At 45.5% G+C, this 60,407-nt stretch overlaps 4 protein-coding genes across 18 annotated transcripts; 2 read left to right on the top strand and 2 right to left on the bottom strand.

The window, feature by feature from the left end:
- Positions 1-3,312: 3,312 nt before the first annotated feature.
- copz1 (COPI coat complex subunit zeta 1) lies at positions 3,313-9,702 on the bottom strand. Its single transcript, XM_066708476.1, has 9 exons — positions 9,604-9,702; positions 7,638-7,706; positions 7,389-7,470; positions 6,832-6,923; positions 6,672-6,727; positions 6,446-6,523; positions 6,126-6,177; positions 5,600-5,638; positions 3,313-4,514 (listed from the first exon to the last, which is right to left on the bottom strand). The coding sequence occupies exons 1-9, from the start codon at positions 9,619-9,621 to the stop codon at positions 4,467-4,469; spliced, it is 534 nt and encodes a 177-aa protein (XP_066564573.1). The 5' UTR covers positions 9,622-9,702; the 3' UTR covers positions 3,313-4,466.
- A 10,586-nt stretch (positions 9,703-20,288) lies between these two features.
- nfe2 (nuclear factor, erythroid 2) lies at positions 20,289-31,351 on the top strand. The gene is made up of 4 exons (XM_066708479.1): positions 20,289-20,685; positions 26,588-26,665; positions 27,023-27,160; positions 28,698-31,351. Exons 2-4 carry the CDS (start codon positions 26,618-26,620, stop codon positions 30,192-30,194), a joined length of 1,683 nt encoding a protein of 560 aa, XP_066564576.1. The 5' UTR covers positions 20,289-20,685; positions 26,588-26,617; the 3' UTR covers positions 30,195-31,351.
- Positions 31,352-32,065: 714 nt separating this feature from the next.
- On the bottom strand, positions 32,066-41,462 carry hnrnpa1b (heterogeneous nuclear ribonucleoprotein A1b). Of its 13 annotated transcripts, none has more exons than XR_010817348.1 (12): positions 41,340-41,462; positions 40,303-40,419; positions 39,836-39,982; positions 39,119-39,329; positions 38,678-38,770; positions 38,261-38,347; positions 38,090-38,152; positions 37,603-37,812; positions 37,331-37,462; positions 36,900-36,975; positions 33,907-33,983; positions 32,066-32,199 (listed from the first exon to the last, which is right to left on the bottom strand). XR_010817348.1 is itself a non-coding variant. In XM_066708481.1 (11 exons), the coding sequence occupies exons 1-10, from the start codon at positions 41,349-41,351 to the stop codon at positions 36,911-36,913; spliced, it is 1,137 nt and encodes a 378-aa protein (XP_066564578.1). In that variant the 5' UTR covers positions 41,352-41,462; the 3' UTR covers positions 35,928-36,325; positions 36,900-36,910. The 13 variants fall into 13 exon arrangements, 11 of the variants coding, with proteins under 11 accessions (XP_066564578.1, XP_066564581.1, XP_066564580.1 ...); XR_010817349.1 differs by having other exon boundaries at positions 37,334-37,462; XM_066708481.1 differs by lacking the exons at positions 32,066-32,199; positions 33,907-33,983 and adding an exon at positions 35,928-36,325.
- Positions 41,463-42,284: 822 nt separating this feature from the next.
- On the top strand, positions 42,285-52,735 carry cbx5 (chromobox homolog 5 (HP1 alpha homolog, Drosophila)). 3 transcript variants are annotated; one of them, XM_066708495.1, is made up of 6 exons: positions 42,285-42,403; positions 45,032-45,170; positions 47,956-48,136; positions 49,244-49,493; positions 49,732-49,832; positions 50,068-52,735. In XM_066708495.1, the coding sequence occupies exons 3-6, from the start codon at positions 47,994-47,996 to the stop codon at positions 50,207-50,209; spliced, it is 636 nt and encodes a 211-aa protein (XP_066564592.1). In that variant the 5' UTR covers positions 42,285-42,403; positions 45,032-45,170; positions 47,956-47,993; the 3' UTR covers positions 50,210-52,735. The 3 variants fall into 3 exon arrangements, with proteins under 3 accessions (XP_066564592.1, XP_066564593.1, XP_066564594.1); XM_066708496.1 differs by having other exon boundaries at positions 47,950-48,136; XM_066708497.1 differs by lacking the exon at positions 42,285-42,403 and adding an exon at positions 43,561-43,617.
- Positions 52,736-60,407: the final 7,672 nt, after the last annotated feature.

The raw sequence follows: 60,407 nt of genomic DNA, 5'->3' as shown, positions 1-60,407 counted from the left end.
CTCTCACACACACACACACTCGCCCTGAAAGCTCATCAATGATAATTTATAGACCGATCGCAAACACACACACACACAGACTGTAATGCACTGTACACACGCATCAATTACCTGCTCGCAGCACACATGCCCCTGACACTTTTACGGCGCGTTTTGTACAGCGTGTCACACGTGTGGCGTTTTGGACTATTATACTCATTCCTGTATAATTAATATAAATTACCTTTTTAGATTTTTTTTTTCTGCTCAGCACTCTCTCCCTCTCTTTTTATCGCCCTTCTCGGATAATTAGCTGGTAAGCGGATCGCGCAGAAGGAACGAGAGCTACATCGCCCAAAGGTGCCGGTGGTTTTAATGGGATCAGCAGCGTCGCAGAGAAATTTAACCCTTTCCCCACTCGCACACCCACCTAGCATTCCAATTCCCTTTTATAACACTGATCTCGGGATATTGCAGCAGTTTATTATGTATATATATCTTTTTTTTTTTTTTACATTACAGGACACACAAGGACCCAATCTTCATAATATTTGCTTGGGTGCTTTATGCAGTGCCTCACCTTTCTCCGAAGACAGTTTTCTCCTTCAAATCCTTCACACTCCGCCCCCGACCCTACCCCCTACCCCCCTGTATTGAAGGATGAACGGATAGGACACAAAACCCGAGAGGATAAATCAGAGAGGTAAGACAGTCCTACCAGCTCGCTAACCCTCCAGGCCTTGCCGTCTCCGACTCTCCTGGGTCCTCTGAGCTGAACTACTGCTCTGTGGCACAAAGCCAAGCTGTCCGACATGGATTCACAAGCACTCAATCAGTTTAATGTATGGGTTTATGTATTTGTTTTTCCAGTTGAATAACACTATACACTAATTAGCCAGGGCTTAACATGTTGCTCTCTTTATGATTACTTATTGCAGTTGAACTGGAGTGGCTACTGAGACAGCCGCAACATAACACATGGATTGCAATGTCAAGTTATTGCGGCCTACAGTGACTGGGGCCCACCTGGGATGAGTTGCTGCAGTGGGAATGGGAGTCATTAAATTTTTTTACGTTTCCTACACTTATTTACCATTAATTATGTCTCACTGGCTTCCATTGGAATGCATCTTCTTTTATCACACAACTATAGGTACTGTTGGAGAAATGGGTTTCATTTTACACGGTTTCAAGATTTACCTTCACACTTGTCTCTCCGGAGACACGGCACACAGCTCGCAAATGCCCTCGTCTTCGCCTATGTGAAAGCAACCAACTAATAATTTTTTTAATGGGGGGTACAGGAGTGTTTTTGTTTTGCTTTGGCCTCTGAAATCCTGTGGTCTGGAATGGCCTCCAGGCGCTTCTACACTTGTTTTTCATTACTATTGATGCTAAATTATTATTAAAGACTATGAAATTACTACTACTAATATTAATAATATTACTAAGAATAATTACAGAGGACCTCTTCATACTCAAGACACGTTCCCACGTGCACAGTAGACAGGCGGGTGTCGTCTTGGGCGTGTGCATGTGCGTGACCCAGGCCTGACCTCCACGCGCTAGACAATCATGATTTTCTTCTCCGAGGTCTCTCAGATGCACACTCACATACGAGAAGTCAACATTTTCTTCTTCCTTATAACACCTTTGCGATTGTTTAAGGTGCCTATTAAATTCTGCCTATAACGTTAGGTAGGTCTAAAAGGGCATGCTTTCCATACAATACAGCGACAGATGATGAACACTGATATAAAGACTACAAATTGGAGAATATGTTTAGGTATTTATCAAAAAAGCATGAGGTTGATTATTTTTTTATGTACTTATTGGCAGATGCCCTTATACAGGGCGACTTAAAGGTTAATCCAGAATTACAAAAGTGCAGTAATACAAATCAATACAACGTGCAATTTAAGAATTACAAAAGTGCAAAAGTACAGTCAATAAAGAATACAAAGTATACATCCTGATTCATGATGCAGTGAAGTCTTAGATAAGGGCTAAGGGGCATAGGAGAAATCACAGTGAAACAACAGATCTAACCATGTATATGTAAGCAGGAGAATAATGAAGCATTGTTTTAGAAAGTGCAAAATTACTGGAGTGCTGAACAGCTCAGCAGAATAAGCTGCTATATTACAACTACAGTAATTCTGGTTTATAATGTTACAAAACGACACTTAAAATAAATTCAATTTTATTTTTAAGTCTGCAACAGCACGTTCAATCTGTTTATGGGAATCATATTGTACAGTTGTGTAGCTCTCACCCCATACCGCCAGAGGGCACACAGAGACAGATGATAGCACTCAGACTGCACTGTTAACATTGTAGTAGTGAGGTCGAATAGCAGCACATAGTGACTGGGCTTTGGAAATATTAATCTAACATATATCTATATCTAAATCTGTATCTATGTATCTTTCCTACCTCCCTATCTATATATACAGCTCTGAAAAAAAATGAGACCACTGCATAATTATCAGTTTCTCTGGTTTTACTATTTATAGGTATGTGTTTGGGTAAAATTAACATTTTTGTCTTATTCTATAAACTACTGAAAACATTTCTCCCAATTTTCAAATAAAACTATGAATGGAATGGAATGGCTGCCATACATGTAGAGATGCTGATTTAAGAAATAATTGCAGTGGTCTGTAAATTTTTTCCGGGGCTGTACGTACATCACCAGTTCTTAGCAATCCACAGCTGGGTGAACCCCCCACCCCACCCCTTAGATTCTGCACCTGTTACGATCTACAGCGTGTCTTCTACAAGTCACTTCAGCAAATATTCTAATATAATTCCCCTATCGTTTCTGGGATCTTCTTTATAAATATACGTATCTGAAGTAAGACTTATGAGCACCTGTAAAGTCGTTCTAACTTCAGCAGAACGTTTACAACCTATCAGTGATCAATTTCATTGATTGATGAATCGTGACTGAGCCCCCTCCATCTGTCAACTAAACACAGAATTATCTTTTACGTGCGTTTTCCCCTCTCGACCACCAGGTGGAGCCATTGCCTAAGCTTTGCGGAGTTGAGGTGGTCTTTAGTCCCCGCAGTTCGGGGGGCCAAACAGACAGGCTGGTAATAGGTACAAAAGCAGATAACAGCTAACTGCAACCCTTCACATGTTGTGGATGTGGAGAGCGTCATGGGTTAATGCTTAATACCTGAGATAAAGCACCTGCTACATAACTAAATCATAATGATCAGTTACCCAACATAGCAGCACGGTGGGTTGGAGTACCGGCACATGGCCAACAAGACCAGCCTAAAACACCGGTTGTGTTAAAAGAATAAACGCGAGCAGAAGCACTGGCCATTTTAAAGATTTTTTTTGTTTATTTATTTTGGTTTATTTTGAACCTGCACGAAAGATAACATTTCACAACAGATTGTACAGTGCATCGCAACTCAGTGCAGTCATCTGTTACAGACAGCAGTCCAGAGAACAGGAGACATCCTGGGGGGCTTCGGTCTTTTAACCATCTGATAAATGCATGTAGAGCCGGCACAGGGACTTTGTGTGTTACAGAAACAAATGCACAGTGTCGTCTCCACCGCTCACTGTCTCTGTACGTCACTACAGTATCTGATGAAAACCCTACTGAAGCAATACACAGTGATGCATCGCTGTCGGTCTGCTACTGATTCCTAAGGATCGTGATTAAGAGCGGGCAGGGCGGTGGGAAATCAAGTGGCAACAGTTACACCGGCACGTACAGAAAATATCAACCAAACCCAACCGAGCAGCTACTGGAATGTGAATATTCATCAGAGGGGCAGGAAGCCCAATTGGAAACCAGCTTCCATTCTCAGATTCCCCATATTACGAGTCTAATTATTATTCATGAGAGGGGAGGGGAGGGTAGCCTGTCAGGTAAGACAATGAAGGGAACGTCCATCGGCCAATCAGCTCTCACACCATTTCATTCAATTCCACATACAGTCGCAATAAAAACAGCCTACTGTTGCATACCCTTGACAAACAGGAATGCGGGGTTCAGGTCACGTACATTGAGGTCCCTGGGTGATGCTGATTGGTGGAGGCACCAGGCAAGTTCAGTGCAGTTACAGTCCAATGAGTTTTGTTGGTCAGATTGAGACCCGTATCTCTTTCCTCTCCACATCTCTGCTTGCACCCCCCCCCACCCCAGACGCTAGCTACAGCATCCAAAGCCACTTCCCTCTCCGACTCCATGAGCTAATGAATTCCTTTACAGAACAGTACGAGACTAAAAACACAATTGTGGTGTTTGGCCTGACTGTGGAGGAAGTGGAATGTGTCAGCACTGCCCTGGGGGTGAGGGCTGGACACGGAGACAGAGGGACGGGGACGGGTGGAAAGAGATTCACAAGATGGGAGCGTCTGTGTGCGTCTGTCACTGTGTGTGTGTGTGTGTGTGTGTGTATTTGTGTGAGTGTGTGTGTGTGTGTTTGTACTCCTCCCTCACGTTGCTTTCAGCTCCTCTCCTATCGCAGCAGAGACCACTTGATCTGCTCTTTAGCGGACTGGAGCACCTGAGAGAGACAGAGGACAGCATGGTTAGAAAACACACAAACTTATTCCACTGAAGATGGTTAAAAACAGATGAGAACGATGGAAGATGAGTAACTGTTTCTTTCTTTTAGAGATCACACGTAATTAAAAAAAATTAAATATCGATACATATAAATGACTCATTAGGATACGCTGTACGGGGAGGCAAACCCGTAACAGAGCACCAGGGGCCTGGATTGGGCCAATCAATCACAAGCTCAAAATGGCTACCTGCAGCCTGTCAAGAGGGCTCTAAATTGAGGCCGTTAATCAGAGAGCCGCGCTGACTGCTGGCCCGTGTGAGGAGCTGCCGTCCATCATTAGCGATCGTGCTTTACACGCCAACAAGAGAAAGAGGGGAGAAAAATTAAAATCTTGTCTAGGAAAAGAAATGGCTCTGGAACCCAGCGAAATGTGCAGTGCAGTCAGCAGCGCCCGGCCCTGCTGCTGCAGTGGAGGCATGGCGGTACAGCACTCAGGAGACAAGCGGCACGGAGGAGTTGGCGTGTGTGTGTGCCAGAGAGAGCGTGAGTCGCATCTCAGAGTCACGGGCAGTGCAGAGCTCATTTGTGGGGTTAGTCCCGGGTATGGGGTCTGGGTTAGAGGCAGCCAGGCGATCAGTGGCTCATTGCGCTCTGAACCGCTGCCACCCAGATGCTGCCGGCAGGATCACAGAGACACAGCGCGCTGCAGTAGCCTGGCTGGGTAGTTCTAACCCTCCAAAATCCATCTATCAATCCTTGGGCCTGATTTTCCAAGATGTGAAAGCATGCTTGTGTTTTTTTTTTTAAAGAGTTATTGTAACTGATATAGACACAACAAATTGGTTTGCAAAGAGTCCGTCCCCCATCCCCAACTGAATTCAAACTCCTGATCTTACATACATTTACCAGCTTTGGAAAATGAGTCTGAGTGTGGGTAAAGCGGGGTGGGGGGTGGGTTTACTTTTCAACCCCCCCTCCTGTGACCAACAACAGTTTATCCTATTTGTCTATACAAATAAACAATTAAAGAAAAAAAAAAAAAAAAGGAAACCAGCGGCACACAGACGGAGTTGGGATCTCACCTGAGTGACAGTCTGCTCTGTGAGTGGCACGTCATCCCCCTGAGAGAGAGGGGGGGAGGAATACAGAGGGATAGAAAGTGGAAGAGAGAGAGAGAGAGAGAGAGAGAGAGAGAGAGAGAGAGAGAACATGTTACACACACAACAGCCTCAGCCATATGTCTGTAGAGGAGAGATATACCCTGCAGAAGGCACTCTGTCTCACCCCGTTCACGCTCTCCCTCAGACTCCACTCTCTCTCCACAGTCAGTCTCACTCTCTCTCACTCTATATAGTCACATCACTCAATCTGTATATAGTCACAGTGACTCTCTTTCCCTCCCTCCTTTCCTCCAATCTCTCCCTCCAGCCTGCACTGTGCCTAAGAGCAGCCCTGCAGTGAGGCAGGGCAGAACCACCAACTCCAAAACACAGGGCTCAGGAAGGGCAGGCAGAGTCCGCCGGGCCCATGCGGTGCCAGACCATGAGGCGGCTGCTCTGTGGCCTAGTCAGATAATGAAATGACTGATTGACAGTGCAGAAGCCTCACCCTCAGGGCCACGCGGTGCACCACCTGCTGGGGATCGCTCTCCAGGATCACCCTACAGGGGCAGGAAGGAGGCGGGTGGGGTATTAATGACACAGGCAGGTACGATTTTCACAAAACAAGAATAGTGGTCATCCGCTTGCATCTGTGCAGTTGTGTGTCCATCTTTCTCTCTATAAGGTATATTTTGTGTGTGTGTGAATGAGTGATTGAGTGTGAAAGACAAAGTGAGAAAGTGTGTAAGGGTCTGGATCTTGATCTCTCCCTGTGTCCAGATCAGTTTCTCTCAACATGTCTGTATGTCTCCCTTCTCTCTCTCTCACCCCCCATCCACGATCTCATCCACAGCCAGGAACAGACCCTCCATGTTCTCCAGCAGGGCTCTCTTCTCCACATTCTTCCTGCGAGGGAGACAGAGAAGGACAGCAAGAGGGAGAGCGAGAGACAGGGAGGGAGAGACACTAATGTAACGGTAATGATGACAGTAACACAACTATTCGTACTTCCTGAAGAAAGCCCACCCGCCTTCTTCAGAAGACAGCCTCTTACCTCAGCATCTGACTGAGCGAGTCAAACAGGCAGTTCAGCACCGACATGAGCATCAGCTGTGCCACGGAGTAAAGAAACAAAGGAAAAAATAAATAAGCAATACATTACATTTGAGCCTCCCACTCACACCCTGCAGACTGGGCTTTGATCGGGCCATTACCTCATTTTCGTGTGAGCTGCCAATCACATAGAAGTACAGGTCAATGTTGCTCTTGTAGACGACCGTCAATCCTTCTAGCAGAGCGATCTCACCTGGGGGGGTGGGGGAAGGGATGCAAAAAGCTGCAAAATGCTTCTATGACATTTTCCTTGAACATCCAACTCTGCAGTCCATACACACATGGCGATTAATTAGCCTAACTGATCGCAGATTACATTGTTCATGCTAAACTGAGACTTCTGGGCAGCGCAGACAGGAGAGACTTTTCAACGCAACCCATTGTTTTCCATCAGTGAGTTACCTTTCCAGTTTTATGGCAAAACAAGTGGGAACCCCATGCCAGGCCCACACCCACACCCTTCAGGTGGAAATGTAGAAATGTAGCCCAAGCATTAACGAAAGCCCAGGTGTACCTAGAGCTCTAATCTCTAGCCTGGACCAAAATGCAATCTTAAATTGATTACTGAATTCAGTTCTAGTGTGTGACTGAGCACTTTCACGCGTGATCAAACTCTCTAGCCCGGGACCATGTCTAGTTCTCGATTTCTACGCCTTACTGTCAGTGCGGTGGGTCTTGTTGAAGATGTTCTTCTCAAAGGCCTTCTGCTCCTTCACCGTGGGGTACGTGTCATCGTAATACTGCGGGCACAACCAATCAATCAATCAGTCAAGTCTGTTAATTAAGCCATCCACTTCAACAGAGGCGTCTTCTCAAGGGCTTTTAGGACTGCGAGGCCCTGCGAGTGAGCAGCACAGGGGAGAGGCTATACACCGATTGTTCTTAAAGGCCAAGAGGACTCCGTTACCTTGGCGTACAGCCTCTCCCCATCGTTGTCCAGGATGAGAACCGCCTTCACCGTGTACAGAGAAGGTTCCTGTGCAAAGAGAATACAGCATTTAGGCTTCAGATGCCCCCGCACTCTCACACTCACACACAAACTCAATCCTGAGTACTGTCTGTAAACACCCCAGTTTGACTCCTCTCTGTAAATACCCCAGTGTGAGTACTGTCTGTCTGTCTGTCTATCTCAGTCTGTCTTTGTCCATGCGTCAGTCTAGGCTCTGCAGCTCCCGAGCTCCCGAGACAAAGTTCTGTGATGCACTGACTTCCCTGCACTCACAGTCTGAGTGTATAACAGAACTTCACCTCAGATGCTGCTCTTCCCCATCCGCCCTGCCCTCACCCTGCCACCCTGCCCTCGCCCTGCCCCTGTTGTCTATCAGTCCTTCACTCTCCCAGTTCGTTTGAAGTCACAAAAACCCTGTCCGCCTCATGACGTGACAGCCCCACAACCTGACTGCGCAGTAGGAGCTCATAGGCTGGCCCGGGGGGTGGGGGGGCAGTTGTGTCTGCAGGTTAGTGTTGCACCTTGAGCTCTGTGCTGCCAGCATGACTCAGTCAAACAGGGCTCTCACAACTCAGTTCCTGGAGGGGGGAGGGGCAGTATTTGGTCTCCATTCCAACTAACACTCACTTTCTATTTCTTAATTCAACTCATTAGATGATCAATATATGACATTATATATATATATATATATATATATATATCGATATATAGTCCTATATGACAGTCTTACAGGAGACTTATATTTCAGCTGATGGCTTGAAATATAGTTTTAATGAAATTCAGTCTGTAGAGAAGTATTGATAGTGACCAGTTCATCAGTGTTACTCAGACCAGCTGTGTTACTGGGAGCTGAGGTGGGCTGGTTTGGAACAGAAGACACTCTCCCGGGTCGGAGCTCAAGACGTGTGTTGGCTCCACCGATCGGCTGTTAGGTCAATTGTTTTCTTAGGAATTTATATGAAGGGGCAACCAAAACAGGAGTGGGGCTATTTTCCTTAGACTCCAGTTAATATATGCTGAGGATCCCCAAACTTATAGTTTGGACCAGTAGTCCCGGGATCCCCCTGTCCTGTCGTATTTTTTTATCCTACTGTACACTTAATTAATGAATTACAATTTTAATTTAACTTAATTTGCTTCATTCCACTGTTGAAATTGTTTAACAATTATATACTTAAATTGACATCTCCAGTGGTTTACAAATATGAATAGGCTCCGATTGAGACAATTATTTGTTAAATTAAGGAACTGAAATCTCAGTTGGAAGCACATCTAGCAGGACACTGGGTCGCCAGGGTCGGGAAGCACTGGCTTATACGCTTAACAGACACAAGTGGAAATGATGTGTCGCTGTGTCACACATGTACGACTGTGAAGCGCTTTGCCATTGAAAACTTAATCGTCAGACACTTTTTACTAACTGTATTCTATTGTATGGCGATTAAAAACTAACTGCAGTTAAATGCCGCTCTCTCTCTCTCACTCAATCACACACTCAGTCAATAGATCCTTTGTGTAATTTCTCTCATTCAAATAAATCAATTTTACGATTAAAAAATGTAAATTTCAGCAACTTAATATAATCTATTATGAATTAAAGCAACACACGGAACCACCGATTTAATTTCAATGAATGAACAAACACGCAAATAAATAAAAAAGACGTGAACACGAGATCAGAACGCTTTGGCGACCAATCTCACTTCCGTAAAACCTCTCGTCTGTATCGTGATCTCGGCTAGAATTCCAACTTTAACTCGGTGCTTGGCGTTCACATACAGGCCGCAGGTTTACCCTGGCTCATTCAGAGACATTTTCACAGTGTTGACACCTTACTTCTCCCTGTACCCGAAACATTTAATTAATGTCCTCCACCATTATATCTGCCGTGTTATTCTCTCACGGTTCCCCCGAGTTACAATACCAGAATTAGCGCGTCCATCTTCCGAGTCCGCCGACGTGGAAATAGCAAAACACTACACTTCTTTCGATTGGCTGCTGCCGTACGTCAATCATACAGCTCTCTTTTTTGAGTGGTTGAAATCCGTTGTCCTTCAACGTACAAAACACGCCCCCGCAGGAAGACATACTGTGGTGATTGGTTAGTTATTCCGCTGACCGTCCTGTATGGCCAGCTCGGCAGATATCCCGCCCAGTATTGAGGAGCGTGAAGGCGATTGGTCCGCAGTCACGCAGGCGCAGTCAAATGCCAATGTCCACTTTTCTTCTGTTGCTAGGAAACGAGTAGGCTGTACGATAGAAATACTGTCATTAAACTTAAACAAGAAACCGACTGAAAAGGCTTTATTTGAAAATGTAATTTTATGGTCATATGCAGTACCTTTTGTGACTTGAAAGCCATTATCATGCTAATGCTGAATGATGAACGTTTTACATCAAGAAACCTTAATATGCAAATACAAACCCAATAAGGAAAAGACTCACAAGAAGTGTCATTACGTAGCAAAAAATGTCATACGCAGCTTTTGATAGACAGAATAATTAATTTATGGTAAATGCATTTATTTAAAATATGAAGATACCGTGGTATGATACACATGATATATAGTACATCTGTCCATTCCTAAAAGTGTAAACCTTATCCTACAGGCCATCTCCTGCTACAGCACTGACTTTAGCCCCTGATCATCCAGCGACACAGTGGCTGGGAAAGACATTATCGACACAGGACACACTGCTCTCGACGCTGTCCACATTGTACACTGGTCAGGTGGAGGTCTGATAGTGTCTATTTGCAAAGAAGAATCAGTGACAAACACACTGACAAACACACACACGCATACATTGACAAACACACACACACATACACAGACTGACTGAGAAACACACACATACAAAGATAAGGCTGCATCACCTTTGTCCCCTACAACACACCCCTGTCTGCTATGACATGCCCTTGTCCCCTACAATACACTCGTGTCCTCTACGACATGCCCCTGTCCCCTTCGACACACTCCTGTCCCCTGCCATATTCCCTTGTCCCATACAACACTCCCCCTGTCCCCTATGACACGCCCCTGCCCCCCTCTACCATACTTTAATGATTCCATGACTGATACACTAACAGACTGAAACATAGTATTACTAAACTATATACTGTAGTATCAATGCTTCTGATGTACCTATACTTACATAGTGTTAACTTACATAGCAACACGGACACTAACCTACCTGATATTATACTACGTCTGCACCGTCACACACTGTCACTGCCACAGCTATTACTGCTCCTAACCTGACTGACATATTTTCATTACAATCACGGGAACAAGTAGAAGAACTGGTCCAGGAGTTAGCTGGCTACGACTCAGCCTGGTCGGCAAGAACACAAAGTCAATGTACAGCTAATATATTCTGTAATAATATTGCTTACATACACTCATACTAACTTATAAAATATAATGAAAATGAACATACCTGCTATTATACTACTGCTACTAATTTACTTTGACTTTCAATTACTGATACATACTTCTCCTAACCTAAATTATACTACTACTTAGATTACAAACATTACAAAAAGTAATGCAATAATAACTATTATTATTATTATTATTATTATTATTATTATTATTATTATTATTATTATTATTATTATTATTATTATTATTGTTGTTGTTGTTGTTGTTGTTGTTGTTGTTGTTATTATTAATGGGTGAGCAAAGTTTTCTGTGTCCCTACCTGCATATTCAATAATATATAAAATAAGAGATATGTTTTCTTTTTGAAGTATAGATACATATTGTGGGCCCAACACTCTGTAATATTAGTAAAGTACAGTGTGATATCATATATATATATATATATATATATATATATATATATTCATGGTGTAGAATAAGTACAAGATTTAAAATAGAATATGGTCTGCACTGTGAGTGAGCTCAGATATTGTCTGCTACCCACACCTTGCAGAGCACCGTGCAAAAGAGAAAAAAGAAAAATGCAAAAAAAGCAATGAAAAAGAAAAAACTTGTATGAAAAGGGGATGTTGTCGCAAAATGCCAGGAAAGAATGTCCGTCGTAGTTGCCGTGGTTTCGAGGAGTTGGGCCTGTGCCATTGCAACACTCAACGGAAGCAACCCAGGGCTTCTTCAGAAACAGGCGTTTCACAATTGATCAAGTGAGGGTGATAAATTAATGCTTTTTTCTTTTCTTTTCTCTTTGCAAGCAAGCTGTCTTTATTACACAGAGCAATGTGTTTAGAGGAGGAGGGTGAATGGGGTGTCAAGATAACCCCCTTCCTCAGCCCCAGCTAATCCCCACCCCTACAAACAAATACTTTGGAATGCAATTTCAGGCAATTAAGTGATAATTGATTCATATTGGTATAAGTAGTCCATTGCAAAAATATTACAAGTCGCCGAGGACAAAGGCATCGTAATGATTTGTAATGACACAGTATGAATCATAATAATTATGATAATAATAAAACACATAAATACAAATATTTTATATTACTTAGACTTTACTGGGGTTGTTATGCATGATTTGTTGTTTGCCTGCATGCATTACACTTAAGTAACTGTTTTACCCTCTGTTAATTAGATGTAAATGGTGTTTAAAAGTTAAGGTTCATGTCCTCTTCCCTGATCAAGGCCTTCTCTAAGTCAGAGATTAGGTAAAGCGAGCAAATGATCACTGTTTCCTGTTTGCTAATGAAGCACCTCCATATTCATCTGGGTTAAGGATGATTCCTCTACAGCAGTGGTTCTCAAACCTGTCCTGGAGTACCACCTACCCTTCTGGTTTTTGTTCCAACCGAGCTCTCAATTACTTAACTGAGCCCTTAATTATAAAAAGTTGACTCTTTAAATTGTGTAACTTATAAAAGTAGGATCCATAATATTTTCCTTAAACAATTTTATACTTAAACCACTACTGTTAAAAATAATTACATTATTTCTAATTTAGGAAAAGATTAGTTCAACTCAGGGTTCAATTAAGTAATTGAGAGCTTGGTTGGAACAAAAACCAGGAGGGTAGGCGTTACTCCAGGACAGGTTTGAGAAACACTGCTCTACACCAGTGGTTCCCAACCCTAGTCCTGGAGGACCCCCTACCCTGCTGATGTTTGTTCCAACCAAGCTCTCAATTACTTAATTGAACTTTAATTGAAGTAATAATTGACTTAGATTTTACCTTTTAAATTGTGTAATAAGTGTTGGTTCTTTAATAAGTTCTTTATACAAATCTGTACTTAAACCCCCCTTCTGTTTAAAATGGCTCTGATTTAGGACATTAGTAGTTCAATGAAGGGTTCAATTAAGTAATTGGGAGTTCGGCAGGAACAAAAAACAGCAAGGTAGGGGGTCTTCCAGGACTAGGGTTGGGAACCATTGGCCTATACAGTCCAGACGGTGCTGAGCTAACTCTGGAGGATACCAGGGAAGACTGTGGATTCCCAGGATTCCCCACAGTGCAAAATGCACAACTGTAGTAAAGCTGCCAGGTGTGGCCAACAATTAAACAGCACCCCCAGTGGCAATTGGACCCACCCTCCCTACAATGCCCCGTGGCAGTGACATGCACAGGCTTGCGGGGGGCAAACAAACTAAGGGGCACATCGGTCAAGGGGGGGGGGGCGGGGGCTGACCAGGTGCAGTTGGGAAAAATGGGGCACATCAGGAAGAAAGGGTAGGGGAATGAAAAGGGGTAGTGGCTCACGTCACCCCTGCCCCTCCCCTGCATGTCCCTGCCCCTGGGTGTGCTGTTTGTGCCATGGCAGTGTTAAAGGAAGCCAAAACATTTCACAGGATCTGTGATAGCAAATATGGAATCTTTCCCACACTGGTACTGGAGTCTGAACCGTGTTGATTGACACTTGTCTCTGCCAAATTGGGGAAGGCATATATATCTATACAATTATAATAGCCCCAACATGAATGATAAAAAAAGAGAAAGCAGCACACTTAAGAGGATATGATGTGACGACTACTAGAGAAATTAATCTGAAAAAATACTAGGTTCCCATATTCACAGTCCCCATGTGACATTTTGACCTCTGGTGAGAAAATGTTCAAAACTGTTGCTACTACAGGGCATGATGTATTTTATTCTGCTACTTATTTTTTTTGTCTCTTTCTATTTTTTTAGTCCCTTAGATTCTTTGGTAGTCTTCAATTGCATTTCGAAATCTATCCGAAAGGGCGAATTGTGAAAGCAGAGGCTGGCCTTGCAAAACGTAATGGTTAGCCGCAATTGTGTTGCAAGTGTATTTTGGTTGAAAATTTCTATCATTTTTTAATTATTCTCTTTTAAAAAATGGAAACAACGACAAGAAAGTGCAAAACTTCTAAAAAGTGTGAATACACGAAGAATCTACAATTTGTATATGTGGTAGGCCTATTAGTATTTGTCTAGGTCTGTACGTTTTCAGAATTCACGTTTTCATTTAAGAATATTTTCGTATTGTAGCCCCCCACAAAAATAATTAAATTTGTCACTGAACGCATCGAACGCACAAATAAATAAATAAATAAATAAATAAAAATCATTATTGATTATGATTTTGATTATTTATGTCTTAAAGCTCAAATCTCTCGAAGTTAACGGATGTTAACGATAGGCTAAAATGTTGTAGATCAAATAGTGTCTAAAGTGCGTTAGCTATGCCCCCCTAGCTGCCTTCCCAGTTCTGCTCACAAGATCGACGGTCTTATCGTTTAAATCCAGCGACGGACTCATGATTTGCATGATTCAATATTTTCGGTTAGCTGAAACTGCTGGAGAATGAAGTTCACATATAGGGAATCTCCCCGCATCAACACCACCGCCAAGTAAACTGATATCTGCAATTCTTGTATGTTTTATGTAAGCGTAAAAATCTTATCAGACAGTGTGAAGTATGGTAAAACCACATAGAAATATGTGGGTCGCTGTAAAGGGCAGCCAGAAAGACCACAGCTGAAGTGCAAAATGACCGTGTTTAGGTTTTACAAAGCGGTGAACCTATCATTAGAGCAGAGCGAGGCCAAGGAGATGTAAACGCAGAGAGAGAGAGAGAGAGGAGAGGAGAGGAGAGAGGGAGAGAGAGAGAGAGGGAGGGAGGGAGAGAGAGAGGGAGGGAGAGAGACGTTCAGGCGGTTTCGGGCTTCGTTCTCCAGACTGTAAAGGGTGACCGCCACAGTACCAGTACCGGGATGAAATGAGATAGTGTCTGTGCAGGGAAATCAAAACCAAGATAAACAAACAATAAGACAAACGTTGTTTTTTTAATGTTGCTTCCCAGAACTCCAGGTCAGAGTGTGTCAGACCCTGGACCTGCTGGATCAGAGCCAACTCCGGTGGGGTCAGGGGTTGTGGTAAGGCCGCCAACACTCAGAGTGGTCATGGAGTGGGCAGTGCCATGCTGAAGGGGGGCATGGGGGTCTCCGTCTAAACACACGTACAGTTCTACTCAATGAAGGTATTACACTTTGCCACTCGTTGGATTTCCGTGGAGTCAGTGGCAATCCCATTATCACACAATAAATACATACATGAAAGATCGGGATTTCTCTCTTTCTTTTAAAAGTATATTAGCGGGGTGTCCTGCCGCATGTCAGTGTGTGTCGGTCAGCGGGGTGTCGTGCCCACGGCAGTGTGTCAGTGTGTGTCGGTCAGCGGGGTGTCGTGCCCACGGCAGTGTGTCAGTGTGTCGGTCAGCGGGGTGTCGTGCCCACGGCAGTGTGTCAGTGTGTCGGTCAGCGGGGTGTCGTGCCCACGGCAGTGTGTCAGTGTGTCAGTGTGTCGGGAGGCCCGTCCTGGCGCTGCTGCCTCTGTGGGCTCCGCGCGTGGGAGCTGCTGGGAAGCCGGACTGCTGCCCGGCAACGCTGGCCGCCCTCGCAGTGACGTCACCACGGCCAGGTAACCACGGCAACCTCCGCCCGGGCCGCGGTGGGCGCAGACGGCGCGCTCAGACACTGACCTCGGCCGTTTGGAGACTGGGCACTGTTCCGTTCATAGCATTTTTATTGTACGCTATATGTAATGTCGTGGTTAGCCATGCTGCACCAAAGCCCCCAGTCCCGTTTGTAACCGTTTATGACATATTTTGTATTGAGATCATACAAAATGTTTCTTTCCGATCTATTCACTATGTAGTCTAATGAGCGATGTTCATTAATCTAAATGGAACTACTCGAATAACGCAGACTCACAGTGAAGCGTGAGAATGTTTTTCTGGAACTCATCTGTATGAGAGCTGGAGTCTTGAGTCATCCTAAGGTCACAGCAGTATTGTGCACATGGCATATCTTGAGACTTTTGAAGTCTTACAACTTTACTCTCATACAGCAGATCTTATCATTGAACTCTGACCTTGACCCAGAGGGCTAGTATTTTACAATCTGCTGTAACTGAATTTAAGTGTGGTATAAATACATAAAGGCCTAATAACAGCGGTGTGATAGTTACCATTTTGGAAGTGCATCAGCATTAACTGCCCACACTGACATATATTAGAACGTTATGTTATGTTAACATTTATCAAATATTATTATACGATGGCATATATCTAGTGCCCACATTTTTTTTTTGTAATAAAAATAAAAACATATATATATATATATATATATATATATATATATATATATATATATATATATATATATCCTTCACTATCAGCCCATATCGATCCACTGCTGGATGAAGGCCTCCCCAAGATGTTTCCAATTGCTTCACTCTACAGCTTCTATATATACAGTGGCGTACATTTGGTTTCAGAATTTTGGGACGACGACGCATCCACTATGTCTATGGAGCCGAACACACCTTATTGGGGGGACTATTAAACGTTCTCTCAAAATTGGGGGGGACATGTATTTGTTACATATATTTCCATGTATTTTTGTAATTTTGTAATATACAAATTTAAAATAATGCTGTATTTAGATTAAGGTCCTGGTTTTCTGATGACACAAATTTCAAGCGATCAGTGTCTGTGTGCTCCAGTTTCATGGGGTGGGGGGGTTGTGTGGTGAGAAAGGTAAACTTTTGCTACTGTTGCATTAAAGCAATCATCACTGGATGCTTGCTGTGTTCAGTGATAAGATGCAGAGATTAGTGCAGGGTATTTCAAAATATAATGGCTGTTTTTTGGGTTGTGTTGTTTTCTCAAATTACATTAAAACCAAAATTAAAATGAAATAGGTGGGTTTTCTGTTTAAGCAGTACCTCTGTTAATAATAATAATAATAATAATAATAATAATAATAATAATAATAATAATAATAATAATAATAATCTGTGCATACTTTGTTTGAACTGTTGGGTAAGCAAGTCTGCTACAAAATAAATACTACTAATACTACTAATAACATAAGTGAATCGAAGAAGAAGGATGTAGTTGAACATCATTGATTTTATTTATTATTATTGTTTAATTCACACTTGGTGACTCAAGTTCAAAGTGGGCAGAGTGGTTTAGCAAACCCACACAGGACAGTACAGACCTCAGCACAATGCAATGAGTTAAACAGCATAGACCCCCCGGACAGCCCCCAGACACAGCTGCTCGACCCCTGCTGCTCGCAGACATCAGTGTCACTGTAAGGCTGTCTGCGTTTGAGTTCGGGTAGTGATGTCTGCTGCGCCGAGAGGGCTGGAGAGAGTAAGAGAGGTGGGGGGGGGAGGGGGAGGAAGGGGCGGAAGCTGTGTGCAGAGCTGATAAAGTTGATGTAGGTGTTCACTAAGGGAGCTGCTGTCCTCTGTGGTTTTGGCAGGAGAGGAGGGATGGGGATCAGCCCCTGCTATCACCCCACTGCTCCATCCTCCCTCCCTCCCTCCCTCTCTCCACACTCTGGCCCATTGCACAACACAGGACTGCGTTTAGCAACAGGAGAGCTTGTGTGCACACACACACACACACACAAACACACACACACACACACAACACAACACAGCAACAGATCGAGAGCAAACATCTTTTATGACTGCTGCAAACCATCTGCAAGACTGAGAACTCCTCCAAACACACATTCTTGGATCGAGGTCCTCCCGGATATGTTCTGCAAGCCTGTATTCCCAGTGCTTTTCTCCTTTCCCCATTGTCTTCCTCTCCCAGCTGTGTGACGCAGTGCATTTTCAAATTAAGAGATGCCCATAGGGCTTTCCTAGCCATTGAAAATGGCACACATATAGATACACAAACACACGTCTGGACACATAAGCAGACGTGGATAGACACAACACACAGATGCACACATGTAGTCACAGAGAAGTGTTAATAAGAAACCATCACTGCAGCAGGTAGGGATAGAGAGAGAGGGTGAAAGAGAAACACACACCCACACACACACACACATACTGGATTCAGCCTAGTGGTCAAGTGTAGACTTGGTGTGTCTGTGTTTCATCAGTTTAAGGATTTCCTGTGGTCACTTTAGAGAAGGGGTAGGGGTGTGTGGGGGGGTCTGCGTGTGTGTTGGGGGTGGAGGGATTATGGGAAGGGGGGGTTTACACCACAAATGAAATGAAGGGTGGTTGGATTGGGTGGAGACTGTCTAGACAAGAGGAGAGTGGGAGAGCAGGAGAGGGGGACAGAGAAATAGAGAGCTGAAGAGAGGAAGAGGCAGGTAGAGAGACAGGGAAATAGACTGAGGGGGGGAAGGGGAGAGAAGGGAGCTGGGAGAGTGAGAGATAGAGGGAGAATGAGAGAGGGATAAGGGAGGAAAGGGACACAAAGGAGGGGAGGGGAGAGGGAGAGAAGGAGAGAGAAAGGCACGCGTATGCAGTTTGTCTTTGTGTCAGACCCTCATCGCCATGGCAGCCATAATATGACTGCCCACTCTGATTGGTCTGGGGTTATGGTTGGTGGAAGGGTGGGGGTGGAGGGGTGACTTGGGTGTTGGGAAATAGGGAATTTGGGAAGTCCCTGTCCCTGATTCCTGGCAGCCCCCCTCCTACACCTCCCCCCAAACACACACACACACTCTCCACCACACTCAGACCCCGAGACCACAACACAGGACACTGAGAGGTGAAGGGCAGACTACAGACCAAAAGAAAAAAGAATGGAAAATCAAATCAAATTAGAAAATAATAGAGCGCTGTATTTCTGGGCAGTTGTAGCGACTGCGCCCCTGTCTGTGGCAGATCTCGATTTGTCTATTTTTGTTTGCCCTGGTCAGTACTTTTTGAGAATACACTTCCTCTTTGAAAACTGCACACGATTACGGAGGCACCGGTTTACAGTAAGGTGCCAGTATCGGGTCAGAACCAGTTGGCTGTGTGCATCGTACTGAACTCCATTGCCACAATCCAACCAGGCACAGTCAGTGTATTGGCAATCCAGAGCAGAACATTTACCGGTAACTGAGAACTGAGCACTAGTTGAGAAATGACATCCTCTCAGTTGTCTTCAGCACAGTGTGAGTCTGTGTCTGTCTGTGTATGTAGTTTTTAACTCGCCCTGGACAAGGGTGTCTGCTAAGAAATAAATAATAATAATAATATGTGGCGGCTCTCATCCTCCAGGGGGTGCTACCCTGCTTCCTGACTCTGACCTGCGCCAGCCAGATAAGGAGAGGAGCACGGAGGGGAGAGGAGGTGGAGGAGAGGCAGAGGTGGGAGGGCAGTTAATATTCAGATCTGCTTAAGATGCAGAGTCCCCTCCACATCAAGCCCCCCCCCCCCCCCCCCACACACACTCCTCTCTGTCTCTGAGCTGCCAGGTAGAGAAACAATGTGCTCTTTCTTGATGGCTGGAGGTTTACATTCCATCCCCACTGCTAGAAGTCACAATGCTACCCCCCCCCAGCTCCATTTGACCCAACTGTGCAGAGTTAACCCCTGCCATGCTGGAATCCAATATGTCATATATTGTTTTTGTTTTGTTTAGCAGTCTCTTGCTGCACCAACTCCAAGATCACCAGAGAGATTAGGTTGTGGTGACAGTTAACAAGCTAACTTACACTAATACACACACACTCTCTCTCACACACACACACACGGTCTCTCTTTTTCAAACTTCAAAACCCTGTTCAGTCCAATGACGTTCCTCAGAGTGCTGGTTCTTGTTGGTTTCTCTTCGTTGGTCCCGTGAGATTGAGCAGACCTTGGCGGGGGTTGGGGAAGAGAACAGGGGTGAGGAGGGAGAGGGGAGTGGTGAAGGAGATGGGGCCAAGGGAGAGATAGAGGGAGAGAAGATGGGAGAGTTATAGGGAGATGGGGGCAGGTGGAAGGGAACGTTGGCTCAGGTTGTTAGTTTGGGCAGTTTAATGAGGGTTTATGGGTGAAATGGAGTGAGGTGGGGAAGAAACAGAGACATGGGGTAGATGGTGAAATATGGAGAGGTGGGATGCAGTAGGAGGGGGTGATGTTTAGGGGCAGTAGAGTACTCAGAGTGCTGTAGGAGGAGATTGGGGGGGGTAATAAGAGCTTGCCTCCAGTTTATTCATCCTCTGCATTTAAACCACAGCCCACGATGGGGCGCAGGGCGTGTTGTAGTGGGCGGGTGGGTTAGTGGCTGCCGGACTCAGTCTGTGGTATTGGTGCTGGAGATAAAGATTTTGCTGTGTGTGTGTGTGAGTGTCAGAGAGTGGGGGTGGGTGGGGCAGAGGGTGGGTACAGGACTCAGTGGCGGTGTGTGTGCGTGCGTGTGAGTGTGTGTGCGCTGGAGGAAGGCTGGCTAGATTTAAGACCCATCCCAGTTATGTAAGATTAGCCAACGGAGAGAAGCAAATGTGGTTTTTGAAGTTTGTCAAGCGAGGAGCACACGCACGCACACACACACACACACACACACACACACACACACAGAGAGAGAGGGGGAGCGAGAGAGAGAGAGAGACTCCAGGGACATATAACAGCCACCAACGGGAGGATTCTTTAAGAACTTCTTTTCTTGTTGGCTTTTCACTTTCCTCATTGTAATTTTTTACATTTTATTTACTTGTTTCCTGTTCTTGTTCTGCCTGTTTCCTGCACTTGGATAATGCATCTCACCTGAAGATCCCCCTGCCTCCATCGTCCACCTGTCTGCGCAGTGCAATATGCAGACCAGGTAAGCCTGTCTTCTGCCTGTCTCTCTTCTTACTCACTTACCAACCTGATCAACTAAACCTTAGACCTCTCAGGTGCTGTCCACATTGATCCCATTACTGCAAAACATTTAAACTTAAAAGAGGAATGTAGCGATACCATATTTTCTGTAATAGTGTGGTAGTGTAATAGTGCCATCATACATATGGTGATGTATATATATTTATATGTTTATATATTTGGATGTTGATCTATATGTCTGTTTGTATGATTAACACTATATTGCTATATATTGCTGTCTAATTCAGAACTATTCTTATCAAGTCAGTTTTCATTTGTTTAAATGTATATGCTATATAATTATTAATAAATGCTATATTGTAGGCTGCTGAAAGCTACAATTTATTATTATTATTTATTATATTGATATTACAATTAAATGTATGTAGTAGTTGTATTTGCAATTGTATTTATTTACTAATTTAATTCATTTTAAATGTGGGAAGTCTGCAATTCTCAGAAGGAGAATATATTTAGGAAATACAGAATAATACAATTCAAAAACAAGGCAAAACAATACAAAACAAAACAATTATTTACACTATATCTGCTGATAGAAGACAACAATGCTTTGTCTTCTGTGTAAGTATAGCAGATACTAAAGTGGGGACGCTGGCAAAGCAAACAGATTTGCCTGAATGGAACGCTGTAGCGTGACAGTTTGACAGCGAGCCGTGAGAGTCTGCAAGTCGCACACGGCACACCAGAATACAGCACGGGACAAAGCAACGGCCAACCGAAAACTACAGATCACCTGCTCCTCTCGTGGCCCTGCAGTAAACTGCATGAGAGTCAGGTTTTTGAGGGCAGGGGTCAGTAGGAAAGGCATTGCAGCTAACAAACCTCCTTAGTTTTCCACTCAGAGCGTCCTTGGGGTGTTAGGGTGCTGCACAAAAAGGCCAGAACGCATTGAGAGCGGAAAACAGCAGCTGTGTGTTTGGTCACAATGTTATTCAATATGCAATTCAGAACTAGCCGTTCAATCTTTTCAGCCTGCCATAATTGATGCCCTTGGTTGGACTGATGGTTAGATCCAGTAATTGCTTAATGAACGTCAGACAGGTCAGACAGTCCAGTACAGCAGGGTCTCCAGCCCCGGTCCTGGAGAAACACAGTACAGTACAGTACAGCATGGTGCCGTACTGTACTGTACTGTGTCTCTCCAGGACCGGGGCTGGAGACCCCCTGCAGCACCCTAACTATGCTCAATTGCTGAAGACTCACACTGAAACGTCCACCTGACAGAAACAGAGGAATCCCATTCACTTGAGTCAGAGCCCAGTGATCAAAGCAGAAATTGAGTCTTTAGATGTGCAGAACTCAGACGCAGAATTCAGTGAAGGCTTCCGCTGTTCTGGTCAGATATGCTATCTTTCGCAGTGTGGATCTACACCAATGCTCCGCAGCCCTGGTCCCGGGGGCCCCACTGTCCCGCTTGACTTTGCTTCAGCTCAGTTCTTGATCACTTAACTAAACCCTTGAAGTAAAACAATTGACTAATTTGAGGTTTTAAATGGTTTTACACAGTTGGGGGAATTTTACAATGATATAGGGTACTCAAAGTCAAACAAAGACAATTATTAGTTCCATTAAGGAACTAATTAAGGATTAATTAACTCCATTGGAACAAAATGGGGCAGTACTTTTGGGTCCCCAGGACCAAGGTTAACAAACTCCCTGGTCTCTGCATTCTGTACCCCAGCCCCCCTCTCTCTCTCTCTCTCTCTCTCTCTCTTTCCCTATGTCTTTCTTTCTCTGTACGTATGTAAACACCTAACATAAGTCACTACATAGCAAGAGAAGGTTGTAATGATGAACCCAAATAAAGACAGGAAAGCAATCCAGATGTAAGACAATGCAAATTGGGGGACTGTGTGCCGATCGCTGTGTTTTGTCAAAGTCAGGAAACTTCCAAATATGACTCAAAATATCATGTAGATGATTCAATTTAGAAGTGAGAACATAGAGCTGTGAATGTCATTATCATTGCTGTTCATCATTACTTTTTTATCTATTTATTTTCATTTTGCTGTCCACCATACATACAAGAAAACAAAATCTGTACAAAGTCTGTACAAAGGAGACATGTATACTGTGATTGTTTGCCTTAGCATTGGTTGGGGGAGGTTACTATAATTTCACTATTGAAAGCATTGAAGATCTAGTGTGAAGTTTACACTTGCTCTACAGTGTTGGTGATAAGAGTATAGGTTCCAAGGCAGAGAGAGGAATATTCAATTCAATGAGATACCTGAAAAGTGGGTTGCAGTGCCTAGTAGAAATCCCTATGGCACTCTGGCGCTATGGCTGGGGATCTATGTCCTTGACCCCCAGTCTTCCCACTCCTCACCACAAATTTAACATTAAGTGAAGTGTTTATTTTAGAGAATATTTTCACATAATTATACAATATTGGCATCTAAAAAAATGCCCCGTACCCTGTTCCTGCCAGGATGATGCTCTGATTGGAATTTATCCTGACACAGTGGCTGGCAGGGGTGAGAGACGGGGAGAAGGTTTGGGGAATTAGTGCGAATTTGGCCAGGGATCGGGAGAGATGACCTTTTGCTGGCTGTGGTCTGTGTCTCAGCAGGACTTTGATCCACCCAGAAACTTTGATCACTGTCTTGACCTTTCCATAGCTGACCAATTCTGCTGGGGCTGCACTGCATTGAGGGCAGTGTCTGGTCTCCCAAGTTGGACTGACGTGAATTCCATCGTCACTTTTATTTATTTTACAAGGCCAACAAACCACAGCAAGCACCTGCTATATCAAGAAACCCTCTTTTTAGGAATTATCTTTCTTTCTTTGTCTTTTTCTGTCTGTCTTTCTTTCTCTGTCTTTACCTTTCTTTTTTCTTTTGGTGTTTGTCGTTGTTGCAACATGTGGTGATGAAACAGGACTGGGTGGCTGGCGGGCGTGTGTCCCTGGCTGCCTTTGGGCTGAGCCCTGGAGGAAATCCGCCCTACAGACAGACAGACAGGCAGACCTGGAACAACAACCACACAGGGTGTCTAATCTATGTGGAGTGGGCAGACAGTGCAGGGCAGAGCAGTGTGGTGTGGTAAAGTGAAGTGTAGTGAAGTGTAGTGCAGTGTGGTGCAGTGAAGCGAAGTGCAGTGTGGTGTGGTAAAATGAAGTGTAGTGAAGTGTAGTGCAGTGTGGTAAAATGAAGTGTAATGCAGTGTGGTGTGGTAAAATGAAGTGTAGTGAAGTGTAGTGCAGTGTGGTGCAGTGAAGCGAAGTGCAGTGTGGTGTGGTAAAATGAAGTGTAATGCAGTGTGGTGTGGTAAAGTGAGGTGTAGTGAAGTGTAGTGCAGTGTGGTGCAGTGTGGTGCAGTAAAGTGAAGTGTAGTACAGTGTGGTGTGGTAAAGTGAAGTGTAGTGCAGTGTATGCAGTCTAGCGCAGTGTGGTGTGGTGCAATTGCAGCTCTGTGGTATTCAGAGTGCAGTGCAGTACTATCCTGCAGTATTTGGCACACATGACTCTTGCATTACCGTACAAGAGAGTGTAGTACAGTCAGCACAGTACAGTGCAGTCCAGCACAGACCAGCACTGTTAGGTACGATATACTGTGGTACACTGCAGTTTAACACTCTGCAGTAAAGTGCAGTACAGTGCACACAGCAAAACAGTACAGTACAATACAGTACTGTGCAGTTCCTCAAAGCCTGTGTTTGACCTCTTTATTTATCACTTTGTAATTCTTTGTGATGTTGCTTAAGTAAACTGTCACCCTGGATAAGGGCGTTTTCTAAATACTTTGTAATAATAATAATAATAATAATAATAATAATAATAATAATAATAGTTAAGGACATCTGTGCTCATCAGCAGAATTTGAGAAATACTGGGAAAACACAATCTCCTCTTGATGTGAAAAAGTAAATAAATTACTGTATAGTTCGGACTAAAGAAAATAAAAACACACACTCACACACTCAAACAAACAAATTAAACAAAGCACTTGTAAGATGCGGATGGCCTGGGGACAGAAGGAAAGACAGGATTCGTACATCCAGGTGGGGTGATCATCTCCACAGTCTTTATTTCAGCTTTTACGCGTAAATCCACAGAATAAAATGAGAGACAGGGAATGGGAATGTCGGTCACGTCTGGTTTTGGGAGACAAAAACGACATTCCTTCCGAACAAACTGAAATCTCCGTTTACATAAATAAACATTGGCCATGGCAGGGGGGGGTGGGGGTCATAATTGTATCGTTACTGGAAGCTTGCTCCTCAGAGAAGTAAACAAGTTATTGTGCTTGATGTTGAAAAAAGGCATCAACAAAAGCAAAGATGACAAAAAAAGAAAATCTAAAAAAACATCAACTGGATAGCATGAAAGCAAATAGCCCCATTCAGAAAAGCCTTCGTTTGTTTTAAACATTCAATCAGGCAGAGTTTCAAAAACATTTATATAAAAAAAACAAAAAAGAGCAATTATAGAATAAATTGTGGAAACAAAAGAGTTATGGAAAAAAACAAGTTCTTACTCTTGGGTAGGGATTAATTTCATCAGGACTTGAACTCTGCCCTCACAAATATGGAGGCCGCCAGGTTGGGAAAGGAAAATGGGTATGCCCTATTAGACTGTACTACAGATTTGTGCGTTTTCCCAACTGGACTGGAGATTAAAGAACCATCTGGACGATTAATTTTTTTAAATAGAGATTTTGCATCTGCTTTTTCTTACACTGAGAGTTGTGGGAGTGTGGAACAAGCTAGCCAGCCATGTTGCTGAGTCCCTGCAACAGTGTGTTATAGTACAATACTGGGCAGAACAATGCAGTGGATTTTGATATAGTATAGTGCAAACCAGTAATTTCAATACTATTATAGAATGAAGTCCAATATAGAGTATAGAGTGCAATGCAATGCATTGTTTTCCTGGACTTTAGCTCAGGGTTCTTGCACAGAAACTGCCTCGAGGATCTGAAGACATTACAAACTAAGGAAAACACTGCTGTATTAAAAAGTAAAGTGGTATCAATACTTCAGATGCACATTGCAGCTGGTCCCTGGGCTTCAAACCGAATTACTTTATTACACTGACACCAGCACCACACAATACAAAGCAATACAATGCTTTAAAATGCAATTTGAGAGTGTCAGGGGGAAGTTTCAGTATTTAATGGTGACGTTATTCGGGAGGTTTTCTGCAGCCGCCCCCAAGAGCCCCCCTTTACTGTCGTTAGCCAGGCTCAGGGCTGCACGACTGAAGATTATCTTATCAGGGCACAGCAGAGCCAGCCCCCCCTCCCTCCCTCTCCTCTGCATGGCTGATACAGAGAGAACCGCGCAGTGCACGTCCGACACACGGACACACACGCCAGAACACGCACGCAGGCTCCCCCACACCCTGGCACATGCTCCGTGACTCCCTGACGGCACGCTTCTGTCAATCGCATGAAATGAAGATGTGAAGAGATGCCAGCAAGGGAATCCCGAGCAAAGGCCGCGGGCAAGGCCTCAGTGGGATGACTGCCAAAGCAAATATATATTTATAATACATGATGGAAATATATCATCCTTATATTTTTCATATACATCCATTGCCCCCTTTCTGTACTTTTAAAATACACAGGATTTACAAATGTTGGAAGTATTTTAAATATATTGTCATCTTTAATCTGTATATTCATTTTCTGGTTTGAAAAGAAATGGTGAGGTTAATGCCTGCAATATATTTTCCACTTATAATGGAGTAAATATATGATCAGATTTAATATTCTATCAATATATATATATATATATATATATATATATATATATATATATATATATATATTACTATCTTTGGTAATGGAGTTAGTATTGGCAGTGTGTAGGTAACTAGCTGCCCGTCTGTCCCCCCCAGGAGACACTCCCGTTGCCCCCCCCTGGCCTGATGTGCGCAGCGGCCAACTGCATCCTCCCCCCACGGAGGAGCTGCGAGGTAAGTTGTTGGACTACGCCACTGACAGGGGACTGCAGGGTGGAGGTCTAATGGATTGTCCAATTGGATGTAGCCTTCTGCTGGACTGTACCACTTTTTTGTTCATGGAGCAAAAAGGGAATTAAAAGAAAAGTGTCCAAGATGTATTTCTGTGTGTTTGCTTCTTATAGCTTCATTAATGTTTATAGATATACATGTATGTGTGTATATATTTGTATATCTATGTATGAGAATTAAAATGGTTTGTGGGAAATGGCTCATTTACTACACTGGCTTTAGTGGACCGTCTACTAGCTGTGAAATGGTGAAATGGAACTGTTTTTAACCCCCCCTTCCCTCTCTCTCTCTCTCTCGCAGGGGTTGGTACACCCTGGCAGACTCCATGGGGGAGTGTCCATGTCTCACCTCAGCACCCCCTCCAGGCCCCACCGCACCCCACAGGAGTCAGAAATGGACTTTACCTGGCAGGAGCTGATGGCTTTCACTGAACTACAGGTCTGTGCCAAAAGATATTATAGTCGGAAACACAAAAATGTATTTGATATTTTAAAAAGCCACAGTAGAAATTAAGCCCACCTTATATTTACAACATAGAAAATACATATATGGATTACAGACTAAAGGGAATTTGAAATATATAAGATGTAATGACAAACGAAAGAATCATAAATCATCTACCATATATTAAAAATAAATAAAAATAAAAATACATGCAGGTTCCAAGCTATAGGGTTGGCTGGGTGTTTTCCAATGGGACCAATAGCTCTCTCCAAGGAATTGTAATTCGGGGATTTTCTGTACAGAACCCCCCACCCCAGCACCATCTCCAGCTCCCATCCTAACTCCCCCCCCCCCATCCCCACTCCCCCCCCCATCCCCTGCCTTCATCAGGAAGAGCCATGCAACAATGGGCTGATTGAGTGATGGAAGGATGAAGGGAGAGGGAGGGGATGGAGGGAGGGAGGAGTCTCTGGGGCAGCCAGCAGCTCCCTCGCCACAGTACAAAGCTCATCTGTTCCTGCTGGAAACCCGATCACACCTGAGATGGGAGAGAGAGCGAGTGAGGGAGAGGGGGATGGGGATGCGGAGGGGGGTGCAGGTGAGAGAGGGAGAGAAAAGAGGTTGGGGGGCGGGGAGGGTAGCATTCTATCTCCAGCAAATGACAGACAAGGTGAAAGGGAAACAAACAAACAAACAAATAAACAAACAAACAGATAGATAGATATATAGATACATACCTACATACATGCATACATAATGTTCTCACTTTGTAGTTCTATATTACAGAAGCTACACTTGCAGGACAAGTCTGAATCCACTGTTCATCCACTGACATCCTTCCTGGTGTAGTGGTTGTGCTAGTGGGGGGGGGGGAACCTTACCAGTGGTTTTGCGTGTGTGTGTGTGTGTGAGGGGCAATGAGTTAATAATAGCTGACAGGAAGCCCTGCCAACACCAACAGACCAGCTCTGGAGAGAGAAAATGAGAGAGAGATGAAGGCAGAGAGAGAGAGAGAGAAAGTGGGAGAGTGAGAGGGAGAAACACAGAGACAGCAAAGGAGAGGGCAGGAGTAATAACAGGGAGAGCAGGGAGAGAGGAGGGATAGGAGTGGGAGATAAAAAGCAAGAGGGGAGAGAGTGAGAGAGAGGGTTGGAGTGAGACAGAGCGAGACAGAGTGAGTGGTGGAGGAGAAGGAGGAAAGAGAGAGAGAGAGGGAGGAAAGGGAGGCTGCATCTGTTTCCTAGCTGTCACTGTGGAGCGAGGATGGGGCCCAAACTCCTTCCTCCACACAGGAACGACACAGATCCAGCAGGACCCCACGCATATGCATATGAACAAACACACACGCACACGCACACGCACACGCACACGCACACAGCAGCTGAGTATCCACATTATGTATGAGGGCAACACAAAGGGAAGGAAAGCCTTGTGTATCAGTGAGTACAGCACTAGCCCATTCAATCCCTTTAGGACAACAGGGACGTTTACATCCTTACACTGACCTGTGACCTCTGCTCTCTCCCTGCAGGATTTCGAGGTGCCCAATGAGAACCCCTTTGAGTCGGCAGCGTACCAGTCCCAGTCACAGGCCCAGCCCGTTGGTCCAATGATGGTGCCTGGGGGATTTGGACTGAGCCAGCCCCCTTGCTCAGATGCCCCCTTGCCCGGGTGCGGCCCCAGCCCAGGTGACCCGTATGAAGGTGCCTACCAGGAAGTGCTGCCCGGGGGTGCGCCAGGCTGCCAGAGACTGGGCAGCAACACAGAGGGCCTGTATGGACACTCTAGTGGGGGGGCACTGGCTCCCAGACTGCTTCCCAACCCCAACTCCGCCTCCCTGCAGCCTCCCCCCCTACTGAGTCTCCTGGAGCAAATGAGCTTGATGGGGGGCGGCAGGGAAGGGGGGGGTGTGTCGAACAGTCAGGTGCGGGCGGGTGGTGGAGGAGGCGGGGTGGCGAAGCTCCAACACCCCCAGTCCCAACAGGACGACCTGGAGTCTGACTCGGGCCTGTCGCTAGGGTCCAGCCCTCCCCTGGCATCGCCGGGGAACGCGGTGCCAGGCGCTCACCCGTACCCGGCTTGTGGGGGGGGCGAGGGAGCGCTGGGGTACAGCGACGGGGAGGCCCTAGAAATAGAGAGTGGGAGAATAGGGGAGCTGGGGAGGATGAGGCCTGGCTTCCTGTACAACATGGACTACCAGCCCCCCGTTGCCCACTACCCTTACACTGGTACCCCCTCTGCCTACAGCCACCCCCCGCCCCACTCCCAGTCACAGCAGCAGCAGCAGCAGCAACAACACCTGGGGCAGCAGCTCCAACTCCACCCAGTGGCCCTACCCATTGCACCACAAGGTGTCCATGGGTTGGGTCCAAGCAGTGGCGGCTTGCCCAGCTCCTGCAGGGGTAGCATGTACGGGAGACCCAGGGTCACCCAATCTCACTCTCACTCCCACTCCCAGCCTCGAGAAGAAGGAGGAGGAGGAGGGGTAGGAGGGGGCAGCCACCACCACCACCTCCACCACTCCCAGCATCCTCACCCTCACCTCCACCCCCCACCGGCTGGAGACCCGCCTGCGCTGAGCCGGGACGAGCGGCGGGCAATGGCTCTGAAGATCCCCTTCTCCCTGGAAAAGATCGTCAACCTGCCAGTGGACGACTTCAACGAGCTGCTGTCGCGGCACCAGCTCGGTGACGCCCAGCTGGCCCTGGTGCGGGACATCCGCCGGCGGGGCAAGAACAAGGTGGCGGCGCAGAACTGCCGCAAACGCAAGCTGGAGAACATCTCGCAGCTGGAGGTCGAGCTGGGGCAGCTGCGGGCGCGCCGGGAGCAGCTGGCGAGGGAGCGGGTCGAGTACCAGCGCAGCCTGGGGCTGGCGCACCGGCGACTGTCTGAGTTGCACGCCGACGTCTTTGCCCGGCTGCGGGACGAGGAAGGGCAGCCCTACTCCCCGGAGGAGTACACGCTGCAGCAGACCAACGACGGCAGTGTTTTCCTGGTGCCGCGCACACCCGGGCAGGACAGGGAGTGAAAGGGGAGCAGGGGCACGGTGGTGGTGAGAGGAAATTTGCACCTGCTCCACTCCCCTCTCAGGCCACACCCTGCTTTGACGCATCATTCTGAAGCAGGACTGGTTGGCCACTGGCACCCACTCCGTACTCTTCATCTCCTGCTCATCCTTCTGATCGTGCCCAGTACCCTTTTACCACTCCGTTCAAAATATATTGCCTGTATGTCAGGCCAGATTCAGGGTTCCAGGACTACACATGGCTGCTCCTCTTCTTGTGCTCATGGGGAACAAGTTTGCCGTCCTGGTTTCAGTCCCCTCTGAGGCCCAGATTGGACTACTAACAGTTCATCTTCCTGAAGACCGTGAACTGTAAGGAAAAAAAAGAAAAAGAAAACCTTGACTCCCCCACCTGGGTAAGAGTTCACTGTGCGGATTAAACACTAGACCGGCAGGCACAATGCTTAGTGTTGCACTTCCAGCGAACAAGGACATCACATTAAAAGAATGGGAGCAAGAAGACTAAACTGAAAAAGGACAGTGTTGTCACTGTGCCTTTTATTCTGCCTAGGTCCCATAACAGGCAACGGGTGTTTATAGCTGCCACGGGTACAACAGTGATCCCAGTCAGAGCCTGACAGTGCCTTTGTGTTCATGCTAGATCGCATTACCGAAGACACCCCATGCACTGCGCCGTTAGTGTCCCTTGCCTCAGTCATGTTGTTCAGACTCAGTTGAAACAGATGGGTTTCTGTGATCTATAGGAGAGATCTCCCCTCACAGCAGCCCATGAATCATTAATACCTGAATTGCACATGGTTTAAGTGGACCATGCATTTTTCATAAGGAACATGCAACTATAATATATATATATATATATATATATATACCACCCTTTTTTACTTTTCTACCATGTATATATCTCCTTCACAGATCATGAATTTTGTGTTGCAACCCATTTTATATTGAAGTATGCTTGGAGAATGTTAACATTTTTACAAACTTACATTATATATACGTAATGTATGTCGTCATGCCAAAGAACCCAGCATTGATCTAAACTGTAGTTTTGTATTGGAGGTAATTATCTCAGGTCAGCACAGAAATAAATCATTGGGAGTTTATCGCTGTACATTGAGAAGGAACAGAAGCTTTCAAAATAAATTATATTTAAAAATGAAGTCTGACAAGTTCTCTTCCCCTCACAACCCACAGACATTGCTCATGCCTTAAGGAACTAAAAGCAGTGGAATTGGGTCAGATTTCCTTAAATAGCACTTTTGCCCCCCCCACCAGGCATTCATCTAAACTTCACAGATACAGTCAAGAGCTACCACACCCTACTTCATAAGACACACATGGGACAAAAGTGATCAATACAGGTCATTCCTTAATCTCTACTCATGAACAGTGTTTTCAGGGTGGTGAAGGGTAATGTCATAGGAGCCAATTGGATCAATATACCTCATCAGATGCAACCTTTACAGCAAGCAAAGAACATTAAACAAAGTCAGTAAGATTTCATCAGCTTCATATGCCAAACAGATCTACACCAGGCCCAACTAGGAGGAATGCAGACAAAAATTGAACATTTTGTGCAGGGTGGCCAAGCTGGATGTTGTGTGTGTACAGGGACCATTCCCTGCCAACTGCTAACAATTAGTTTACTTTGCAGCAGGTCAGTTCATTTTAATATGACAGGGCTATATAGGGTGGTTAGAGGGCCAATAGAATGAGACAATACTACAGAGATGGATGGGAGCATAGACAAAGTGGAACAACCCGTCTGGCAGCACCACTGCTCCATCTGTGAGGAGTCTTGCTTGAAATCAGAGCAAATTTTACAGATCTGTAGAAAACATTGAATCAGGATTATTAAAAACCACAACTCAGGCTTTTATTTTAGATTTTATTGAAAATACAATTGAAAAACACATTTAAAAAGGGAGGGGAAATAAATACAAGACGCTGTCCTGCAGCCTTCATGAAACCTCTTAAAAACCCATCTCCACAATCCTTTAAGAGAGCCCTGGGGAGGGAAAAAAGGAAAAATTAGTCAAGGCAGTTTGTACCCCAGGACTGCATGCTGTGAACCCAAGTAATACAAAACCTCCTACAATCCAAGTTAAGAGTCGGGCTTTATTTATTATTTTAATTTTTTTTTTTTTTTTTTAAAGTATTTATATATATACAGCTGGTGCAAATCAGCAGCAGTAAGAGCTGTGGGCCACCACTGCTGGGATTAGATGCAAGTCCACTGAGCAGATTCCTGAGCGCCCACGAGAGCAGTGCACAAGTGCCTGATTAAAGCACACAGGCTCACAGGAATTGATGGCCGACTGGCTTCAGCAGACTTACGTCACCTGGCCACAGCATGGCCATTCAAGTGGTTTAAAACAGGCAGGGGGTAGAACTCAGCTGCAGCACGAGAAGACAAGACTGTCAAGGACAGGGGCCAATTGCATAAAACTATATATGATTGGTCTAAACCATTAGACTGGTCTTAATTTGACAGTTAAGACTAGTCTATGCAAGTTAGTCAGTTGCATAAAAATTAATACTGACGAAGACTTAGCCAAAAAGTTAGCCTCCTCACTCCCAGCCTAACTTGGAACTTAAGTCCATCTTTCCATTGAAAGTGCTGGCCTGAGTCTACAGTGACACTGACTGGCGGAGCCTCCCGGCGGCTCACACACACCCTGTCCCGCCCACTGCGATCCCCCCAAACAGAGACCCCTCCTGACACACTTCAATAACCAACTGTATATTTTACCTGCATTTCTGTAATTTCAGAACTTTAATTTGTATTATGACCGATATCCTAATTCGTCCTGGATAAGGGCGCATGGCAAAGGAATACATAATTATAATAAACTGCACTGCTTTGCATTTAGTACGTGGAGGTTTCCTCTTAAATTAGCATATTATTTAATTGTTGCTCCCGTCTTTTTATTACAGACCTCACAGCGCACACACAACGGTTTGACGATGTTAACTTTTTCTTCATTTTATCCCACACCTTGTGTTTGAATGAGTTTACAAAAATGGCAACCAAATTGATCTGCATTATATTTCAATAACTAGCATAGATTATCAGTTAACTGCGATCGCGGTTTTAGAGAAACGTCCATGTTTTTTTTCTCTTCAGGTGTCAAAATTCCCAGAATGCAATGTGTAATTGATTAAGTTAGACCAGTCTAAGGAAAGACTTTTATGCAATGGACTTAACAGAGTGTCTATCGTTAGTAGGACTTATTATCATACCAAGACAAAGACTTAGTCTATGTTTATGCAACCGGCCCCAGGACACAGACATAAAAACCACAGGAAGTCAACCTGCAGACTTGGCGCCAAAAAACAAACAAACGTGAAGATCATGTGAACTTAAAAGGACAGAAGAAACCAGTTCAAGTTTGGCCACTGCAGGTCTAGAGCAGCAACAGCAGGTGTAAGAGTTCAGAGGATCTCCAGCAGAGTAGACAGACCCAGTAGCTGGTTGTAAACTGTTCTTGCCTCTACAAAGGTATACTTGACTAGGAGTCCTTTCAGAGCAAATGGAAACACTGGGCATGTGCCTAGAGATCCTTAGCATCTCAGACTACAGTAGTGAAAGGCATACGGCAATACTCCAAAACCGACATGCCTCAGGTTAAGAGCCCTACAAGTTTAGCCCAAGACATGCAGTCAGCGTTCAGGAAAAAGGATGGGGATGTTTAGCTCAGTTGCAGGTACATACCATCTCAGAGTTCTCAACATGGGAGACGTTCTTAGGCAAAATGACATGCCCAATGGTCCTAGCATGATGCAACAGTCCTGAGAACAGAGAAGAAGCCTGGTTAGTGCGCACACACACACACAAAATCCCAGGGTGTTAAAAAGACAATGAAATTTAACTAAATCAATCAGAATGACCAGTTACTGGTAGGGGGGAAATAAAGCGAGAAGTGCCCCTTTGACTGCTACAACTGGACACTACTACTCTGCTATTCTATAAATCCCACTCTGTCTAGAGGGGCAGGGCGGGAGGTTGTCTGAAGTACAAACTGGAAAATGACGAGGCCAAATAAGGACTGAGTTTGTACGTCTACTAGTCCTCACAGAAACGCCTCCTGCATGCATTACTGCAGAGCTCGACACGAGGTTTAATTTGGACGAACAGCAACACCAACGGCCAGCGTTGCAAATCCATGCGGTTACTGGAAAGGTCTCTACCTAAAAGGTACATTTATGCCATGTTCTATAATGTATTGGCCTGCAAGGCTTACAAGAGGAGATGAGGGTTTTTAAACATTAAGCTCAACATGCATCCAGGTCCTTAAAGTGAACCCTCAAACACAAAAACATCCCCTAACAGTCCGGGTTTGCATCAACCAGGCAAAACAAATAACGCCCCCTTCCCCCCCAAACCAACCCCTGAAAAGTGGTGGTTGCCAAATTCTGCTTTTGACACAAATACTCCCCCAGGAATTCTGCAATGCAAGAATCTCAGCTGCCCTAGTCTTTCAATTTTTGCTCAAAATAAAGGGTCCATGTCTGTATGCAGTTAACAAATCAGGAAGGTGGAACCCTTGAGATTACTCCACTTAAGAGCAAAATTAAACCTTGCTGGCTGACACAAACCCTGGACTGAGCAACTTACTAGGATAGACTCATTGATTAGTTTTACATTTAGAGAAGAAATAGGAAAAATATCAAACAAAAATACAAGTTGAAAAGTCTGTTCTTACCTACTAGCATGGTATACAAATACCCCTTTCGTAGCTGCTGACTCTGCTAGTCTCATTAGAGCAACCTTCTGTACTCAAAAAAGACTTTCCCCTGCTTCTCTGGCTCCTTGCGATGATCTCTTGCTACTTCTCTCCCTCAGCTGGCTCCCATGGCTAGGCTCAAGTAACGCATGTAAGCTAGCCTTGGTCGTGGCTCAGAAAGGAACTAAATCCTTCTAGTGGCGGAATGAGCCTTCCTGAATTAAGTCCTTGTCCGTTGGAAGAAAAATCAGGTTCCCAAGCCAAGACAGAGGCTTGCTGGCTTTCTCTAGTCAAGACCTTAGTGGTGTGTTTGGGGGGGGGGGGGAAGGAGGAAATAAAATGCATTCCATGCCAACCACGACTCTGAAGTCTCTGCCCTAGCCTTGGATTGGCTCTGGAGGTAGCAAACCGTGCTCAGATTTGCATGGATGTAGGGCAGTTTAAGAAACTGTACAGAAATCTAGACTAGGCGTTTTATTTTTATTTTTTTAACTGCTCATCTCAACTACCTCCAAATTGCAGCAGAACTTTAACATCTGCAGCACATTAACATTCTGTACATACAAACTGGTCAGTTACTGGTGCCAAGGGTAGTCACCTGTGGCTTCATTAAATACAAATCTGAATATGGTTTAATTAGCCCAGATAGAGTAAAGTCATGCACAGCATCACTGAATCAGACTTTGGCAGAAGCAGATCTTGGGCTTCCAACAAGAGGAAGTGCACTGGAGACTCAAGCACTTGCCACTCCTTACCCCCCCCCCCCCCCATACCTACATGCCTGAGCCACTCAACCCCCTCCCCTCCCCCAGGTTTAGCAACAGGCAGTGCTGGGCTCCAGCCAGTTAGAGTGGAGGTGGAGAGAGGAGGCAAAAACCTCACAAAACCTGCTGCAGGAATTGATGTTTTTTTTTTGCCAAACATACCATGTTGAAGACAAAACCGGGATGCCTGGATCCCCAACAGCAAGACACTAACTCATCTACACAAGAACTACAACTTGCACAACTTTAAAAAAAAGAAAAATGAAAGATGGTTTATTTCGACTTGATTGGATGCAGTTACATTTAAAAAACACCATATGGGTGCGTGTCCCCCCCCCAAAAAACAAACTAAAAAAAAAATCTACATAAAACCTCATTGGAATGCTTTACACTTTTCACAGAAACATAGCAACTACAAAATATCCTGCTTAACAGCATATGACAAACATAGAAAACATGTTTGAAGCCCCACATGATTTTTTTTTTGTTTCTCCTCTATGTCTTTGTACATTGATTTTTTTTTTTTTTTCTCTTCATGTAGCAGCTGTAACCTGCCACAACTGTGCTTGGCTGAGCAGATCTAGGGTGTAAACCTGCAGCTTCCCTGTCACTTCTCTCGCTCTCCTCTCCTAAGTACTGAGTCCTGTTGAACAATACGGAACAACATTGTTAAACTGTGCACTGTCTTTTCAGGAGGTCAATAGAATTTAAAGAGCTAATTAACACACTCTGGGAGGAACCCAGAAGCAAGCCTTCATTGCAGGGCCCAGCACGCCACAGGGACTACCATTAGAGATCTGCATTCAGCGAGAGATACAAGGTGTTGGGGTGGTGGTGGTAAAGAGGCAATAACGCATTGCATTCAATTAAGTTCATTAGCAGAGACCCACTTCTGGGTTAAACTGTGCAGCTGCGGTCAAACACTGGAGAACAATCCTGCACACCATCTTCAAAGAAAAGGAGGGAGATAAAGTGTCATGAAGGTTTGCTACTGGAGCCTCTTCTCAGACTTACATGTTAAACAATATCTTGGAGCTTTACAGAGGTACGAGGTTTGCTGTAAAGCACCCCCCCCTCCCTTTAACCTAGCCTACAGGGAGAAGGCTTGTCTGGAGAGTTAAGACTGGCTCGCATGTTGGCCATGTAGAGAAACCACTATTAGACACTTTTGTAGATAAATAGTTAAGGTGCGTGTGTGGGGGATAATCAGTCCTTACCTCTTCATGGTTTAGAACCTCCTGCCCCCAGCACTGTTCCCATAGCCCCCACTGCTGGAGCCACCCCCATATCCACCTGTGGGGAGGGAGGGGGTTAGCCATCAGAAAGCTACCATGAGCAATGTGAAGCATTACAAGGACTCATCTAGAAAATTAAATCATCAACACCCCCCTTCAGATTAAACAGTTTAAAGTAGCATGATCACACAAGTAGCCCTGGAGCTCAGTTACACTGGATGGGATTAGTTAACTAAGGGACTGTTCATAATTAATATTCAGAGCGCTAACTGATTTAGGCATGACCTGCTTTTCATTTCAATTACACAGCCTCAGGGTGCAGAAAATGATGAGCACAGGTCTTAAGTGGCCATTAAGAGCCTGCAGAGCCATCTCTAAAATCAGCTTAACATCTGCCGATCTGCATCACGTACTACCGTATGGGCCTCCACTGTTCCTGCCGCCACCGCCGCCCCCAAAGTTGCTCCCCTTCATCGGGCCATAGCTGGAGGAGGACTGGCTGTTGTAGTTGCCAAAGTCATTGTAGTTACTGCCACCGAAGTTGCCTGAAAAATAACCCAGTGAATTAAAGCCCAAACTAGCAGATGCTTTTATTCTGCTAGGCAAGCTGGGGGGGGGGGGGGGGGGGGGGAAAGTAAGGACATGCAAGAGAGCATTGGTGGCAGGGTGATAGGAATGTACACACCACCTCCAAAGTTTCCTCCACCTCCTCCACCGTTGTTGTAGCTATCGTAGCCTCCTCCATTCCCTCCGTATCCTCCTCCCTGGTTGCCATAACCCTGTCCTCCACCGTAACCACGGTTTCCACCGTAGCCAGGGCCCCCGCCATAGCCACCTGAAGGAGTGAGAGACTGAGTCTGGTACTCTGATGAAGCATTGTAACCAAGATCCCTCGCTGTTTGACCAATTGAGACAGGAAGATATTAGGTTTCAAGACACAGAAGCCACCAACATTTGCATCAACGACGGAATTTCAGAAAGTCACCCCTCCCCCACCCTTACCAAAGACAAGTTAATGATCAAGTTAAACTACGCCAAAGGAACCCTGGAACAGCCTCCCCCCAGCAGAGTTTTGTCCATAAATTAATCAGAAGTTATACACTAAAAATATCCATCATGTAGTTTATAGCATATTATAGTTAAGGAAGAGTCCAATATAACCAGAAGCTCACCATCTCCACCAAACCCATTGTAGCCACCATCTCCTCCATAACCACCACGGCCTCCAAACCCACCTGGAAAGATAAAAATAGGGGGGGGGGGGGGCGCTCAGTACTCCAACGACCTCACTGTAAAAGCATATAGAGAAAGAACTAGATAAAAGGTGGTACTAGACCACATACCACTGCTGCCGAAGTATCCATCGCGCCCAAAATCATTACCTCCAAATCCCCCACCTCTGCTAAAGTTCCCAGATCCGCCTCCACGGCCTAAAAAATAAAGATGTCAACTTTAGGGCCCCAAAAAAATAAAATAAAAAAACCTAACTAGCCTGGTGTTAAAAATAGACCTTTTCTCCACCCATAGACTCGATTTTCACTGCCCTGCTAATCGCACACATTGCCTGAGCTCGCCACGAGAGTGCCCGGAAGACTTACTCCCGAAGGCCTGAACCATAGACTCTCCTATTCGAAGTGTAAAAGGCAACTAAAGCAAATAAAAAATAAAATAAAAAAATAAAAAGGGAGGGGGGCTTCTCTGAACACTGAATCCCAGGAGGCAGACCAAGCTGATGCAGTAAAGAGAGGGAGCAGACTTACCCCTCATGTTCATGCCTGCACTGGCCATCTCCTGCTTTGAGAGGGCCTTCCTCACTTCACAATTGTGCCCATTGACAGTGTGGTACTTCTGGACTGTAGGGGAGGAGAGAGAGAGAGAGAGAGAGAGAGAGAGAGAGAGAGAGAGAGAGAAGGATATTAGTCTTCAGGTCTGCAGTCTTGACTTAACATCTGAGGAGAAAATTACTACATTCCATCCTTAACCTGGGTTTAAAACATTCAAGACAGGACAATTACACTCAGACTGAATTTAAGTGAAGGGGGGGGTGGTAGATTTCAGATCACTGCTAGGTGATGGTGTATCTAAGAGAGCTTCACTTTTTGGGAAATACAATCTCTCTGCACAAACTACTGTAGAGGGGTCCCCACATTAATTCACAGCTGAAGCAATAGTCAAAATGTATAGCTGCTCCCAACACTTACTGACAATCCTGTCCACCGAGTCATGGTCATCAAATGTGACAAAGGCAAAGCCCCTCTTTTTGCCGCTGGCCCGGTCAGTCATGATCTCGATGACCTCGATCTTGCCGAACTCGCTGAAGTAGTCGCGCAGGTGGTGCTCCTCGGTGTCCTCCTTGATGCCACCCACAAAGATCTTCTTCACTGTCATGTGTGCACCTGGCCTGGTGGAGTCCTAGAAGGCGAAGAAAAGAATGGGGGGGGGGGGTAAATTAAATCCAACTGATTCACTTCATTGACGAGGACTCAAATTTAGAAAACTGTTCTTGGAAACATCTACATGTGTGATGCACAGATCACCAGGCTCAACAGAATCAGTGCCTTTGATAACTAGGGTGCTAAAGAAGGTCCTGCTGGAAGGCCACATGGACAATTGCTGACCTCCAGTGAATAAGCATGTGTGCACATCTGCAGGGATGGAAAGGTAAATGGATCAGTATATAGTAGACTATCTACGTGCACCCGAGATTAAAATCACTCAGATTTTCCCTTAAGACCCATATGAATCTAAAACCGTTATACACTTATTCTTGGAAAGGATTGTTATGTTAAAGTCATGTGCTTAAACCAAGAGGGCCCAGGTTAATCCAGCTGCTCTGTGGGAACCATTCATGGGCCATCGTGAAGCTGGGGGTCCAGTCACCACACCCCCACCCCCCAGGACAGAAGGGGCTCACTCACCTCCCTGGACACAGCTCTCTTGGGTTCCACCACACGGCCGTCAACTTTGTGGGGTCGGGCATCCATGGCCGCGTCAACCTCCTGCACCGAGGAGTACGTGACGAACCCAAACCCTCGGGAACGCTTGGTGCTGGGGTCCCTCATTACCTGTAGACAAGACAACAGGACACATCAGACGTGACCTCATATGCAAGCATTACTCTAGGATTCATAAACCAGTAAATCAGCCAATAAGCAGATTACCCCCCCCCCCAATTTATTAAACTTATAGAACATGCACAAATGAGGCGTTGGGGCAGGCAGTTTAAACAAACTCTACACTTTCTATACCTCAGACAAATGCAACTGCCCTCAGTGCAGATTTGGAGCTTGTGCAAACACGGATAACATGGTTTCATAAATAGACTGTAGAATAGGAAGACGGCAGGAGTCTTCCACCCCCTGCTGTACAAAGCTTCCCAACTCACCACGCAGTCCGTGAGAACCCCCCATTGCTCGAAGTGGGCCCGCAGGCTCTCATCTGTGGTCTCGAAGCTCAGGCCTCCGATGAAGAGCTTGCGCAGTTGCTCGGGTTCGCGTGGTGCCTTGGGTGCGATACCAGGGAGAGAAGTGCGTTAAATTGGAGCGAAACAAGCACATTAAACGAGAAGAATCTACAAAAAGGTGATCGTTTTTCGTCCACATTTTAATTGGTTTTTCATTCAACAGTGAATTTAGTAGCACAAACTGGAGATTTGAAGAACGCGTTTAGAGCTAGGCCGCGGGCTTCTGGAATATTCCGCAAGGAGACAAAGAATGACATTCTGCGACGCGCATGCGCAGGCCATTCAACCGCTCTTGTAAGTGATAATATCAGTAACAAAATACAGGAGACCTAAAGCGTGATTCTGGTTTATGTTCAAATCTGTAATGGAGCCATATGCTCCCGCGTTTGGTGCTTCACAAAACACAGCAATAATGTCGAATATTATGCGAGGACGCGGGAGGCGGCGCCATGTTTGCGTGTTGTGCTAGGGGGACAAAGAAAGTAATTTCAAATGGGAATCAGAGATACGGATATCTTCATAAATACAGAGAAACCCAAGTATTAACTTGATAATCGTTTTACTTAAGATGATGTAAGCATCTAAATGCAATTAAGCTGCATCGTATTGATACACATGGCCTGTAGCGGTTTACAATCCCGTGGCCTACACGCCACGCCAGGCTCGCGAAATGGCGGAGCTTGAGCACAACAAGATCATATAAACAAAAAGCAGAATACACGGGGAAAAATGGGGGTGGGGGGGCAAATCTTAAAATAAAGAGAACAGTAGGAAATATGCCGATTGCAATCAAAACCTAACCGATCGCTACTTTTGATAGTTTTTTGTCGTAAAATTACATAAATACGGGAAGTATTTGCAAAACATACAGTTCAACATTATATTATTAACTATCATCGAAAAACATGTTTTCGGTCGGGGGTTTCCCTTGAAACAACTTCTACAGCGATACCGCTTACCTCCTTTGACATGATGGCTACAATGTTTCCGCTTCTAGTGGTTGTTACAGAAAGAACAAGTTCGACACCGCACACTCTCGTCGTGCAACCAGTATGTTATAAAGACCGTGAGGCCCGCCCATTGCACTCAAGAATTGGCTAATAATTCCTGCTGAAGCCTGTATGTAACGGCCCCTGGCCATTGGTTGGATAGGGGTTTGTCCATCACTATGCATTTTGCCCTCCAAGCCAATCAGAGGTTGATATTTAAACGGCTTGCCTACGGACAAAATCTAATGTCAGAGGCTGATTGGTCCAGTGCGCTGTCAGTCTTTGACTTTCTTGTTTTTAAATCAGGGGGTGGGGTAAAGGTCTGAAACTGACGCAGTTGTATTGCATAGCATGAATAAAGGACACTATAAGCAGTCCTTACAATAAACAAATAAATAACACGTATACGTTACCACCCATATATAATTAAACAACTGTATATACAAAAATGAAGATACGAATACACCGTAAAACTGTCAGGATTCATTAAAGAAAGCACAGTATGCAAGAATTGTAAAAAAAAAAAAAATAATAAAGTGCCCATAAAAAAAAAACTGTCTAGTCCTTTTTAAAACTACTTATGTTTCAACATAAATGGGTGCGAGGATGCAATGCTTTTGTATGCTTAATACAAGGTGAAACATATCATATCATACATACGGTACATATAAGGTCGGGATTGTCTTGAATTGGTAAAAAATGCTTTGATATGGAGTCCTTGTTAGTGGTAAACATCCAGTTCCTTATTTATGCACATGGGGAACCTGTGTCTGACAAGAGCGTGTCCCCCACGCACCGGTGGGGCCCCGGCGGAGAGAGAGAGCGCGCGCGCGCGAGACGGGGACCCCCGGAGCCGCTCGGTCCCCTCTGCGTGCGCGTGCGTGCGCGGGCGCGGGCCGCCATTGTGTATTTTGGCGCGCGCGCGTGTGAGTGCGCAGTCCGGACAGACAGAGAGGCGCTCGAGCAGCTGCGGCGGTGGAGGGAAGCGGCGGAGACGCGGCTGCACTCACATTCGGACGGTTATTCGCTCGGGAGTGAGTAGAATACGCCACCATTTCTTACCAACGGGCAGCGGGGGGGGTGCGTCCAGGGCGGGGTTCGCTTTAACGTGGTGAAAACCGGGGGGTAATGTGGTTATTTGGCGTTTCTGCGCTCACCTCTCTTGTCTAAAGCGGCGGTAAAGGATTGAAAGGCTCTTGGAGGAGGGAGGGGGGGAGGTGATGGGTAACGTGGGTGGGGCCGGGGAAGCCAACGGGGGAGGTTGACTGACAGCGACCTGGGCCAATCAGAGGGGCGGCTTTCTTTCGAATGCGGGGACGCGGCGCGGAGGCCAGCAATGGGTGCCGAGCGGGAAGGCGGGACTTCCGGTGGCTGGCTGATTTTCATTGCAGCCATGTGTGTTTGTGTTGTTGCTAATTGGGGTTATAAACTTGGGACTTAAGAGCGAAGGCGGGTAATACTTTGCGAATGAAAGAGCGGATTTTTTGGACACTTCAACAGATCGAAAATCTCTGCCGTGTCCCCAGATGGTTCAATACAGTAAACGGCGGCCCTGGCCATAGACCCATCCCTCCATCTCGTGTGCGAGGCGTTTGCAGCAACACACAGCATTTACAGTCACATCCACAACACCAGCGTGCCGACATGTGACGTGTGTGCATAAACATTACACCCCAGCATACTGTGATGTGTGGTAAATTGTATTAGTCCGAGCACTTCACTTTGGCGGTATTTGGTTTCCTCTGGTGGACTTAGTCGGGCTTTGTGACCAATGGTTCAGTTTTGTAACGTGGGTAGAGTATAATCTGGGGGTTCGTGTTTCTTTTCCAAATCATTGTAGCCATCATATTGGTCTTTGCTCTGGGAGATGCGACTGCAGTCGAATAGTTTAACTCCGGTTCAGCGTACTTGAGTATAAATTAAAACAATTGTTGAGAAGTTGAGCTTGTTCTGATGCTGCAAGATTTGTGTTTTTAAAAAGCGAGTGGGTAAAAACACTATGTGGACACGTTTTTTGTTAGCAATCATACATTACACTCTGTCCATTATAAACACAACAATACAGTGCCTCTCATTTGAATGGTGGCATGGGGTTCAGGCTTGTCTGTGTGTGTGTTTGGGGGGGGTGCTGGAGTGAGGGGTGAATGGTCACAGGTCAGGCAGAGCGAGGCTTGTCCCTTCCGGTCCGCTGGACTCCTCCGCGACGGGCGATTTACCAAAGATCGGATTTGAAGGGAAACCTGCCTGGGTGGGTTCTTTAGCTATTCCACTCCATTTCGAGTTTAATCTCTCTTTCTAACAACATCGGAATATCTGAATTTCGTTAACGTCTTGTTTTTGTAGCATTGTGTTTGTGAGTGTAAAGTTGCTGCCTCTCTGTGTGAAGTTTCTCTATTACAAAAGGCAATGCGATTTGGGGGTAGGGCGACACGCACACAGGTGAGACGTAGCGTGGAGTTGAGTTGTATGACTAGGTGCCTCCTGCAACCACAGAGGGAGCGTGTGTGTGTAAGTACAAGCACGATGTTTGAACGAGTCGCGGTGTTACGCGCGGGGGCTGTGCGTGGTGTTCGTTCTGGAAGGGTGGAATGCGATATTCGCGTTCGAAGGGGGAGGGGCAGGTTGTTCTCAGATTGGGATTGTTCTGGTTTGTTCCGGCCTGTGTGTGCCAATGCCCCCTGGCCCAGATCTTTAGAAATAGATCTTTCATCTTTCCAAGTGTTATTGTTTATGCACGTACAAAGAATAGATGCTTCTAACTGAGCATCTCTGAGAGACTTTTTAGGACGCTGTACCTGCAACACATCTGTTATTGTAAATACCTGTGGTGTGAGCCATGTGGCTGGGGAACTTTGGGGGGGGTGGGAAGTGTCAAGAAAGTCCACCTAAAAATAATTTAATCAAATGGTCACAGTGTACACAATCATGTTAGTCAATATGAAAATGCAGTTTATTTGCCATCTTTTGTGGGCTGGTCAATGAAGGATATGGGGTCAGGGGTGGAGGTGTGAAAGCTGCCACGAAGATTTCCTTTCTGCAGAAACATAAAAAGTAGGTCACACAGACATGTTGCCATGAGATCAAAGTGCATTACTGCCTTCAGGTCTTGATGTATGAACTACAGGACAATAATAATGTTCACAGTGGTGTACAGTGACTAGGATTCTGAAATGTGTGTGTGAGAGTGTGGGAGTTGGGGCAGGGGATGGAGGCCCACATCTTGCTGCTGTTATGTACCAAAGATTCCAGTTTCTTATAGTTTTTGGAATATGGTTGTAGACAACTTAAACACCGCAGCACCCATTCTCCCCAATTTTGGTGCGAATGGGTTCTATATGGGTCTCCTGTTAGATGCGTCTTCCCTGTAACCCCAAATGCAGCTCACCCTCCTGTCCTCCCAATTTTCGCTTTTATATAAATCTTCTCACGCCATTAAGCTAGATTGCACTCTGAGGCAGCTTCCTCACAGATTTCCCCAAGTCTGCCTTCTCAGTTATGCATAAATATTTTTTAACTTGTAAAAGTACTTGTCCAAATATATATGCATTTAATTTGTTTCCCCTCACATGGGTCGCTCTGTGATTTGTACAAATCCAGATTGTGTCCTCGCATTGCAATGACTGCATCCTGCTAGTGTAACTCCTCATGTTTGTGTGTTTCAGGCTGAAACAGCAGTCGGGTTCTGTGCGTGTGAGAGCTGACGCCCATCAGAAACTAGACGGACAGGCCTTCCAACCCTGCCACGGTGTCCGTCCCTCAGCACTGACACCAGCGACTGGCTTCGGCCCCTGAATTGTCACAGTAAGTACTGGGCCTCACGTGAGTCCTGTTAGAGAAGTCTGTATGCAAGTCCCTGCACTGACTATACATTGCATTAATATTATGTATTTGTTTGGTAATGTTTATATATTTAATTCTAATGGGACATTATCTACCAATGGCTGGTGCATTGTGCACCGGTTGAATAGGTCCTCCCAGGTTTTAATTATTGATACAGGTATCCCCCACTTTGCATGAGAGGTTCCTGGGCAATTCATGCAGAACTGGGGAATTAATGGGGATCCGTTCCATAAATGCGAAAACTGTCATGTGAAAATCAGTTAAATACTCATAAATGTGCTGTTCACTAGAAAACTAACAATACAAATAATAAACTTAACAAACTCGTTATATTTATTGTAATTTTAATCTGCAGAAGTTGTTGCTCCTGACTAATGCTCTTTCACTTAATGTTAGATTCTTCCTCCGAACGTTCACTTCTGACCTGTTTTGATCCCATAATCTGTTACTTTTTGTTAACTTATAATGTTCTATCACTTCTAATTTTATTTTTAAAAACTCCAATAATAACAATACTTTTATTTGATGGGAGGGTGGGTTACTCTGAATGTAGGGAGCATGCACTTTTTCATTTTTAACCTACTATTTGAATAATTGTAATTGCTGAACATAACGAAATAACATTCATCAGCTATGCCACCTATCTATGCAAGGCGGGTGTTGGGTTTCAGATCTGCTAACACTTGATATTTTGATGATTTTTTTAAATGAGTTAATTTAATAAATGTGTGCTGTGTCGAATCCATGTTATACAGCGGGGTATACCTGTACTTTAGTGTCCAGCGGCGAGTGAAGATGTTTCCTCTGTGTTGGAGGTGCCTGGTCGCTATGGGCTAAACCAAGGCCATGCTTTATCATAATGACAAACATACTTGCTGGCAGTGTCAACAGAATTATTTTTTAGTTGTAAACTTTGCAAGGTCTGGGTGTGTGTGGTGCAGCAGTGAATGTTGGCTAAGCAGCAGACGGTAGACTGGTCTCTGGAGGTCACCTGCGATCGCACCGGGAGGATTCCGAATTGCAAATAACAAAACCTAATTCCGTTGCCATGACTGCCAGACACACCTGAGCTCTGTGACTGCAGTGTCTGTCTGAAATGGTTAGACCCCCCCCCCCCCCCCCCAATGAGCGCTTGTAGGGTGACATTCATCTCTCATATCAAACCATTGTTTGGCCGTCATTACACCTGCGATTACACTTCCCTAATCCCTAATTTATATACCATCCTATCTCTTTTTAGGTGAGAGAGGGAGGTCAGGGTGCAAATAGGGCAGCAGGCAAGAGCCCATTTTAGGGCTGCACTGGTACAGTGGTTGGTGATCGTATCAGCACTGATAAAGGGAGAAAGTACATTATCAGCTCTCTGCTTTTTTTGGTCATTACAGACGATCGTTTACTGACATCGTATTTGCTATGGTGTGCAGCGTGTCATCTAGAGCAGTGTGTATGTATCAAAGTAGTGTGCTTTACTTTTTACTTGATTGCAGCAATGTTTTAAAAAATTTTGTCCCCAGTTACTGTTAGTTAATATTGTACCTTTCTGCCTAATACTGTCATCTGCCATTTTTTTCCCCCTTAAAGTTTTATGTATACATTTTTATGTAGTTGCAGATGTTGATGACAACCCTGTTCTTTTGTACAGAATACAATTTATTCAACATGTCTTGCGTGTTAAGTTTTTGAACGACCAGTTGCTATAACTGTTGCACCTGGTGCTTTTTTTTTTTTTTTTTTGACGCATTTGATTCGTTGTGTACGGATAGTTTGTTGTAAATTAAAAAAAAAAAAAAGTTACACTATTTTTAAAAGTTAAATGTGTATTTCTTTTGCTTCCAAACATATCTAGAAGCACAAGCAAAACAAACAGTGTGTGGGCATTGTATGCAAACGTGGTGTTTAAAATGTAGTTTAAAATGCCCTATTATGCCCATGCACTATTATGAATATCAGGTCGATATTGGATGATATGGTTATGTAATCATCAGCCCAGAAAATTATCTGTATACCTTTAGTCTAACGCTTTTCCTGCCCAACTACTGTACAACACTGTGCCCAAGCAAGATGGCTGCCAACAATCTCATAGTCTGATCTGTGACATGGAGCTGCTCTCTTCCTGTCCTGTCACATCTACCAGTCAACATCAAATAGGAATACACTGCCGTATAAAAAAAACTTTAAATGCTGTATACACAACTTTAAATTGATGCATTCCCCCTTCACTCCCCTGTCTGACTATGCCAGGTGCCCTACTCCTACGATTTGCTGTGGGCTCCTCAGCTTGCTGAGGTTATGTGAACCTGGGGGGATAGAAAATGCCGTCACAAACCACTCTGGCTGTTTTCCTGTTTTTGGTTTTATGTTCCCAATTAAGGCTTTCTGTGCTTTGTTTTTCCTCAATCAGTCAGAATGGTAACCCTCGCTTTTGTAAGAATATTTGATCAAAAGCAAGCAAAAGGTTGCAGGTGAAAACGGGAAATTGACTTGTTGTTGATTGACAGTTATTGTTCTCAGGCCTGATACTACAGAGAGTTCATAAAAAGAAAAGGAAGTTTCTGTATGAACACATGCCATTTTCAAAGTGAGGTGTTCTTTGCTCTAGCTGTCCCCCTGTTGCAGGCCTGGGACTCGCTGTATGAGTGCCGAGATACGCTAAGGTCAGCACTGCAGCACTCCAGGACGAGGCAGTGTAGCATTTATGTTCAGTTACTTGGGGCATTTTATTAATTTGCTGTTTCCTCACTAACAGTAAGCGCTGCGCCTCCTGCCCTCACCCTGTCGTCTGTCATGGGCAAGAAGAGCCAGCGGCGTCTGGACGAGGAGGAGGAGGAGTCATCGGAGGAGGAAGAGTACGTGGTGGAGAAGGTGCTGGACCGGCGGGTGGTCAAGGGACGCGTCGAGTACTTCCTCAAGTGGAAGGGCTTCACAGAGTAAGGGTTCCTGTGACCGCTGCCATCTACAGACAGATGCACAGGCATACACAGCCCCTTGTGTACACACACACTTGCCAACACACGCATGAACACATAATTGCAAACAAACTTCACTCACACTTACATATGCACACACACCCATACACAGGCACACATTTCTATATGACATCTCCAACCTTGACCTGCAATAACATCCTGCTCTACTGCTACTCTCAAACTCCTGGTCTGTTGCTCCCAGATTATCATTATTGTCATTAGGGATGACACCGAATACTGCAACATTCGACTATTCTTTAACGATGGCAACTATCAACAAGTGAATCTAACATTCGATAGTTAAATGTATATCTGGATTTTATTTTAAAGGCTGCACTGATAATTGGCTCTCTCTGTAGCTGTAATGTAGATTGACTGGAGGTTAGGGATTTGTTATGCCTGTGATTGGCTAAACTAGAACATACCCTGGCTAACGATGGCTTCCTCACAAAAGTTCTGCATGGAAATACTTGGTCAAAGTAAATGAAAACCCTGGGTAGAATATGTGCTGTGCAATTATACTACCACACATCTAAAACGGATATGTTAAAAAGCCACTTGAAAGCCAAACACCCTTCTGTAACACTAACAATGACAGCAACAAAGAAATATTATTTTTAAGCGAGCTACATACCTAGCCTGTTATTGCTAGTTTTTTATTCACAGGAACCCATACACAGTGGTATGTTTCAGATTTGATTTAGCAAAGACCAGCAGTCTGAGTGGATTGAAAATATGGGAAAAGTAAATAGTTTAGTTAAGTGGATTGTATAAATTAGCTAGCTTTTGTATTTCACTGTTATGACTGGAAAACCGCAGTGACACTAATGTTAAGGCATTTGCATCACAGCTCAAATTGCTAAACTATTCTTGAATGAAAATTAAATTTTCAAATAAACCTTGAAAAAGAAAAACACTCTGATAGGTCAGGTTACAGCTATAGTTGCAAAATATTCAGTTCTTATGCGCATAAGTAATCTCTGCCGTGATTTATGGGAGATGCCCATCTTTATTTATGTCCAGGAGATTAATAAATGTAAACCAATGTCTCTCTCTCTGCCTCCCCAGCAAACACAACACATGGGAGCCTGAGAAGAACCTGGACTGCCCGGAGCTGATTTCGGAGTTCATGAAGACCTACAAGAAGAGCAGCAGCAGCAGCAGCAGTACCAGCAGCGGCAGCAGCACGCCCGGTGGGGGGGGCAGCCAGGGCGGCAAGAGCAGCGTGGGGGGGGCCCGGGCCAAAGAGAGCGCCACCCCCAAGAGGAAAAACTCCACCGAGGAGGACGACGACAGCAAAGCCAAGAAGAAGAAAGAGGTAGGAGGGTGGGTCAGGTCGGGCCTGGGGAGGGGGTGGCGACTTTTTTTCTGTTCAGAATTGTGTATATTGCACCACCTACCCCGCCCCCCCACACCCCACCCCACCCCACCCCAGATTGCTACTTCCACACTTGCATAGTACTTTCCTCAAAGTTGCAGCTCACCTCTCAATCACTCTGCGTGCCTCTCTGTGCGCAGTGCCAATGTTGGTCTGTTTTCATTTCCGTTGTGTTCAGGACGACATCTTAATAGCGAGGGGCTTCGAGAGAGGCCTGGAGCCAGAGAAGATCATCGGAGCCACCGACTCCTGCGGAGACCTCATGTTCCTCATGAAGTGGTGAGTGGAGAGAGGGGGAGAGAGGGAGAGAGAGGGAGGGTGGGTGGGAACAGGACAGCCATTTTCTGAGTTCTGTCATTCTTCTCTGGTTAGCTGACTTTGAGATTTTGGCGAAAATGGAGGGAGAGAGAAATCAGAATGCTGACATAGCCTATCCTGGTTTAGTAGGGACTGACCTTTTATTAATTTTGTTTTCTCCTTTTTCTTTATCTACCCTTTCATTCCCGCTCGGCAGGAAAGACTCGGACGAGGCTGACCTGGTGCTGGCCAAGGAAGCCAACGTGAAGTGCCCGCAGATCGTCATCGCCTTCTACGAGGAGCGGCTGACCTGGCACGAGGACGGGGACAAGAAGGAGAAGGCCGGAGTGAACATCTGAGGCGGGGGAAGAGCGGGGCAGAGGCGGGGGGGTGGTTGGGGGGATGGGAAGGGCAAGGGCAGAGAACAAACAAACGGGAAAAAAAAATTAAGTCGCAGGGGCCGTCGACACACAAGACAGACTCACTCCCTGCCCCTGTGGCTGACCAGACAGGGTCGCAGAACCGCAAACGGAAACTGCAGAACTACGGCACGGACAAACAAAAGGCAACAACCGAGACGCAGCCCACTCCATGAAATCTCCAAATCCTCATCCTGCCAAATCTCTTGACAACATCCTGGGTCATTTTACTAGAACTGAAAAATGGGGGATGGGAGAGGGAGCTGGTTTTGGGGGTGGGGGGGGGGTTGTGTGTCAAGGGTGGGGGGGAAGGCTTGGAGGTTAGTTAGGGTAGACTGCATAGCAGGGTCCCAGAACTTCTTTGTGTGCTCTCTCTCTTTCTCTTTCTCTTGTCTTTCTCTCTGTTTCTCCAGACTCATTCCTGTTAACATTTGCATTAGCATTAACATTTGCTTTCAGTCTGGTTAAAAAAGAAAAAGCAAAGATGGCGACTACTTCTCCTGGGCCCAAGATTCTTTCTCGGCACAAATTCTGATTTTTACCTTTTTTGTTCTTGTTTTTTATTTTGTCTTCTCTTCCTCCTCCCTTTTGTCATGTTGTGTTGTATTGATGGGTGGTAGCCAGTGAACTCCCATGTTTCGCTCACACCATCCAGTATAGCTCCCCCATGGAGGCAGAGGAGGGAAGACTCGTTCACGGGTGGGGGGGGGGTTGGATTAAGGGATCTTGCATTCAGCCCTATGCAGTTCCCAGTTTTTGAATCTCCCAGTCTTGGGGTGTCAGACCCCAGTGAAGTGAAAGGGGGCTCCTCTCTCTCCTGGCAAAATCTGGGGTTCTTCCTCCCCCTTCATTGCTAAACTATTTTCTGGACAGGTCTCCCCAATTATTGTTTTATTATTTTTATAATCATCCCTCTTCTCCCGTCTGAGGTTCTGTGCAGTGCATGATTTTTAACTCCACGCAACGCATTGTACCGCAGGGCTGGTGAAATGGCACCGTAACACTTTTGGTCTGAACTCGCCCTAATGAGGAAATGGAGGGGAGGGAGGGCTGGTTCCCATGGCATAACGAGCTGATGGAGAGAGTGGGTCGAACTCTAACACCAGAAGGGCCCTTGTGGTCTTTGAGGCCTGGAATCTCACCTGACTGATCAGAAGCTGCTTGTTTTTAGTGATATTTTAAATGTAATTCTGGGTAAGGGGGCTTGAAGTGTCTTGAACTGTGTGCCCCAGTTGAATCATTGTTTTGCGAAATTGAAGCAGTTGATAATTGTTTTACCCCCTTCCCCCCCGTGGTGAGGCAGGCCAGCTAAACAGACCCACAGAACCCGGTGGTCAGACCATCTCTCTCATGGAGCCGGGGATGTGCAGCACTGCCCAGGTGTCTCCTCACCTGGTCCTGCAGGGGACCTCATTCCTGCCTGTTAAATCAGTCGAGATCTTTAGCCATTGACTGGAGATCAGTCTTGAAAGCTTTATTTTCTCCAGAATCATGTTTTCAGGGCCTGTCATCAACGCATAGGTCACGAAGTGCATTGAGTGCAACAAGAAGTTCATAATGCACTCCTGAGGTTGGGAGGCCGGGACAGGGGGGAAGCCAAAATCTACCTATAGTCACAGGTGAAGAGTTTTTAAGAGTACTTTTTAATTTCCTCTAATTCTTCCTCCTTCCATGCCCCCCCTTCTTTTCACCATCACGTCACTTCCCCCCAACATATTGTGGTTTCACTTGTCAATGCCTTTCATGATGTTTTAGGGATTTGGTAAGGGGTCGTAAACACCGAAACACATTTGAATTTGGATGGAAATTCTCCAATCACGGTTCAATAAGGGAAGTGGTTTGAGAAAACAATCGATCAACCACAGTGCACATTTTTTTTTGTGCGTTTTCTAACCTAATTCGCAGGACCAGTCATGCTTCTGTAACTAGGAAAATTATTTTTTTAAATGTAGACTTGACCTCATGTATGGGAAAAGTAAGTATATGTAATTTGTTTTTTTGGGGGAATGGAGAATTTCTGCAATAACAGAAATGTACCTTCTTGTCGTCATGCAGGGGGGGTCGTGGAGCTCTTCTGCTTTGCGTTGATGAACACACTCCCCCATGAAACAAAACAGGGTTTTAGATTTTTTGATGTTTAATGAATCATGTACCTAGAAACTCGTGGCTTAAGTATTGACATTGCTTGCCCCCTTTTTTTCTTTTTGTGGTTTTATGTTGTAAACATCCCCCCCACACCCCCATCTGTTCCCCAAACCACACATGCATACTTACTCCCATGCAATGTTTATTTTTTTTTATAATTTTTTTTTTAATTCTAAGTCTGAACGTTTGAAACCGATGTGCAGCATTTGTGTGCGTTACCATGTCATTGGAAGTGTTGATGTAAAAACTGCTCTACACTTTTTGATTTTGTATGTTCTTGTATCAATCTAGTAAAACTTAGTTTTCAACATTCTAAACAAATGATTTTATTTTATTCTCTTGTATTAATTTTTTCTTTTTTTAACAATGGGGCGGGATTGGGCATGGGGGTGCGAGTTGGTAGGTGCCTTCTGGAAAGAAGTAGTCTTCCGGAAGTGGGTTCATGTTGATCTATGCCGGCAGTGGACAGCAAGACCAACCTTAGTAATGAAGTCAAGTTGTGATAAAAACAATTTCAAGTCTGAATATGGTGCATATAAATGCATGCAGCTCCCTGTTGGTCTTGTTAGAGTGATCTCTTAATCCCTCATGCCAAGGCAAAGAGCTCCAGGGTGAACCGTGGCCTGGCACATGGGCCCTCCCACACCCTCTCTCTCATCTTCCCTTTAGGCATTGCACTGACATGGCAAGCCTGCTACCCACAGATTCATGGCTTCGCTTTGACCTGAGTTAGTCCTATAGGACCCCAGGTCCTGTATTCAGTGCAGCCACTGTCTTTCAACATGCACAATTGTCTTTGGATGGTCACTTTCTCCCTGGTGAAAGTGCATGCGCATGCTTAAGAGTTAATCATGTGCCGAGTTTAGTTTTTATTCTATGAGAGAAGGTGTGGAGGAAAGGGGCGGGGGGATTTGTGGGTGCAATGATTGATTTTAAAATGAAATTTCTTCAAATAAACGATTTAATAGAAATGAAAAGCTGGTTGCCTGGAACAGTGGGAGCTCATCGAAGCTGAATTCTAAATTGCAATATACACCTCTGGAAAAAACAAAGAGACCACTTAACATTGATTTCTGAACTTGGAGTGGTCTAAATTCTATCTATCTATATAGCAATATATTTCTCTTTGCATTTAAAATGACCCTTTAGAAGTATTTAAAAAAAATTCCCTCTCCTATCTCACTATTACCTCTGATATCCTTAAACTAGTATTTGGCTCCACCTAGTGTCTGCTTGTTTTGTTTATTTTTTTAACTTGGTTATTATCAATTACATTAAAATTGGACAACCAGTTTTTCCCAGTATTTAAAACAACGTGTAGAAAATTGTCATGTTTTTGTTATTATACTTTATTTATTGGAAGCAGAGCCCTAAATTAAGATGCTAACATAGCCCATGTCCACTTCCCTTAAGTAAGTGCTAGAAATTAGTATAAAGAAAAAACAAAATCCATGTATCTTACATTCTTATACACTAAAATAAGTAAATATGACCTGTACATTTACATATTTTTATTTATCCTTTTTGTGTGGAATTTCCCAGGGAGGTGGTGGATCGCTCTGGTTTTGTTGTCTTTATTAACTGCTCATTTTTGTTGCAGCCAGGAAGGATTTAAATATAGAAACAGCCAGCAGAGGGTGCTCATGGTAAGGCAGGTCAGCACGCTGCTACACCTGCACTGCAGCAGTCAGGGACAGGAAGTGTCTGTCCAGACTGGACATGCTGACAGCAGAAAGTTATTAAAAGCTTAAAAAACTAATGAGAGCTGAGCTGTATACTGGGGGTACTGGGAGAGTTGGTCTGGCCTGTACAGTGGTGGATCTTTAAAGGGTACTGATACTTTTGTCTGAAGCTGTGCTTGTGTGATGTGAATGCTCTACCCCAGCAGGAGAAATTGCAGGGGCACCAAGAGTGGGTGTGTAACTGTTTGTGGCGCAGTGCTGCGCTGGCGTGTCACTGTTGGCGGTAACATCCGCACAGGCGTTCCCTGCGTCTCAGATGTTAGAGAGCTGTGGCGCAGATTCCACAGCCCTCATTAATCACAGGTGGCAGTAGCACCGGAGGGGCCGTGGGCACCAAGACTGGCAATGCAGGATCTTGGGGGGGGGGGTGCTGGTGAGGGACTGGGGTTGCTTATCTGTGGGGAAGCTGGCATTTCAGCAGGAAAGGGCAGGGAGTCACTCAGGAGCTTGTGGCAGACAAGTCCCCCCTCATTGCCCTCATCCTCCCTTCTCTCTTGGAAATTGCTTGTTCACGCAACTTCTCGGTCTGCATTTACTGAATGCCAACCCCCCCCACCCCCCATCCCACTCCAACCCCTATGTGCATTTGTAGCCGAGGCTCTGACAAGCAAGTTGGTGAGCTAGGAATGCTGGGAGTATGTGTGCATTGTGTTCTTTTCTAAGAAGTGTGTCAGAAGCAGCGTGTTTTTTGAATAGGTGCCACATCGGCTTGACTGATTGGGGTCAGCGCAGTTTGTTAGCCTTAACAACCCAGTGATGTGTATGTCCCATACAGAGGGCCTGTTAAATTGGGCTGGTATATTTTGAATAAGCTGAGTATTAAATCCTACAGTCTGTCCCCCCAACTACCTTATTGCACTTGCCTCAGTCTGTCCAATTTTTTGTTGTTGTACAAACATACCTGAACTCCATGAACACTTGAGGTAAAAACTGATGGCATAACTTGGCTTCAGGCAACAGGCTACTTTGGTAGGGTTGTTTTCTCTATTGTCTTTGCACACAACAGTCACCAGGGGGAGCAGGGTGCCTCCCCAAGCCTGTGTCTGAGCTAGGCCATATGTGGGTGGGGGCCGGGGGCCGGGGGCCTGGGGCCAGGGGCAGCTGCAGCCAATCGCACTGATCAGGGAAGTGCCACAACTACAGGTGAACCTGGAGTGAGTGCTCAGCATTTGCTAACAAAGAGGAAGAAAAGCAGCCTGAGGATCCCATGCTGATACTGTGTGAGTGAACTGATGCTGGCCTGAATCCCCTCATCTACTGTGATTCATATCGATGTGAATCTGTCAGGGTTTGATCAGGGGTCTGTATATTTTTGGGGGGGGGGGGTTAGTTGGGTGAGAGAAAAGGGTGCTAGAGAAAAGACCAGGCATCCCAACCTCCCCCCAATGAGGGAGGTAGGGAGGTAGGCAGCTCTGGCATTTTGAAGGGCATCTGCGGCAAGGGGGCTGTCTTGTCTCACCTCGCGGGGGCTGCGGGGAGCACACACGAGCTCGTCTGAGTAATTAGCAGCAGATGCCAGATCAATAAATCGCCCCTCTCTCTCCCTGTCTCTACATCAATTTTTATTAGAATCCTGCCATAATCAAGGTGCTCCAATTAGCGTAGATGTCTGTATGAGAGAAGGGGGGTTGGGTGCTCAGCTGACAGGGGTGTCACCGTGCTAACAGAGACCAGAGCCCGGTGATCAATCGATCAGTCCGTCATTTGATACAAGCAGCCCTCACTCTGGGATGTTTATCAGCAGGGTTACCGCCGGTCCCGGTCAGTTTATAGGACCGAGGAGGAGCAACAGCTAGAAAACAACAGTCAAGGGAAGAAACTGATCAAGATTTTTTCTTTCCTTAATCTCTCGACCAACTCTTTTCTCGACAATTTGCCCATGTCCAGGGCAGCGTTTGGACTATAAGAAATGAAGGGTGATGAACTGAATTTTTCTGTCTCCTCCTCTCAGTATTTGACACACATCTGTCCTGTGTTGCCCTACACACAGTGAGATTGCAAGCATTCACTGGCATCCAAAAAACACATCCCAGACCCACTTCCAACATTAAAGATGGAGTGGAGGTGGTGGGGGGGGGGGTTGGACACATGTTTGCGAGACTGCAGTGGCCTGTTTGAGAGATCCCCTCCCCCTCCCCCCTGCTGTGAGTAGTATCCCTACTCTACTACCAGAGTAGCATAAAATACACAATCGACCTTGTCACTTTACCTCTCCCTTCTGAAGAGATGGAAAAAAAAAAAATCAGGGACTCCTTTTGTCTTTTTTTTTTTTTTTTCCCCTCCTCCTGCTGCTGCAAATAAACATTCCCATCGCAGGAGGCACTGAAACGGTCAATATGGTATTAATTCCCCTTAACTCCTGCCGGTTCAGCCCTTGCTTTAGCATGAGAGTCACCCCCAGTCAACCTGCAGTTGCTGTCAGAGCAGGAAGGTGTTGTGTTGCTATATGGTGTTGTGCTGTTGTCTCATTGTTATAGCATGTTATCTTGTACTGTCACGTTGTTACATTGTGTCACATTGTTGAGGGACATGCTTTGGAATGTGCTTCAGTTTTCTACTCTTTAATTTTCTGTCTTCCCTTATCTTTTTCTTTTCTGCCCCCCTCCCTCTGTGCGGCTGCTGGCACCGCGCTCTCAGGATGAAGACGCTGCTCTCTCGGAGTCTCTGCACTTGCAAATGGAAAGCAAAGGTCATCAGTAAATTCCAAGCCCTAAGGACTATTAAACACAGTACAGAAATCCTGGGGAGGATGGTGGGGGGGGGGTAGGGAGCATGGGGCCATGTAATAGACAGCCTGTGAAGCTACATCATCTTCTGGTGTGGGTGGGGGGGGTCTCAAGGCTTAAGACAAGGCTTAATTTAGCTCATATCTGGAAAGTGCGTGTGATGGGAGTTGGGGTGGGGGGCAGTTTCTGATTTGTTCGTCGTGCAAAGCCGAATCCAGTAAGATTCTGGGGGATTGTAGTAAAGCAGGGTCAGTGGCATGCAGTTTGGCGCAGCACTGTTCCCCCCAAGCGGGTGTGTAGGGGGCACTCGGTGTGGCTGTAAAAGGTAACTCTGGAGACAGCTGACTCATCCCAGTAAGGAGCGGGGTGGGGGGTGCAAGGTGCTGCAGTCTGTGAGAATGTGCGTGTGCGTGTGCGTGTAAGCGCCTGTGTGTCTGATTGTGCACGTATGAGTGCATGATAATGTGTGTGTTAGTATGTGTGAGTGAGGTGGGGAGCGTATATGTATGTGTGGGTGTGTGTGCAGGGTACAGGCTGTCCCTGGGCTCTGGGCACACACAGCCACTGTATAACGTCTCAGCACTAATTGGTTCTGGTGGGCTTTGCTGCTGGCTGGCGCAGGCCTGTCTCCACTCACATAAACACTAACAGATGAGCGTCGAGGGGCTGCAGTTTGCAGGGCTGAGCGCTGGCTTTAATCACGGGCAGCGAACGCCCCGTCCTCTCCCTCTGCCTAGCCCCCACCTCCGTTCCCCCCTTTCACCACTGCCGCCTCTGTCTGATTCCCCCCAAAAAACAGAACTCTCCTTTGGCAGGCCTGTTGCCGTGGCAACTGCTGATGGGATGGCAAAAGCTAGAACTGCAGACAAAACCTACTACACCCCAACCCCCGCTGCCACCCACACTCACACGCATACACACACAGATATGCATGTATACACACAGGCATATGCGTAAATACACAGAGTCATACATGCACACACTTACACGCACATAAGCATACATGCACACAAACACACATATGCATACATACACATTCTCACACTTGCAAATGGGCACAGAAACGCACACATGCATACATGCACACACTCAAGGTCATGCACACACATTAGCATATACTTGCATGGTCTCGCACACTCACAAAGGAACATAGTCTTGTGAACACCCACACAAACACAAGCCCATGTGCCTCAGCTGGGCTTTCTAGAAATGGAGATGAATACCAGGGGCTGAGGCTAGAACCAAAATGTGTGGAACTCTAATGTTGCCTAGAAACACTCCAGTGTGTCAGTGCAAGCACACACCTTTCACCACCCCTGCCCCCTGCCTTACCCCCTTCCACAAACCCCCCCAAAAATGATCAAAAGCAATCAACACAATGAGATCATTGCCACCTAACCTTAGATAGTATGGTTAAATGGAAATATACATATATCAAAAAGATAATTAAATAAATACATGCAAATTATTTATGACCTTCCCCTGTCTGTCATGGCGCACGCATGCATGCATAATGGATGAAGCGTGTTCGCCAAGGTGTGCATGTATTATACATGAGAGAGGTCACGCCAAGAGATGCGTGCGGTGGCGGCGGGCGAGGGAGGGTTTCTGCATGGCTGCGTCTCTCTCTCCCCCGTAGGCTTCTTAAATATGATAATAAACCATCCGAATGGGCTCGGCTTTCGAGTCCTGCCTGCTGGAGGTTAATGCTGCTTTGAAAATGCCACCTTTTATATCTTAAGGACGTTGATTTTCTGTCTTTCCTTTTTGCTGCATCGGACTGCAGCATGGGATCCTGCCAGAGAAACAGCCGAAAGGTGCGATACAATAGAAAACCGTAAAATACAAAACAATATCATACAATATAACATAATTCAATACAATGAAATATCAAACCAAACCATAGAGCATAATCAAGCCACGTGTTCGTAACGGGATAGGAGGCTTTGATAAGCACACGCTCACAGACTCACTGACACCTCCGCTCAGGGTGGTGTCAAAGTCATGAACCATCAGTCAGTGAATGTCTATTTGAAGAGGACCCCCCCTTCCCTCTCTCCCATCCAACTCCCTACCCTTGTTGCTTGTGACCTTTGACCTGCCTGCCTCTCTGGGCCAGCGGATGCGCTGTTGAGAGAGGTCACGGGTCAACAACTTCAAGAGCAAAAGCGCCACTTTCTGGGAATTATGGCCGCACATGATGCCGCCAGTTCTTTATGTTGTTATTTTTTGCGATCGCTTTCAAGATGCCAGCGTGCGTTGGTGCCGGGGGGTCGGTCTTGGGGAGGAGGGGTCCTCAAGACTGCTGTCTGTCTATCTGTCTATCTGCCTGTTTGCCTGTCTGTCAGTTTGATGTCATCTGGAACTGCTACAGCAACATCTTCCTCCAAACAAAGCAGGAGACTGAGAGCGGAGGATTGTGGGATTGTATCCCAGGTGAGACACATCTGGAGCTGTTTAGCTGTTATCCCCAGGCATTTCCAGTCAAGAAATTCCATCTGTATTAATACATACTCCTGTGTGTCTCTTTGGATTAAAGATAATAATAATAATAATAATAATAATAATAATAATAATAATAATAAACCACACATCCACAGTATACAGATTCCTTATAGTTGGCAAATGCTTTTTTGGCAAAGTGTTCCTTGGCATAGTGTGGTGTGGTGTATAGGGTACATCATCCCAGTGTAGTGTAGTGTATTTGGATGTACTGTGTTTGGCACTGTGTGATTCCAGGTGTGCCTGTTTGGCTCTTCACTGACTGACCTGGAACTGTTTAAATCCTGGACTGGTCCCCATTTGAGGCTGGTGGGTGTTGGGGGTGGGGGAGAGAGAAGGAAAACAGACAAACAGAGACTGCATGATAGAGGAAAAGGTGAGGAGCAGAAGGTTTGGGGGGCAGTGGAAAGGGTGGAAAACAAAAGAGGAAAGCAGAAAGGAAAGAGAAGGGAGGCGAGGAGAGAGGGGAGAGTGAGAGATTGAGAATGAGTCTCAAGAACGAGAGGAAGATAGAATTAATTTAAAAAGGAGAGAAAGAGAGAGAAAGAGAGAGCTGTCTGGCTGCCGGACTGGGGCTCTGGGGGCTTTCTGCTGAGGGGAGATTGGGCCTTTCTCTCCCCCCTCCCCTCCTCTCCCCTTCTTCTCCTTCTCTGCTGGCCCAGGGAAGAGTTATAGCTGCCATAAAAGGCAGATAATGCATTGTTAACTAATCCTGTCTGTTGAGCTCTGATATATCCCTCGCTCTAAATCTCCACGCCCGTAATAAAATGCAAATGCTAATGCTTGCCCTCCGAGAGCCTGGGATAATTTTTTATGGGCAGGAAGTAAAGGGGGGTGAGGGGTGTGTGGGGGGGGGTGGTTATGGTATACTCTTGTACAGCCCAGCAGGTAGTCCAGAGGTGAGAGTGGGGGGGGGGGGGGGGTTAAGATAGAGAGGTATGGCAGTGTGCATTTTACCAACATGAACAAGGGTAACCTTACATGAACGCACCCCTCTGTTCTTCCCAGGACTTGTGTCGAAGG

Source organism: Amia ocellicauda, chromosome 7 (assembly GCF_036373705.1).
Source record: "Amia ocellicauda isolate fAmiCal2 chromosome 7, fAmiCal2.hap1, whole genome shotgun sequence".
In the NCBI taxonomy this organism is placed as follows: Eukaryota; Metazoa; Chordata; class Actinopteri; order Amiiformes; family Amiidae; genus Amia; species Amia ocellicauda.
The sequence above is the reverse complement of the archived record's forward strand: the minus strand, read 5'-3'. Positions and strand labels throughout refer to the sequence as shown.

Bases quoted from the DNA above. Each gene is read 5' to 3' on its own strand.
- nfe2 (XM_066708479.1), top strand. From the start codon at position 26,618: ATGTGCGCAGCGGCCAACTGCATCCTCCCCCCACGGAGGAGCTGCGAG. The intron at 26,666-27,022 runs GTAAGTTGTTGG...TCTCTCTCGCAG, and splicing joins CCCCACGGAGGAGCTGCGAG to GGGTTGGTACACCCTGGCAG. The intron at 27,161-28,697 runs GTCTGTGCCAAA...CTCTCCCTGCAG, and splicing joins TGGCTTTCACTGAACTACAG to GATTTCGAGGTGCCCAATGA.
- hnrnpa1b (XM_066708481.1), bottom strand. The intron at 39,983-40,302 runs GTGAGTTGGGAA...TCTTGTCTACAG, and splicing joins GGGTTCTCACGGACTGCGTG to GTAATGAGGGACCCCAGCAC. The intron at 39,330-39,835 runs GTGAGTGAGCCC...TTCGCCTTCTAG, and splicing joins AGAGAGCTGTGTCCAGGGAG to GACTCCACCAGGCCAGGTGC.
- copz1 (XM_066708476.1), bottom strand. The intron at 7,471-7,637 runs GTAACGGAGTCC...TTGTGCCCGCAG, and splicing joins GGGAGAGGCTGTACGCCAAG to TATTACGATGACACGTACCC. The intron at 6,524-6,671 runs GTAAGAGGCTGT...TCTCCCTCGCAG, and splicing joins TCGCTCAGTCAGATGCTGAG to GAAGAATGTGGAGAAGAGAG.
- cbx5 (XM_066708495.1), top strand. From the start codon at position 47,994: ATGGGCAAGAAGAGCCAGCGGCGTCTGGACGAGGAGGAGGAGGAGTCA. The intron at 48,137-49,243 runs GTAAGGGTTCCT...CTGCCTCCCCAG, and splicing joins AAGTGGAAGGGCTTCACAGA to CAAACACAACACATGGGAGC. The intron at 49,833-50,067 runs GTGAGTGGAGAG...CCCGCTCGGCAG, and splicing joins CTCATGTTCCTCATGAAGTG to GAAAGACTCGGACGAGGCTG.